Genomic DNA, 57,383 nt, shown 5'->3' with positions numbered 1-57,383 from the left:
AAGTCATAGTAAACAGCAGCAGTGACCAAAAAGCTCTTTACAGAAGGGCTTTTTGCTACAATCCCATGATTACCAGTTAGGGAAATATTTCAAAAAAAGGCAGACAAAGAGATTTCCACAGGGCACAGTGAGCCATCCAATTTGTGCTGTGCTTGGACTTCGTAAATCAAAATCCAAGCGACATTTACAGCACTCTAGCTGTTCCTTAAACTTTATTTTTCTTTACTGCGTGCATTTTGTGCCCTCAGTGAGCTGCAGCTAAAGCTCTGTGTGACTGATGGGAAGCAGAAAGTTGGCTCAGGCTGACTGGGCAAAGCAGCCTCATCTCCCCTCCCCGTTATCTGCATTAAGAGCTTCAACAAATTTGTGTAATACCCAGCATTATAGAAATGGATTTCCAACCAGAAGAGCAGTTGGCAGGATTAAACAAGTAGAAAAGCACATGCACATAAAAAATCAGGAGGTCTGAACACGAGCTAATGGAGCAGGCAGAGAATCACTGGGCATGCTCCCTGGGCTGTAGGACCGCTTCCTTTACGACAGACAGTAATGTCTCATTACAGGAGAAACAAATACAATAAAGACAAATATTCCATCTTCCCCTGGCTACATTTTAAGTGTTAAGCCAATACAAATTCTCGGGTTATATTTCACAAAAATAGCTACTCAAAAAAAAAAAAATCCACAAAAACACCACAACAAAAACCCTGCTGGCAGCACAGCGGAGCAAATTTCATTTGAAAGATAAATCCTACATTCTTCATAGGCAGATGTGAAAATATATCAGACTTTATCATAACAGCTCCTCCCAGGAGCCAGAGAAGCCACAGAGTAAATTTGCAACTAAAAAGTTCCTTCTTTTCCCTTCTTCCTCTATACTGCTTAACTCAACACAGACAAAATTACGAGCAAACCAACAGTTGCTGCGTCTGGTGAAGAGATGCCACACACCTTCCCAGTGCTGCCACCGGTGCAAAAGGCACTGTGGAATCAACCCGGCACTTGGGATCATCAGTAAAACACTTGGAGGGTGAAACTGCAATTACTGTCACCACAAAATGACCATTCAGCTGCACTCCTGCACCGAGGCAAGACCGTACCAACCCTCTGCTAACAAACACAGCCTTGTCAGGGTGTCTGGGCACGAAGGCGCCTGACACCAGCCAGCGGCTGCCAGGAGAAGGCTGCTGGCAATTTAGGGAACGCTGCCAAATGCTGAGCTGGACCAGGACATTCCAGCATCGCTATTTCTGGCTGATAAAAGGGCAAACTCAACCTACCTCCTCCACAGTTTAGTGAAAACTCCTGCGAACCGACACCTGCCATGATCTTAAAAGCTGCTCTTCGGTGCAAGGATGATAAATCTGGATCACCACCACCTTCCCTCCTGCAGCAAGAACATTGCACTGAGGGGTGATTATCCATTTCTTACCAGGATGGGGCAAGGAGCAAAGGAAGAAGCATCTTTAATCAGTTAAATCCCAGCTTGGTCTAAGCTGGTCAATCCCTGCAAAGAACATCCCAGTGGTGCTCCCCCAAACCAAACGAAATTCCCTACGTGTGCAGAAGGTGTTGGAATTGCAGTGCAGAGAGACATGCACCCTACCCAGGAGTGCACTGGATCTTTAAACATCAAAACCTGTGGTCCCTTACAGGTCTGTACTGCCAGGAGTTCTCACCTACTCCAGTGGCTGGGAAGGGGATGGATTCAGGGGTGGGAGCTGAAATTGCCCCAAGCAGTGGCAGCACCAGAGGTCTGAGGATGGCTTCCAGTCTCGTGCCTCTTGCAATCTCAAGAAGACCTTTCTGGATTAAAAATATTTTTAAATAGTGTATTATAACTAGTAATTTTAGCTTTAATGAAATTATGAAGCAGTTCAGGACTTTCTCCCCACTAACCAGGAAAAAATTAAACAAAATATATATATCTAAAGGAAACCTGAAGCTTGGCAAAGTTTTCGTGCTGCCTAAACCAAGGATCAGTGATGACCTGAAGTGCAACAGAGCTGTGCAAGGGTGGCAGCTCCTGAGATCTGTAGTTTTGGCAAACTCTGACTATGAACTGGAAGCCCTGCTGGCCCAAAGTCCCCTGGATTCAACACTGGAGACAAACCTGCAGCAAGAAGCAGCTATTTCTATGGACTGTGGCTTGGAAGAGGAACTCAGGCTTTCAAGATTGCTTTTTTTTTAATTTTTTTTTAAAAGTTGGTTTACATATATTTATTCCTTCTATAATCTCCCCTTGCCTTGCATCTCCACTTTGAATTATTTATCATCAGGTATCACATTCATTTGCATACTTTATGAGGTGCAAAACAAATGATTAGTCATTATACATTAGACTTTCCCAAACCATCTGTGCCGGGCTCCACAGCAGTTTGGTTTTGGTTGTCTTTAATACTTGGGAGAGGAAAAAAAACAATCCAAGGGGAGAATACTGGATTAGCTGGAAACACAGAGTGAAATAGTCCACGTGGCTGTGGATAGCAAAGCTTTATTCCTGTGCTAGAGCCGTGCCCCTCAAGCAGGGTGCAGGTGATCATCTTCGGCGTAATTTAACCTGTGATAAAAACTGCAAGCAGCATTATTTCAAAGACTTTTATTTATTGATTAGAAACAAAGTCCTTCTCCTCTTCCTGCTCCCTCCTTGAGTGGTGCTGATTGCACACAATAGAGAGCTATCACTTAAGGAGCCAATTAAGTCAGCTTCTGAAAGGTAATTGAATAGCTGGAATTCTTAGTGCACTATTGTACTGCATTATCTTGATTGCAATGAAGGAAAAACAAAGCAGTCAGAGCAACAAAAATTAGAGAATGAGGCTCTGGCCACAGGTAGGATCCAGCAATGGATGGTCCCATTAACACCTCACCAAAAAAAAAAATCATTTTCTTTCTGTGGTTACTTTTAACCCCTGCTAGAGGTGTGAGAAGGAACAAAAAAACCTTGGTCTTGTTTATATTCTGTACTCGGCAGGATTTATGAGGGATGGGCTGAGCTGCTGACCGGTGCAGAGAAGCCACAGCCACCCCAGCAACCCCACCCCGGGGGGGGACCCAACACCTGGGCATCCTGTACTCGACCAAAAGCTTTGATCAAAGCAGTTCTTGTGGCTGGGGCTGTGGAAATAATGCCTTCTGTACAGCTCCACCCACGCCCGACAGAGGACTTCATACTATCCTCTGTCAGAGCCACCAACAAATCTCTTTTCGGCACTCCTGGCTACCTTCAAAATACCTGGAGGATTTTAGATCATCTCTGTGGTCTCCATACCATGGCCTAACTGGGCTAAAGCAAGACCAGGAGTTTGAAAGCTGTTGGGAAGAAGGATGTGGCTTCAATTCCTTAGAAAAAACAAGCTTAAAAGAAAAGAAAAAAAAAAGGAAAAACAGGCAGGGAGGGGGAGGGAGGAAGAGAAGGAAAGCGATTGTAAGCCTGCCAATACTCAGAATTTATAAATACTAAGAATTTATATAAAATAACTCATTTAAATGCAGTAAAAAAACCACATCACAAACTGAGAGAAGAATCCTTGGAACCTGAAGACACTGTCTGCAGACAGTAAAAATTCACCATCAATTTTTGAGCAACTACTCCAAGTAGTCACAGCACCCAGGCTATAAAGCATTTACACAGGCACAGAAAACAGAAGCTTCTTCCATAGTAGGAAAAGAGGCGCCACAAAGCATAATAATCCCCCTCCTTCCTCTGTGCCCACAGCAGCCCGTGGTGTGACCTCCCAACCCTGCCCCTTCACCCTCCCGGGACTCCACAGCAGCACAATCAATCCACCCAACCCCTGAGCACGCTGATGGCCAACTGCTGCTCTCCTCCAGAAGCTCTGGCACTGTCTGCCCCCCAACACGTGTATTTTGTCTAGAACTGGAGCCCTGCTGGAGAACACACAGCTGAGCAGGGAGAGATGCTGCGGCTTGGATGCTCTCTCCGTCTGTGCTCCTGGCAGCTCCCACAGCTCCAGGTTCCTTCCCCGAGCCCTGCAGAACTTCCCAGCCCTGAAAAAGGCTTGCAGAACTTCCCAGCCCTGAATAAGTGTAGGCCTCTCAGAGAAACACAATAAATGCCCCTCCTTCAGTAACAAATACGCCAGAAGAGAAATGCAAACCCATCCTTCCGTAGGCACGGCTTTTGTGTTTGAGGGGCTGCAGGAGGGATGGTCAGAGGGAGGTTCCAAAGGGATTCATGCACCTGGCAGGTTGGGAAGCTCTCTTTGTGCCTTGATTTCCCTCCTGTGTGAATGATACTCAGCCAGCTTTATAGAGGGCTTTGCTTTTCATCAATTCACTTCCACGTCTAGGAGTCAGGTGCCACCACCCTCACCCTACTGCTCTGGGGCCTCAGGAGCCCCCAGCCTGAACAAAAATGCCCATTAATCCATTAGAAATGTGGCAGTGCAATGTAACTACTCCCCTGAAATACATGTGGTACCAATGTTTGCTACTGTGCAGCAAAAACATGGTATTAGCAAACAGCAAGTCTGGCCCAAACTTCTGCCTTATTCATTTTTGTCCATCACTCCTCAGTTTATTTTGCAATTATATATGCAATTTACGCTGAAAGACAGGATGCAATTTACAGAACTTGAGCAATTTTTTCAAACCTGAGTGGTCTTTACCCAAAATAAGACAGAAGGAAGCCCAGGTACTCAAATACACCCCAAGAGTCCTGGCCCTCAGATGATACTCTGTAAAATGGGAGCTTTAGTTTTTCTTCATCAGCAGACTGAAAGCTCATCAAATAGAGCAAAGCACCAGCCTCTCCTTGGCCAGTCTGTACTTGAGACTTGCTCTATCTTTTCAAAAGCTCTTTGCAGTTACACAATCAAAAAATTCTGCAAGGACTATATCTAGAGCAGCTCTAAAAATTGTTAGTACTTTCCCTGAGAGCTCACGTCAACTTATTGGATGGAGGAGCCAAGAGGAGAACAAATATTTCACGAGCAGCCACTGCACATAAATATTGCCCCTGACAGAGATGTGCCATGAATAGAATTGCATCCTCACAGCAATTACTGGTACACTCCAGAAGCGACATTTGTAGAAGTCAAATAAATAAACAAACGTAGGCTTGAAATAAGAAATTATTTAACTTTCTGGCAAACTACTTCACCTTATAAACATGATTTCTTGCAAACACATTGTGCTGACTCCTACTCCAGCAACACATTCGTGTACCTGCACAGGTACAAGGGACTCATACAAATCACATCGTGCAAAACAACTGCTGGCAAAGAGCAGGATTTGAGTATCCATTGTTCACTGCTCAGCAGTTACATACATTTTAATTCTGACCTCAAAACACAATTTGGACCACGGCAGATGTTTCCTACAGCACAGGCTCGCTTTGGATGAGAGTTAATTCAGTTTGAACATGGCAGCAATGACGAAAGGGATTTAAACATTTTCTGCTCATTTTCCAAGCTTAACGCTGCAGAGGTAAAATTGAGGAAGAAAAAAATTGAAGGGCTGAATTTGTCTCTCCCAGCCGTGGATCTGCATCCAAGCTGGCGTGTGAGGCTGTGCCTCCCTGTCACCCAGGGCTTCCTGTGTGACACCAGCCTCTGTTACAAAGAAATTAATTATTTTAACGAGGTTCTTCCAAATGCACACTGATGTAACTGAGAGGAGAATATGTCTCTAGTTTCAGGCTGCTTAATTTTCACCAAAGAGAGGGGATGTACTCCTTTGCAAAACTCCTCCTCCCCTCCCCTTGTTACCCCCAGCAGCTCCCCCCTGCTACCCTACTTTAATAAATAGATCATTACTTCACCAGCCGCTCTCAAAACCTTCCATAAGATAAGATCCAATGGCAATTTTACATTCACAGAGTTGCCCACACTGAAGAGCCCTGAAATGCTCTTAACGAGTTGTGTGCGCAGGGATGGGCTCTTCACACATCAGCGGAATGGGCTGGGGAAGCGACAGCTGCTCCGATGCTGCACAGGCAGTGGAGCAGTTTAAGGGCAAAAGAAATGGTGTAAATAATTGAAATCACAGCAAGAAATGTAGGCAGAGCAGAGGGAAAGAGGGCAACTCCGAGGAAGCTGGCAGCAGGAAGGGATAAGGACTTCTCCTGGAAGCCAAACTAGAGAACTCATATAAAACCCACACCTTCTCACCCCTGTGCTGTGCCACACACCAGCAGTTCTTGAGCTTCTCTGCACGGGTTGGCAACCTGAATTCTACCCACCTAAGAGCCCTCTCTTGCCAACACCTTTCCCTTTCATCCTCTCCACCAAATCTGATGCAAATGACCCCCCCACACACACATGCCAGCACCTCAGCGATCTTGGTCATCAAATGATGCTGATGAGCAGATGTGGATTTTAAATCCTGCCACTGACAGCTGCCTCACCTACATGGGCCCACTTTTTCCAGCCCAGCCTTTCATGGGAGGCTTCCCAGTGCACCCAGGGCATTCAGGGCGCACTAGAGAGGATCCTGGTCTCAGGTGGGGCCCCTGAGCACCATCAGGGGTAGCTGCAGAAATGGCCACCTTTGGTTTGAAGGCCTGAAGAATGATTAACCAGTGCTCTGGAACAAGGGGTGAGTGCTTGAAGTTTCAATCCCACCAGTAAAACACCTCCTTTGATGACCACAGCTGCTACGAAGGGCTAAAGGCAAAGAGTAATTTTGCCTGACCTTTAACTACTCCAGCAACACTCCTTGACCTGCATTTTAGAAGTTACGAACAGCCAACACGACTCAGGCTAAGCGACCTGCCACTGTCTTGACAGATTTCCAAAGCGACACGAAGTATCTGCCTTCCTCTGTGTGTGCATCGTGCAAGTCACTCGGGAGCTGTGCAGGCATTCGGAAAAAACACCATTTCTCTCTGGGTTGTGCTCACCCGAGCAGGAGATGGCAGGAGATCATTTATAACGCTCCATGGAGGTAACAGCTTGGGACAACAGCTCCAGGAACCACTCCATCACATCACCAGGTGGAAGAAAGGAGACTTCAACAAGCAACTCAACTAACCAGATGCCAAGAGCCAGGTAAAAATCCCCACCAAGATCTCTCTGCAAGTCAAGAGCGTGTAGGATGAGAATCCTGCCTTACAAATGAATCAGTTGATTTTTAGGGGAGAACTGTCAGACCTCACCAGACTCCTCTTGCAGAATGGGGGTTGTTTTAGGGCAAAAGCCTGCACCAGCCACTACTGTTAAAGTTAAGCCCTGCTCCTGGAGCCCCAGGGGACACAGCTGTGATTAGGAGGTGAAGAAACCTTGATAATGACTCCTCTGTGTGAGCAATTCAGTTTAAGAGCTGCTGTTCAAGAAGCACATCACCAAAACAAGGTGACCACATTTCTGACAGGACTTGTTTCTTGAAGAGCCTTCCAGAAGCAGCAAGGACACCATGTATCCTCTTGTTTATACACAGCCCTGCTCAGCAAGTGCCTTATTGGGGTGTGCCCAAATGCACATCAGATCCTCGCAGAGCCCACCTGTCCCAAATTTAAGCCTGGCATGGAAGGGCTGAGCTTCATGTGCCTCTAAAGACATCCACTAGTTGGGACAGCCAAGTGACAGCTCACAGGCATGCGAACAGCAAATCTGGTGCCAAGGGCAATTTCCAGTCCACAGCCAAAACGGGCATACCAACTCCTGGGATTTTAGCACAAAACTGACCCTTGTAACCTCTCTGTGAGATATGAAGGAGATTGGAAACACAAATGGCATTTCTTCTTTGACTTCTCACTAAAAGCAAGGAAGCCCTTCTGCACTTATAAAAGACAACTGAGCCTTAACAGTGCTGCCATGGCAGTGAAGATGGGAACCTTGTGGTTTCAGAGGCTCTGCCACTGAGGAGCTACATTTGAGCACTCCCATATGAGTGATGGGAGTCCTTCCCTGACAAGACAGCCACGAACAGCATCTGTCCTCCAGAGTGCAAAGGAATGATGCTGACTGCCAATCCTCCTCTTCCAGCTGGAGGATGGCTCGTGGGCAGCCGTCTCAGCTGAAAGTCCCCAGCCCAGCTCCCATTGTGGGACACACAGCCTGGATGCTGCAGCTGGCTCAGGGATGCCTCAGTTCACTTGGTGAACACTTGGTGTGAGGCTGGAGAAGAGAAACGACTCTCTGACAGATGGAAAATGCAGCCGCCCGAGCTGACGGGGGATAACGAAGAACCAGCTGCTTCCTAGAGGAGCATTTCTGACACCCACCTTCTTAGAAGCGTGTTTTTGTGGCCCACACCTCCGAACAGCATGGGGTCACAGAGAACAGAGTTCCTGCAACGCAAAGCTTTGAACACTTTTAACTAATCCAACCCCACCCAAATGTCACGGTCTCAGTCAACACAAAACTGTTCCTTTCTCTTCCTGCCATCCTCCACTCCATCCATGGGGTGTCCATTAGGTTCAAACACAAAGGCAGCAAAGAGCCTACAACAAAGAGCCTCATTAACTGACTGTACAACTGGATTTGTTTTGGAGCATGGTGTCATCCCCCGCACTTCAAGGCAGAGCTCTTGACGGGGGAAAAAAAAATGGACCAAATTAAAAAATATCTTGCACACCTTAATATTGCATGCAGCTCTTCTGCCAGATTTAAAACAACAGCACTACCAGCTGTAAAAGGGAAAAAAACCCCAGGAAGTCTCCCAAAACAGCGGACCAAATGAAAGAAGAAAAAGATGAAGGAGGTTTCAAATCTGCCCTGGAGAGAATGTGTGTCACAGCTTTAACCTGCTGTGGGGAGGGGGAAAAAAGGAACCAGGACAGCAGAGACCAGAAATCAGATTTATCAGGACCAACCAGGTAGATAAAAGATATGTGATCACCAAGCAAGGATGGCTGCATTGGAATCAGCCGGCTTTGAAAATGTCTAGTCAGCTTTAGCATTTGATACACATGAAATTGGTGTCCACACAAGGGTATTCTCCTGAAAGGATGGGATTTAATACAGTCGAGATAATTATCTAGATCCTTCTTTATCCCATTAGTGGTTTTCATTCGCATCCTGGAACACCATAAGCGGATTGTTCAAGAATTATTTGCCATCCGCTGTTTCAATCCCGATTGGAATTATCTTTATACCTCCGTATGAAGAAAAGAGATTACATCCCTGCCAGGGCTTGCTGCAATGCCCTCTTTTCTGAGGTTCCTTTTACCATTTTTTTAGGTTCTTTAAGTTGATGAAACGAATCAGAAAACAATTGTCACAAACGTGAGTTTGCCCTCTCCACCTCTTCCTTCCCCACACGTGTGTTTGGGAGGAGGAGGAAGGGACGCTCTTCCCACCACATCCCCTGCAGGAGATACATCACTGCACCTGCACAGAGATGAAGCTCAACGAGACTTAGTCATCGAATTACCCAGGACAGGATCCAAAAACGCTTCCAGCTTCCTTTTGCACCACAACCCACTAATAAAAGAACAAGGACAAAACTGTTAAAACCAATTAAACGTATCACTTGATGCATGAGAAAGAAATGGGATTCGCTGCACCAGAGATGCCAGGGGCGTATGCTGAACGTCGCCTCTCGTGCTCTCTAGTAATATATGTCACCGTGCAAGCTCCGATGGAGATCAAGCCAACATCACTCAAACAGCCAACACAACCCCTTGCTTCCAGGCCTAAAACAAAAAGAAGACAAAATTCCCCTCCCAGCCTCTCCAAGTGCCTGCCAGGTTCTGTATTAATGGAAGAATTACATCTCTGTCCAGGTATGGTGAGGGCACAGCTCGTCTCCTCATGGGCACCCGCGGCTCTGCCCGGCAGTGAGGAAAGATGCCTGGATGCCACCAAAACCATCCCTCCTCCTTATGGAAACTGAATGAGGTAGGCATTCAGACCCTCCATGAATAGGAATGCATGTATTTTTTAAAGAATCGTGCTTTATGGCTGTGTAATGAGATCCGTAGGAGAGGTATCTCTATAAACAAGATATTAAAAGGGGGAGGAGGGACACAATAATAGCAGGTGCCAATTACTCAGCTCCCAGCAGAGACTTTCCAATTTCTCACCTTCCCCCAAAGCAAGATGTGCCACTGCATGGCAGCACGTTCACGTGCAAGTGTAAGACCCTTTTGCAGTGTTGCTTCTCTCCCTCCAAGCAAAGCTCCACTGTGCCCTCGCTGCAGAGGGGCAGCCCATCGCCCACCAACCCTGCGCCAGGGCTGAGACTAACACACCATGAAATTAATTTGGAAAGTGAACACAACCCTATTTTTATTTGACTTCGGAATCTGGCTGCTCCTCCCATCAGGAGGAACGGCAAATTTGTGAGCTGAGTGCAACTGCCAGGTTTGCATCCCTGCAAATATCTGCTTAGCTTCAGGAACAAAGCACCAGTAATGATTTTGTTATTTTAAGATGGCGGCACAGTTTCAGACAGTTAATGTCCACCCTGCATCTGGAGCTGTCAGAGAGTTCCCATCCTTTCAGGCAAGCACACCATGGTAATGATTAATATTACAAAAGTAATCCGAGCTTCTAAAATCATTACTTCCAAAATCAGCAAATAATTACCAAGGCCTCAGCAATCAATACCCAAGATAAATAGAAGATTAAATTGCAAAAGAAACAGAAGAAAGTAGTTAATATTTGCCAAACACACGCCAAATACACTTTTTCATGGTAACCAAATACTTCCAGTAAATAGATATTTTAGCTCACTGGAGAGGCACTTTCAGAAAGTAATAAATTAATCCAATAAAACAGACAGACAGGGTGGAACCAGACATTAACGAAACACAAACTGATCTATATGGAGCCAACCCACAATCCATGTCCTAATTATGCTCATCCACCACTCTGGGTACTTACCTCCCCCACCCAGGTCAGCTCTTTAGCTCGGGGAAAATACATGTTTCATGCAGATTCACTGGCACGACAGAGTGGAGAATTTCAGCCATCTAATGATGAAGCCTGTGCTCAGCCAGAATCTGCACTTCCAGTTTCTTTCCTAAATACTTCTTGCTCCTCAAAGCCAGCAAATTAATCTCCTTTTAAACACAATTTCTGTTTTTTCTTCAGTGTTCAGTGTTCGAAGCTGCGGTGCAGGATGAGCCCCACCGGCACCAGCCACCCACACGAGATGCCTGCGGAAACAACCCCCAGGGCCTACCACCGCTCTGGAACCAGGAGGGTTTGTCCTGAGGGGGCTCTATCCTGCCTCACCACCACTCCTGAGACTCAGGTGGACCCAGAACAACCCCTGACACCCAGTGCAAGGAGCGGCACCATCTCCTCCCCAGGCAGCCCAACCAGCTTCTACCCAAAATCACTGCTTGGAGTTAACAAAGCCACACTATTAGATGACTCTCTGGTAAAGTTCTTCAAATAGTGGATAACTTGAACTGGACAAGATTAAGACAAGGAAGACGTGTGGGAAGATGTCCATCCTGGTCATTTTCTGCAACATCAAAGGAAGAAGAAAGGGAGGAAACCGAGCGAAATGGAAGACAAAGAGCAAAAATATCAAAGCCAGCTCCAGAGAGCGCAATGAGAGATGACACGAAAAAGGAATAGTTAAAACATGAAAAGCAAGATCAAATAAAAGATCACAGTCAGGGCACAGAGCAGAGGGAGGGGAGACCACCACACTGTTTTCACCAGCATTAACTGAATAATTCATTTGACAGGTACTTGTCTGTGGCAGTGGTTGAGTCTGGGAGAGTTCAACCACCACCCAGGTCCATCCATTCACCCAGCAAAGCACTGGTCAAACACTGCTCTTGCTCTTCACATGGGGACGTGCCTCAGGGACACTGCACAGCAGTTCTGCTCCCCTCACGTCTGTCTTTTGGGGAGGAATAAAGAAATTTAGTTCTCCCTCAGAAAACTTCACCAGTTTCTTCTGTGTGAAGTTCTTGCTGCTGGCAGGGTTGGTCTCATTAGTACACTTTCAATAAACTAGGGTGCAGAGGAATTTAGTGTTATCACACAGATCTTAAGAAGCTCATTTCTCAGCATTAGAAGTGTTTCTTTGATTATTTACAAGAGGTTACACAACCTTTTGGTACCACGGGCCTCCTCCCTAAGCCATGACATTCCTCAGAACAGTGACAATGCACAGAGGATTTATTGCTGCCCAAGTACAAGTAACAACTGACAAAAAAGGGTCTCCAGCTTAAACCAGGTTAAACCTTCCAGAAAGCTCTTGCCATCAAAGGGAGAGAAAGAAAAACCGAAGCGCTCTAAGGCAGACTTGAAAACGTGATTAGGATGGTCTAAAAACTCACAGAGGAACAGGCATGGACCAGGCAGCAGCACTGACACAAGCCAACACCGTGTTCTTCCCCCAGTTCAGCATCCATCCCACTACCAACAACTCCTAAACCACCACAGCAACAATTATAGTCACAAGTAAAGGACACTGCAACGCAACAAAACTCATCATGAACATAAAAGACAGGTGGAGATTAATTTTTGCCCAGAAGCTTCTTTAAAGCCTAACAATTTACATTTTAATGCTACTGCTGTCCACTTTAATATAAGCAGAAATGAAAATACCTTGCACAAGACATTTTCGTGTGCATGTCGAGTCACTTCAAAATACAGATTAACCTTTAGGTAAGTATTTATCCTGTACACAGCACAGAAGGGATAGAATATTTAAGAACTGGGAGAGGCACTCCAAGGCAGGGACAGGCAGGAGGGAAGATGGAGTTACAGAGCTGTCTCTGTGCATCAGAGATGCATCCACGCTAATGCACTGATCCAGGAGACTTAAATGTGTCTTGACACACGGACAAAAACAGCAGGAGAAGTGGCCAGTGACACAAGTAATGCAGAAGGAGATTATTTAAAACAGGAATCTGCCACTCCCAGATTTTCTTGCTCTGCAAGAGAAGCCTGATGTGAGCTCAAAAATAAACCCAAGAAGGCCATTGCTGAATAAAAAGCCCCCTGCACTGTAATTCAAATGGAGAAGGCAGAAACAATGTATTTTCCTCCATCAGAGACAACAATCCTCTGCCTGCATCAGGAAGCTGTAAAGCAGATGCTTGATCAGCCCTCCCTGAACAGCACTAACCTGCCCACCCCCGCTGGAGCCCTTTGATTATTCTAATAATTTCCACAGTCCTTTAATTTGCCCAGTGAGTTCTGCCACCGCAGCAGCCCCCTTCACCCACCCAGCCCCCCAGCCTCCTGGGCTTTGTCTCATGAGAAAGAAAACTTCAACATTAAAATGAGCACGAAAATGATGTGGGAAAATCTTCACCTGAAATATAAAAGCATCGCCTCCAAATATTTCTAGGCAGGTGGCTCAGCCTCACCTCTGCAAGGGTTTCCTGCAGAGCCCTGGTGGCTGTGGATGTCTGTGCCGAGCCAGGCACCCCAGGATGGGTATTTGTGTTTCTTTATACCATGAACAGAAAAACTGGTCCTTCGGTGACTGGTTTGGGTTTTGTGAACAGGGAGAACTGTGGATATCACAAGCCTATCTGCAGCAGCCTTATCCATCTATTACTAATGCAATTTCCCCACTACTTAGTGGCTTCAAGGCTTTCTAGAGATGACTGGCAGCTTCACTTAAACTAGCCAGCTATAGATGTGTTTTACATTAAACACTAAGTGAATAATCAATGAACATTCAGGATGTAAGTACAAATCAATTATTTGTTTTAGATGATTCAAAGGGAATTGCAAATGAGATAGAGTTTTGTTCTGCAAGAGAAGTAAACCAAGAGAAGTACTTGATCTAATTGAGGGGGGGTGTGTTAACTTCCTCTGACTGCTCCTCTCTGACATAGACCCTGCTGTCACAGAAGCCTGGCTGTGTCCTCCAAACCCCTGTGACAAGAGATGTCACTGTCCCCAGAGAGCAGATGGGAACTGAGGCATGAAACCAGCCAGCTGACTTTTCCAAGACTGGGAGAGATACAGCATAGCAAGGACACGAATCCAAGCCTCCAACTCTGAGGAACACAGGTTAGGAGAAAGCCCCCTTCCACTTCCAGTAACTTCAACTCCATCACACAACTGCAGCTCTTACTGTGGGAGCAGCAACAGGACACGGACAAGTGCACGTTCAAGGCAGTTCAAGAGCCCCATTTAAATACCTACTAAAAACTGCAATGAAATAAAAAGAGAAATAAAGGTGTCTCCAGACAATGAAAAATTTATTTTGCTAAATGCATATCAACAGATTGCGCAGTGCCCCTTGCTCTCGAGATGGATTTGGTCAAATCATAGGCAGGATAATTTTGCAGATGCTGCTGCATTCCCGGTGCCAGTTCCACACAATGTCTGCTGACCACCACACAGGCCAAGTAAAAGCTCTCAGAAATGCTCCTGCACATCTTTTTCTTCACCATGCTTTTTAATGACAGATTTCTAGGCTTCACAGTTCCTCAGCCAGGTCCCTGCTCGCACCTCCTCAGCCATCAGAAGCACTCCCTGGGTCTGCTGTCAGCCTCTCTCCTCCTGGGAAACACTTCCAAGGACTGCACTGAAGTGACCCCAGCTCAAACCAGGGCTTGCACTCACATCCGTTTGGCTGCAACCAGTGCTTAAGACCTCAAAGAAACTACAAAAACCTGAAGTCGAGCTGGTGCAGGCCACATAAATGAAAAAGCAGCGGGAACCCCCAAATGCCACAAGATACGGCTCATATTTAGCGGTACCACGAGCTTCGACTCTGCTGCTTCCAGAGTGGATTAGCGTTCACGGCTTTTATGCACTGTATAAGAGGACTTTGTAAACACACCCAGAGGAACATTCCTCTGGGATAAAGTTGGCTTCCCACAAAGGACACCCCCAGCGAGCAGAGCATCCCGCCACGAGCAGAGCATCCCGCTGTGCGTGGAGCATCCCGCTGTGTGCGGCACCGAACAAGAGATACTTCTTTACAGAGATGCTGCCTGAGCCTTCCCTGCTGCACCAGAGCAACGTCCATGCTGCAGCCAGTGCCCCAAAAACACCAAACACGTCACATCCCATTCCCCACCATGCCCACAAGTCAAGGGAGAGACCCCGTGCTCAGATCTGCCCTGAGATACCCGACCGGGATGCAAGTGGTGAGTCCTTCAAGGAGCTCTGCACATCTGCTCTGAAGAGCTTTCACAACATCCACAGGAGAAAGGTTGCCCTGGGATGAGCATCCAAAACACCACACAGTCGATCACAACTGATCTTAGGGGTGTGAAGCCCCCATGCAAAGAGCAACCCCACTTTGCAGGCAAATCTGCAGGCAGGGAGGTACCTGCAGTTGGGGTTTTACAGTGGAAGCCTGGAGCTGGTTGGCACTGGGTAACTATAAATCATTAAAATTTGAGAGGGAAAAAGCTTATCAGGGAAAGCCTGCACAGACAACATGAGTACAGAGCCTGCCCTGAGCTACACAGCTGTACTCAGGAGGTGCAATCCCAACTTCAGCCTGCAGCATTTCCAAGGGGCAGCATGCTGGGAATCTCCTTAAAATGTTCAACACAAGGTTTAGAATTTCCTATTCAATGTAAAACCAAACACAAACACTTAAACCCGAAATATCCTGAGTATTTGTGGCTCTGGGCTGCAAGGGGCAAAGAGAAGGGCTGCATAAACACTGCATGGCTGGTCAGTTCATCAAGATGAGAGCAAACATTATAGATGAGGACTGAACAGTTTTTGTCATTGGAAAGAAAAATTCACGTTTTAATTGCAGGTAGGTTACATTGTTTGCCTTCATCCCATCTGCACTTGTGACTTATCTAAAGTAAAGAAGTGACAGCTCCCTCAGTAAAAGGAGCCCTGGAATCCCCACGATGGGCATGTTAATGCCCAAGCCTGCCCGAAGGCTGGATCCTCCACAGTTAAACCCTACAGGTCCAGTGCACGACACCAGGTTACAGAAGAGCTTCTTCCATGGCAGTTGCTGGTTTTTGAGAGTTAAATCACATTTAAACCTAGGACCAGGAATGAGAGAATATCAGACTTTGCCCAAGATCACCCACCACCACGACGCACAGCACGTGGTCCACCTCCGGACACCCCGTGATGCTGGACACCGGCCGCCTGGGTGACTGGCTGAGCTATTTGAGGCTGCCCTTCTCTTCCCACTCCAGTAGACTATTCCAAACCTCGTTTATAATTGGAAAGAGGCAGCATCTGCTTTTGCAGACCATGAGGTCAAAACTTTACTAATAACCACAGCACGGCACAACGCCATTAGCAGGTAAACAAGCCCTGAGCTGGTCACGGAAAAGCAGCTCTAGAGATGGTTTGTCCTGGTTTATTTTCTTTTGATTAATTGTTTTGTCCTCCCAACACAGAGCAGGAAGACAAGCAGGCTCTGCGATACTCTACACGTGTTTTAATATCATTTTATTCCCCACTAGAGGCAATGAGGACACCTTGCCCCAGAATTCAACAACATGAGCAGCTCGGGATCACTGGGAATTGTCTCCAGTCACTCACAGGGGATGGCTGATGTTACAGAGAACTGGCAAACACAAAGCCTATCTTTGAAAAATACTGGGATGGGAATAAGGAGGAGGCAGGAAACTACAGAATAATCAGCTTAACTTCAGTTGAAGTCCTTAGAAGACAAGGAGAACTTGAGCAAGAGATAACCTCTGTTTATCAAGAACAAATTACATAAAATCTCTCATATTTCTTTCTGAGATGGGGTGCCAGGACTTGCAGGGAAAGGCAAAGCAGCAAAGATTTCAGAGAGACCTCTGACAGTGTCTAATGGGACGTACCCATAACACAGTGAGGGATGCGGGGGGGGCCATTGCTGGGAAGACCATCAGTGAACTGGTCGCTGCTCTCTGAGCACAGACTGGGAGCAGGTTCCAGTAGAACCCATCCCAGCTCTGATACCACACGGTGTTTTCATCCACAGCTTGGGTGACAGCAGAGAAAACATGCTGATTGCCTTGGAAGGCTACACGAAGCTGAGAGGGACTGCAAGCATGCAGGGGGACAAGATCAGACTTCAAAACAATCCTGACACATTAGAAGGAGCAGTCTGAAAAAAAAAAAAAAAAAAAAAAAAAAAAAAAAAAAAAAAAAAAACAAAAAAAGGATGCAGTTCAACAAGGACAAGTGTGAGGTAATGCAATTTGGTAAGAATAATTAACCAGGCAAATACAAGATAAGGAATGAAAAGCGGGAAAACTTCTGGGATAGAATGGCTGAAAGGTCGATGGGATAAAAAAAATTAAACATGAGTCACCTGTGGCAAAAGTTAAAAGCAAACAGAGGGATGTATTAACAGGATTACTGCATGTAAAAGATACGAAGTAATCTGTTAGTCTTCTGATCAAAAACATGGCAGCGACTTCAGTCCTTTATCACAGGCTAAGCATCATTCCTCACCACAGATGAGAGTCCAGAAAAGAGTCAAAGAACAACTGCAGAACAAGAATACATGACCTAAAATGAGTGATCAAAGGAACCAGCGTGGTTTAATCTATATTAGTACAGGGAAACACAGTAGCAACTTCCAAATATCTACTGGGCTCCTGCAAAGGACAGAAGGAACTTTTTTGCCTGTGCCCAATAAATGGAAAAAAGAAGAGCAATCATAAACTAAACTGAAGAAGAAGACATTTCTGCTCAGATCATAGGAAAAATCCAATATCAGGGCTGCTAAATGTCAAACAGATTGTCCGGGGAGCTTAGAGCATCTCTGTCACAGGAGTTTTTTAAGAATGAATATGACAAACATCTGTCAGGAAAGGGTTGGTTATCAGCCATCGTGGGTAGGGCAGGAGATGGAGTGAATGACCTCCCAAGGTCTCCTCCAGCTCTGTATTGAATAACGTAAATGACCATAACAGCCGGAAACCTGCTGTGCTGACACAGCCCCACCGTGTTATCTGTGACCTGTTGTACGATCCCCGTGTGCAGCTCACTGTGCTGCTGTCAGAGGGGAACACACACCCCAGGGAGGGTCCTCCCGAGAAGGATGGGGACAGTGGTACCCAAGGTTGCTATTTTAGCACTTGCAAGGAAAAGCTACTTGTTAAAAAGTCCAGTGGGGGACGGCCACCCTGCTCCTGAAACCTGGAGGGACTGCTCAGAGCCCATGCAGCACTGCACACTGCTTGCACTTCGTTTATGGGAGGAAGCTCTGAGCAGAGCTGCTGCTCAGGGGTAACCACAGAGCAGCTCTCAGAGTGCTCCCCTGCCTCTGCACAACCACCACGGTCCAGCATTTCCTGCCGAAAGGGCACACACCAACACCAGGCTGTGCAAACATTTTGGCCAGTTAAACATCCCCCCCAGCAGAAGCAAACCAATCCACCAGTACCCTGACATTGCATGTCACCGAAACCTCTGCGGGAGGCAGCTCTGGTGGGATTTAAACCACGTTAGAAGCACGACAGGAAAGCCCTTCAGTGATGAATGAGTCAGTCCAAGCAGCCACCCGTCAGACTCCTGAAGCTGCTGGGAGAAATGGCACATCCCAAGCTCTCCTGCCCTGCTGCCAGGGAAGTGGCTGGGCTGGATGTGCTGCCCATCAGAGCCAAAAAGCCTCCCCCCACCAGAGCTGCCCCAGCCCTGGCACCAGCTTTGCACTGTGCACAAGCTGCACGGTGTGCCACAGGATTGCAAAGCCACCGAGTCACAGCTTACACTCAGCAAAAGCTGCTTCTCACCTGTAGCAGAGAGAGATGTTTATATGGCAAGTGGGAAGGGAGAGTCCAGGGATGGTTGGTTAGACCACACATTGTAATGACCTTTCAAAGCTGAACAATTACCACGGCTGTGAGAGGTTGCACAACTGTACACAGCACAGATACACAATTCAGAAGCAACTATCAGAATTGTCCTCCAGGCCAGGATAAGTCTGGTACCCTGCTTGAGTGAGGAGCTGGGTGGGGAAAAGCAACTATTTTGTTGTCAGGAAAAACCAGCAGTGAGCATCTGGTGATACCTGCTTGGGATTCTTCCCAGCCTCGGTGGGAGAGAGCCCTGCACCCCTGCTCTACAGCCACCTACTCAGTGCAAAGCCAGCATTGATATTTGAGTGCTGAAGCCACAGCCCTCACACCTGTCCCACATCCACTGAAGTTACTGGACTCAAGAGCCCCGTGCAGGGAAGGCAGGGCTGCTCAGATCTCCCCTCACTTCCAGTTTGCCCAGAGAACCCCCAGCATCCCAGAGTTCGCCCCAATTGCTGGCATCACCACCTCTCCAGACAGATTTAACCCTCCTGGGTTCCATCACCCATGGAGGTTTCAGCCATAAACATGGGAGTGTAGAGAAGAGCATCGCCAAAGCCAAGCCTAGTACAACCCGACCTGGACAGCCCTTGTCACCCCGCAGCTTCCCGAACATCCATGGGCGCCTCGGGCCAGAGCGCACCCGGGGGGATGAGCGGGGACACCCGTCCGGGGCACCTCCCGCCCAGCTGGACACGGGCAGGGGCGCAGGCACTCCGCCCCGGGAGCCCCACGGGCCACGGTCCCGAGGCGACCAGGGAGGGTACCGGGGGGGCCAGGGGCGCACAGAGTCCCGCGGTGTCCGCATCCCTGAGGCTCCGGCAGGATCCTGCCCGCTGGAGTCCCGCAGGATGCTCAGCGAACCCCCGGGCGCGGCTGGCGGAGCCCCCGCACCCCCTCCCCGGCGGCGGGGCGACGGCCGGGCCCCCGCGGAGGCGGCCGAGCCCCCCTTACCTTTGTGCCCGCCGAAGGCGCCGTACCAGGAGAGCGAGAGCAGCGCGCACAGGCAGCCGAGCAGCAGCGTGAGCGCCGTGCCGCTGCGGAGCCTCATCGCCTCCTCGCCGGCGGGGGCGGCCGCATGTCCCGGGCGCGGCGCGGGCTCGGCGGCCCCGGGGGCCCCGGCGGAGCGGCGCGGGAGCGGAGCGGGAGCGGAGCGGGAGCGGAGCGGGGCTCACCGCCCGCACCGCCCGCACCGCCCGCTCGCAGCGCCCGCGCCGGGCCCGCCGGGCGGGCGGGCGGGGCGGGGCGGGGGTTGAGGGCGGGGGCTGAGGGCGGGGCCGGAGGGCGGGGCCGAGGGGCGGGGCGGCAGCGGGCGGAGGGCGCCCCCGTGCGGGAGAGTGCGGATGTGCGGCGGGGCGGGGGGAGAGGGAGAGAATGCGAGTGAGAGTGTGAAAGTGTGAGTGTGAGTGTGTGTGTGAGAGAGAGAGAGTGTGTATGTGTGTGTGTGTGTCTGTGTGTCTGTGTGTGTGCGATAGTGTGTGAGTGTGAGATTGTGTGTGTGTGTGAGTGTGTGAGAGAGTGTGTATGTGTGTGTATGTTGTGTGTCTGTGTGTGTAAGACTGTATGAGTGTGTGTGTCTGTGAGTGTGTGTGGGGGGGTGTGTATGAGTGTGTGAGCGCGTGTGAGATTGTGAGTGTGAAAGTGTCTCTCTGTGTGTGAGATTGTGTATGTGTGTGTATGTGTGAGTGTGTGTGTCAGAATGCATGTGTGAATGTGAGATTGTGTGTATGAGGGTGAGTCTGGGTGTGTGAATGTGAGATTGTGTGTATGAGGGTGAGTCTGGGTGTGTGAATGTGAGTGTGAGAGTGTCAGTGAGATTGAGTGTGTGTGTATGAGATTTTAAGTGTGTGTGCGTGTGAGATGGTGTGTGTGTTGTGTGTGTGTCAGTGTGAGATTGTGTGACTGTGTGTGTGACTGTGTGTGACTGTGTGTGTTTGTGTGTATGTGTGTGTGTGTGTGAGAAGGTGTCAGTGTGTGAATGCGTGTGTGTCTGTGTGTGTGTGTGTGTCTGTATGTGACTGTATGTGTGTGGACAGACATATGTGTGTGTGCACAAGTGCACGTTTGTGTGTTACACATTTAACTGTACATACCTGTATCCTTGGCTCATCTCTATTGATGCCTGCATACTCATGCCCATTCATGTCCCTACAAAGCTACAGATACATCTGTGGGTGCCTGCGTGGGTCTGTGCACGTGTGTGTGCATGTGTGTGTGTGCATTCCTGCTCCATCTGTCTCTCCCTCTCTCCCTGTCCATATGTCTCTGTGTGTCTGTGTGTGCACACATGGCCGTGTCCATCTGTGCCCAGTCAGTGTGGGTGTGCACGTACCCGTGTGTGTGCCTGAGTGACGCACATCCCTGTGCTCAGGATGTGCTCATGGACCCCCCTGTTTGCCTCTCCGTGCACCTGGATGCGTGGGAATGACCTGTGGGAATGACCCAGTCCCAGGGGGTGTGTAGGTGGGTGCCACGGATGGAGGTGAGCGCTCAGCCCCTGTGCACAGGGGTGTCCCCACGGGGTTTGCAGAGCTGGAGGGGTGGGGGGTGTGTGCAGGACAAGGTCAGGGGGCAGCAGCAGTGTATCCTCGCTGCCATTCCAGCAGAAGAATTTCATCTTGGTTAAGGAAACAGCACCTCATGTTTATTGAGAGAAAATCAATGCCAGATTAATACCACAAATGAAAGCTGCTGCCTGGAAGGACATCATCCCTCTTCCAAAGGACCTGGCATTCAGGGGTCACGACCTCAAGCTGCTTGCCTGGGTGAAGGACAGAAGAAATCAGATTAAAAAATTATTTTGCTTCTGTTTTCCCCTGTTAATGGGTCTGGCTTATTTCATTACAGACCAGGAGGAGCTGTACACTGAGGTCAGGCTCCACAAGCATTTACGTGCCTCCATCATCTGAACTTATATCTTTGGCCGTGCGTGAGGTCAGGCAGCTCGTGTGCCCCCTACATGGGCACATAATTCCTCCAGTGAAAGTTGTCATCTTTGGTTCCCCAGAGCTCTGTTAGCGAGTAAATATTTCTCAGACTTGTAAATATTGTAGGACTGGCCTTCCCGTGATCAAAGTTTGTTGTTTGGGATGCTTGGATCAATCAGGGTGCAATGTGCAGCAAAGCTCTGCCCGTGCCAGAGGCAGGAGCAGCGATGCAGGCGCTTGGCAACGCTCGAATGCAGCTCAGGAGTTGTCCCAGGTGGCAGGCAGGGATGAGCTGGGAGCCAGCTGTGCTCTGTGAGCACATCTCCTCCCAGAAATTCTCCAGCAGACACGGGAATTCTCCTGAAACAGGGAAATCCTGCAAAATGGGTGCTCAGGTCTCTACTCTGCTTCTTTCTGGAAAGGCAAGGGGTGAAAGGAGCTCAGCACCAGGAGGGGTGGGTACAGGGGCTGCCTTGAGATGCTCTGGGTGATACTCGTGCTTTTGAGAACCGCGCAAGTGCATCAGAAAAAGCACAGGTTGCCCATTTCTGCAGGAGATGGTCTTGTCCAAATGCATCCTTAGAATCTTCTCCAGTTCATAAAATAAACCATGTTTTTCAAATCTTGAAATGGTCTCTCCTGGTGGTTAGAAAATCCTGGAAGGAAATCGGCAGAGGGAGCCCTTTGGACGGCACCACAAGTTTCTACCTTTCTCCACTGCCAGAAGCCAGTGAGGAGCTGCAGGGCCCCAGCACAGACTGCTGCTCACACCGGGAACATCCCTGAGGAGGGAAATGCACTGAGAATCACTTGGGAATACTGAAAAAAAAAAAAAACAAAAAAACAACGAGGGGAGCTGGACCTGTGCTTGCTAACCTGGATTTTGCAAGGCGTTGCCCAAGTGACTGTCCCCATGAGAGCACGAGCCAGCAGTGGGACAGCCGAGCCCTGGAGCACTTATCCTGCTCTGGGGTGAGTGCCCACAGCCCAGGCTCAGCCCCAGCCCAGCACAGCCACCACCACTTGCTCCTCGGCTGCAGGTGGAGCCTCCACCACACCAGCAACATAACTGGCACATTACAGCAAAAAGCAGCAGCTCTGTCTCACTCAACCCGCTGCGTTCTCGCCTTGAACCCACACGTTAAACCCAGGAGCCACCAGTGGGTTCACAGGAATTAATGACAAACCCCCCACCCCGAGGTGGCAGACAAGGAAGAGCCGCTGGTGGGAAAGGCATGTGAAATCCTGCTGCAGCCACAGGGTTTGTAGAAAGAGCACATAAAATTATAGTGCATTAGATGTTGGCTGGTTGTTTTTCAGAGGTGCAAAATACCCTTGCCACTCGGGATGTGTGGTGTGACTGCAGTGCAAGAGAACAGGGGAGCATTAATAATTTCTTCAAGACAATTAATTACACTCTTTCCCAAGGATAAAGTTTAATCTAATTTCTGCTGTTATACTTTGTCTTCATAAAAGTCTGTAGAAATTAATGAGCTTTATAACACCATCTCATGAAAAAAAACACCTTGGGTTCTCTTGGAGAAAATGAGGGACTAAGCAAAGTTGCAGCACTTGCCATTTTTTTTCTCAGATCTGCAAAGGTCCCTTTTATTGTTGAAGTCCCTCCCTGTTATCCCAGTTTGGGCTTTTATTCTGCTTTTAACAAGCAAGTTTTGAGCTTTGGCCCTTTTGCAGAGCAAAGATTAAAATGTGAACTGCAGAGACCCAAAACCCCAGCAGCAAATAAAGAGAGCGAAGCTGAGTTTTTTAGGTGATCTCATGATCTTTGAACTGTTGATGTTGGCAACACTGAACATGCTGCAGAAATGAGGGCCTTCCACGGGATGCACTCCCATAGTAATCCACAAGTCCTGGGGCCATCACAAAGATGAGAAAGAGAAAACATTCATTAGGTCTAGGTAGAAAATGTAATCCAGATTTATATTTGATTTTATCTAGTTCTCCAAAGAGCTCTAGATCTAGAGTTTGGCCCATCTGTGTGTGGGTCAGCCTTGGTCCTTCCCAGGCTGCTTTACACAAGAAGCACTTTCTGTTTTTCTCATAAACCAAAATAATTTTATTTTGTATGTTTTGTATTTTATAGGTGGCTGTGTTTAAACATCAACAGGGCTTGTTTCAACACACTATAAATGTTTTCAAATTCCCCTTAGCCACAGGAGATGAAGATGACAACAGGGTGCTTTATTTTCAACGTGTTGACATGTTGATGCTTTAATTCAGGGCAAAAGCTACAAGTCAGGTTCTCAAAGCAACACTCACCCCAAGCAATTTGTGTAGGCTGCAAAAAGTTCTTTCTCACCTTCAGGATCATGAAATCCTTCTGGCATTGCATAACACCCATAGTGTGCTTGTACCTTGTGCTTGCTCTCCACCCCTTCCCTCAGTCTGCTCCTCCCGTTCTGTGAAAAATCTGTCCCAGAGTTTTCTGCCCTTAAAAGTTTCATACCACAGAAATGAGAAATGCTGCCGAGCCTGTGTAAACACGTGACGTGGCGGAGCTAACCTTCAGGAAAGATCAACCTCAAAAATGAGACAGCAAAAAAACACCCTGCTCTGCCTTTGCCGGTGAGGAAGGAAGGCTTCTGCTTCCGAGGCAGAGAACAGCGTTTTCTCTGGGCTAGAGGAGAAGGGATGATGTCACGGGACGGGGTTGAGTCACCCACGTCTGACCCGACACATCCAGAGGATCCCGCAACTCTCCAGAAGCCTCTGGAAAGAGCAGGTGGGATCGCGGGACTGTGTGGGCTGCGGCACCAAGACCTGGTCACTGTGGTTCTGCATCGTCCCTCCACCACCACACACCGTCCTGCCAAAGCCAGGGGGTACCCCAGGGCCAAACCCGCCCCTCCTCACCGGGAGTGCCGGGACAGGGATGGGAGCCTCAGGCTGGAGCAATGACCTGAGGAAACATCTCCTCTGGAATACCATCCTCAGCCTCTGTTGTGGTTTGCAAGCAAGGAAAAGATTGGACACCCTCCACCCCCTTCCCCCTCCCCATTCATCCCTTCAAGTCTTTACTGTGAAGATGCAAAGTCTGTACATAAGGAGTATTTCTGGTGGTGGTGCCCTGGGAGCAAAAATCTCACCAAATATTTTTAAACATTTCCCAGCAGAAAGTGGGTGTAGAGAGAAAGCTGAGCACTTCAGTGATGCTAATTGCTCCTTTTTGAGTCTTTCCTTCCTAAGTCGAATTTTTGAACTCAAACAGCTATTTTTGTTTGTTTGTTTTTGGTTCTTTTTTTTTTCCTCATCCCATTTGCTGTTCCTTTGCTCCCTCCATCTGTGATGCTGGTTGCTCAGCAGCTTTTTGGGACAAGCCTCTTTTTGGGCAGGGGTTGCTTGCTGTGCTGCTGTGGGATTCCTAAGGAACCTTAAGAAAGCATCCACACACCCTGTATTTCATACTGAGAATCCAAAAAATCCACATCCACCAGGGAGAAACTTCTCAAGTGAACCTATGTGGGAATACAGCTCAGCTCCTCATATGGCTTCTCCTGGGGGCTGAGAAACCTCCCGGAGGCACATCTCAGGGCTGGGAACAATGGGACAGAGCGAGGTCTGAGGTCCGTGCTGGAGAAGGGCTGGCTGGGAGGAAATCCCCTGCCTCGAGGAGGAGGAGCAGGCACTCAGTGAGTCACCCCTGTCCCATGATCGCTGAGGTAAGCTACCACAGGCTGGTGAAAGCCTGTTTTCCTTATGTTTTGTAAAAGTGCATGATGTCACACCCAGAAAGCTGAGCGTGACTCAGCAAGTACCACCAGGAGAAGGCAAATTCCTCTTGTCATTCGGGCCCTTCCATATTTGCTAACTGGATGAAAGCTGACACAGAGGAAAACTTACATTTCTGGGTTTACTCTGGTGAACTGCTTCGTAATTATACATGCATTAATCAATTTACCTGGTAAGAGAACTGAGTGGAAAAGACCCAGCAACTTGAGAACAACCCTCTGTGCCTCAAACACCCAGGCAGGGATGGAGAAGGGAATAGAAATTGGTGCTGCAGCAACTCAGAGCCTAAGGAATGAATGTGCTGGGGCTGGTTCCAAAAATGCAAGTCTCTGGCTTTATAAATGAGACCAAAAGTGGCCCTTGGGGTCCTCAGAAATAGAACATGAGACAAACATGCTGGAGGTGCTGCTTGATGAGGCAGATGCAACACTGTCAGCAGAGTGTCCTGTACTGCACGTCCTTCTACTGCTGGTCCTGCTTCTGATTTTATGGAGAAAAAAATATAATCCAACAAGGTCAAGGCATCAACTTTCAGCAGCATTTTCAGACATAAGAATACACACAACAAATAGGCAAAAGGGTAGGGGAGTGTAACACGGCTTTGATGCCTGCCCAAACTTTTCAATATCCCGTGCTGTAAAAGCTGCTGAATCATTTCCTAGGCAGCATCATCCATGCTTACACCTGGGCCTGCTGATGTTTAAACTTTAACTCACTACTTCATGGTGGAATATTAGCCGTGTCATACCTAGAAATTGAAATTTCTAGAAAACCCTTTAAGTTAAAAAAGGGCAACCTTTTCTACTGTAAATATTATTTTCCAGAGAGGTGTTGCAATTTCAGTATTGCCACACATCTGCCGCAAAAGCCCACAAGAAAGGCCAAGTGTTATAACATATATGAGTAAGTTCAAGAAATAAACTACCCCCCCATTGTGGAAATTAAAATGTGTGCTTCTCTTGATTACAGAAGTTGATAAATCATGACACAGTTTCTCCCAAATTCTTGTTATCTTAAACTAAGAAATACGACACCAAGAGTCAGAATGGTCAGGCCCGTGGGTGAGAGGAAATTAACACCAACAAGGAACCTAATAATCATTGATCCATCTTTATTTAATTATGCTTGGACAGCACAGGCGGTGTGTTCTGCCAGCTGAACTCTCCTGCGACCGGATTAAGAGGGCTGTCAGCTCTATCTGATCTGCAAAAAAATGCTGCTGCCAACCAGCTTGGAAAGGCCCCAGCACACCCTCCTTAATGTCAGTTGTGTTTACACCACTGTCTTTATTTTTAGCACTCCCTTCTGAAACACGGGGGTTCAGGGAAGAGTTATTTATTCCCGCCATGCTCGGCATGCAAACCCCTCCAGCGGGTGCTGCTGTCCCGGCACGAGCGGGGCGGGCGCGTGGCTCCCCAGCGCTGTCCCCTGGCTGGGCTGGCTCTGTCTGCTGAGATGGAAGGGACAAGTGAGACAGGGATGGCCAAGAGCTGTGATAGCACGTGCCCCAGTACATCCTGGTGGGTGATGCTTAAGAGGTAATGGGGCCAGTCCAGCCCAGGTCTGCCCCGTGATGTGCTGCAGACGGGTGGTTGTGTTTCCCCACCAGTGGGTCTGAGGCCATAGGCCGCCCAGAAGGTCCCCCTCACTCCCCACTGGTGCTTTGGTGACCAAAATAACCCCGTACCCCACAACCTGCCTGGCACTGTCTCTCTGCGCCCAAACCTGGGCACAGGCGCTACCCCTGGGGAGCTGAGCAGGGCATGGAGCAGACACGGGCATTTGTGCGTGTCCACAGGATTTCCCGGCTGCAGGAAACGCGCCTCGAGCTCCTTGCCCTTCCTCTTGGAGGGAACGAAGCCGAGATGGGGAGGGAGAGGAGCCGGGACCGGACCGGGACCGCGGAGAGTGGACATGGGGGGCGGAGCCTGTGACAGAAGGGGCGGGGCCTGAGCACAAAAGAGGCGGAGCATTATTAGGCCACTGCCCCCATGAAGGCGTGGCCTTCAGGGGCGTGGCCGCCCTGACGGGCACTATAAAACAGTGTCGCCGGCAGCCGCTCCCTCAGTCCGCCCTCTCCGCTCCGCCCTGAGCGTCTGTGCCGGCTCCCGACGGCAATTCCTGCTGCGCCATAGCCATGGCGGCGCTGACGGTGAAAGCCTACCTGCTGGGCAAGGAGGAGGCGACCCGCGAGATCCGCCGCTTCTCGCTGCCGCCGCCCGCCCGCTACCGCGCCATCTACGACCGCGTCGCCGAGCTCTTCCAGGGGCTGCTGCGGGCCGGGCCGCCGCCCGCCTTCCGCATGCACTACAAGGGTGAGCGGGGCCGGGGGGCTGCGCTGCGGGACGGGCCCGGGGAGGGGGTCCCGGCTGTGGGGATGTCGGGGCGCGGGAGCCCCGCTGCCCCCGCGCCGTCACCCCCGACCCCGCACCTCACCCTGCGCTTCGCCCTTCCCAGATGAAGAAGGGGACCTGATCGCTTTCTCCTCCGACGAGGAGCTGGAGCTGGCGATGCCCTACGTGCGGGATGGCGTGTTCCGTGTGTACATCAAAGGTAGGGCCCGCACAGCCCCGCAGGGCACCGCGGGGCTCCGGCTGTGCGCTTGCCTGGCAGGGCTCCCGGAGTGGGAGCAGCCGGCCCTGGCCCTTCCCCTTGTCCTCAAGGGCCTGGTGGAAGCTGCGGCCTTGCCGAGGGAGGGTAAATAAAGGGCAGAGCAGTATGACAGAATATGAATCCTCCCTGCTGGGGGTGGGGGTAAGCAGATCACAAGTTTCCTCCCAGCCCTGTCAGCAGGTCCAATGCGAGCTGCTGTTGTCATCCTGGCTCCCTGGGCACGCTGAGCTGATATTGGTATCTTAAATAGTCTCAACAGTGTGTTAGGAAGCCTTAATTCCAGCTTTTTCATCCCGTAATAGTTCCCTAGTCCGTTGTGTTCAGGTGGATACGTGCAGAGCTTTATCTGCAGCCTGTCTAATGAGTCACACCAGCCCGGGGCTGTTGTCCCCATTCTCACGTTGTGCCTCCTGGCATACGCCTTCCTAACTCCTTCTCCAGACACATTCTGTTCCTGCAGCGCTTAGGAAGGTAGGATGAGAAGCCAGATAAGGTTATGCAGTACTAATCTAAAATAAACATGCCAGGAGATATTTAGGATAAGCAATGATTGGTTTCAGGACCAGGTATCTTTGCGAAACCCCACTGAGCTTGGTTTTAGGTCTCTCTTGTGCCCTCAGCTTGTGTTTGGCAGCCAGTGCAAAAATAAACTGACCTAGTAAGTTAATACTGCACTGACAGGGGCTGTTTGTGCTTCCTCCTCTGCCTGATTTCCAACCTGTAAATAGCAACCTGTTCCTGATGGAAAGTTTCCTTTCCTTAACAGAGAAGAAGGAGTGCAAGCGGGAGCACCGCGCGCAGTGCAGCCAGGAGCCCCCCCGCAACATGGTGCACCCCAACGTCATCTGTGACGGCTGCGAGGGGCCCGTGGTGGGCACCAGGTTCAAGTGCAGCGTCTGTCCAGACTACGACCTGTGCAGCACCTGCGAGGGGAAAGGCATCCACAAGGATCACAACATGGTGATGTTCCAGAGTCCCCTGCTAAATCCATTTGAGGTGAGCAAAAATCTGCGGAGGGGAACTAATGAACTGAGGAACTAATGCGTTCCTCAAATGTAAGCCAGGAGTTTGAGTTGCTCAGGATCTGGCTGTGTGGACAGTGTGACACAAACATTGCCCTTCGCAGTGGCTTCCCCGGGGACGCTGGCTCCGGAAAATGCGGCACGGTGTTCCACCCTTCCCATGGATGCACTGCTGGGGGTATCCTGGGCCTGCACCTCCATGCCAGAACTCCGGGCAGGCCGAAGCCACCACTGCAGCCCCCACTCCACCTGCTGCAGAAGGTAAGAGGAGATGTCCTGGTAAGCAGGGTGGTGGTGGAGCCAGGGGTTCTGCAGCACAGGGTGGGAAATCAGACATGGGAACTAACCTAATCTGCTTGAAATAACGTAACACCTTTCAGCACAGGGTGGGATTACTTTAAGGCATGCTTGGGCCCATGCAATCGATGAGGATGCAGATAAGAGTATCTGGAATTGAACCAAACCAAGCTAAGCTGTTAGGTCAAGCATGTCACTGCCTTCCAGCATGGCTAATGAGCCTTAACAATGCTAATGTTGGCTTTCTGTTCCAGAGGTAGCTCAGAGTTAGTTTTTGTCTCCGTACTGCCTTTGTTGTGCAGTATATGTGAGTGACAGGAAGGAGCACAAAGCTGTCATGGGGTCACACACTCTGTAGGTGCTCTTTCCCTCTGAGCTTCTGTGTGTGCTAACAGAAATTGTTTTTCTAGAAGCTTCTACTAACAACCAGCCTCAGGACCCCAATGTCACCTTCCTAAAGAATGTTGGGGAGACTGTTGCAGCTTTTCTGAGCCCCTTGGGTAAGTGACTTACAGTTTCTTACCAGGTTAATCCCTGGGACTGGCTTAAAGGTCTGTTTAACAAGAGCAGCAGTCAGCTGTTGTGACTAGTATTAGAACTACCTCATGCCTACTAAGCCTCAAGGGCTTAGTTTACACCTGGTACTAATAATGCCTAAGCTTAGAACAGCCACTACCTTTTCGGAGCCCTCCCTCTGTAGAAAACGAAAGACTTCATGAACATGTGAGCGCTGGAACACTTAGTTTAAGCCAGTTGTCATTCTGGATTTTGCCTGGTTTATGTGGACACAGATAAAATTCTGCCTTGGCCCTTTTAAATATATTGCTTGTCTGTGTAGAGCAGCGTGACGATTTGGTGCTTAACTGCTCTTTATTTAAAGAAGGCTTTGCATTTTAATTACTACCTGTTACATGGCAAACTGTGGGATTGCAGAAGCCTTAGAGAGTAGAGCGGGATTGACCCATGCTCATTTAGGACTGTGCTTTGGAAGAATCTCTAAGGCTTTGCCTCTCAAATGCATTTCTAGGTATTGAAGTTGATATCGATGTGGAACACGGAGGACAGAGAAGCAAAGTGACTCCCACTGCTCCCAGTCAGGAGAACAGTGGTGAGGCAAACAGCAGTGCTCCAGCCCAGGACGGTCAGACCAAGCCAGACTGGAACAACACAGACTCAGCTACAGAAGTAAATGTCGTTGCAGAACAGATACAGGACATGGTGATAGACCCTGTGCCCACACAAATGGAAGATGGCCCCTTCCACTCCCAGGTACAAGAACTATGACGCTAATTTAATAGTGCTGGCTGAGGCTTTGCTAAAAAGGAAGATAGTCACGTGGCATGCACTGGGGAATTGAATATTAAGATAACAGATTAGGTGATATACAACACCTTTACAGCAAAGGTAATGGGACATTGCGTGCATGTTCTTTATATTAAAAGGCAGATAGTAGGAGCATGTATCCTACCTGGAAAGCACTGCAGCACTGGGACCTCTTTTCTTTTCATTTCAGGAACACAGTGAGTCCAGCAGTTCATCAGGGGGTGAGGAGGACTGGACCCACTTATCATCCAAAGAAGTGGATCCTTCCACGGGTGAGCTGCAGTCTCTGCAAATGCCAGACACAGATGGTCCCAGCTCCCTGGATGTATCCAGGGAGCCTCCCCAGCCAGGGCCTACAGGACTGCGAGAAGCTGCTCTCTACCCACACCTCCCACCAGGTAGGAGAAAGGTGCAGGTTTCGTAGCTGAGAGTAACTTTCACTTGAAAACTGCCAACTTGCCTGACAAGCAGACTTGTTTTAGAGGTGGTAGGAACCAAGGCTGTGTTAGTTACAGCTAAACCTGTCTCTGACTCTTGGCAGGTTTGGCAGTTCTTGCACCCTGTTGAGACATTCAGATGGTTCTTCTCTTGAATGTGGTCAGCTAAGTCTTAACAAGACTTCTGACCTTAGGCTAAGGTGCCATTTGAGCAACACAAAAAAGGTGCTGTCCTAAATCATGTCTTTGGCTATGTACTGAGAGCCTTTTAATGCAGCATGTGGACTACTCAGTACTCCCTCTGGCTTTAGGGCAGCATTTTTCTGGTGGGAGCCAGTAATAGTATCCTAGGCCCCTTAACTGAGATCAAGAGCACAGAGTCCTACAGCAAGGCCGGCTGAGCCTGATCCAGTTGTTTTCTTAGCCCTGGTTATGTATCATTTATCTCAAACGTTGGTGCTCCTGAGGGACAAAAGAGAGCATTTCACTGGGGATCTGTGCCACCCACTTGCTGTGTGGTACTGGAGCCTTGTCTGCTTTACCAGTTACAGGGGATAGTTGAACTCTAAACCCTTTTTCTCCTAACAGAAGCAGACCCTCGCCTCATTGAGTCCCTGTCCCAGATGCTCTCCATGGGCTTCTCTGATGAGGGTGGATGGCTCACTCGACTCCTGCAGACAAAGAACTGCGACATTGGGGCAGCACTAGATGCCATCCAGTACTCCAAGCAGCCACCTCACTTGTAGTAGTAACAAAAAAGCACTTTTCTAACTGAAACCAGACGACATAGCAAAAGTCATTGTGGTACATCTTTTCTTCCTGCTAAGGGTTTCTGTCTCATGTTCTTACGTGCTTGTAGAATGAAGGAAAAATAAATACTGCTGCATGTGATGTGTCTGTCTGAGAGTTTGTGTCACAGCTGTATTACTTTATGTGCTGTAACTTAGTTAACAGAGTGAAGGGACTAGGCTGAAATCAGCCTAGAGCTGCCTTTTTGCACATACTTTGGTGCGTGCTCAGGACTACACTTAGAAAGGAAATCCAGTGCTTTGCTGGCTCTGCAGCTCTGGAAGAAAGGGGTTGCTATGGGAGATCTAAACAAAGATGTAGTACAGGGAAAAAAAGCCGTGGTTTTGTAAGGAGGAGTTAATCACAGTATTTAATTGTACTGCCAAGGAGTCCTTAAAGCCTGGGAGCTTTCTCCCCACAAACTGACCTACTTCCATTCCTATTTCTAGCTGCTGAGGTTGCTAGACAACACTGTAACCTGAGAGCAATAGTCTCTCCTCCCCAAATACAACCATAAAGCAAGTAAACAACTTTATTAGTGCAGTTCTAATAGTAGCTTAAAGTGAAGCCACCTTCAGTTACCAATTGTGCCACATGCTTGACATACATTATAGAGACAAGAAAGCACTGCCAGAGATGTCTGGACGTCTCAGAGATCATCATCAAACTCCTCCTCTGTACAAAAGAGTTTTTCACAAGAAATGTTGCTGAGCTTTGGCCCAGGGTTAGAGTTGACAAGGGTGTTTGCCCTCCTGGTGTTATCCAAACAGCACCTTCCTGCAGTGGTTTCTGACTGGCTCTGAGGTTCTTTGGACACATCCTCAGCTGAGCAACTGGTGCTGGGCAATTTCAAGGCCAGACCCTCAGTGCCAGCAACACACTTTTTAAATTCAAAACCTGTACCTTGAGGCAGAGTTTCTCCATCCTGTTCTGAGCATCTCCTGGCCCCACCAGCACCTGCTGCAGTGGTGCTGTCCAGCCCCAAATCTCCAGTGCCCTCCCACAGTGACAAGGTCACCCCAGCAGGGTTTGCACTGGAGTTGTCAGAAGATGGGAGAAATTTCCCCCACTTTGATGGTTTGGCACGGGGGGTTGGGGGTTGTGTGTTGAACTTGGGCACTGCAGCCTCACAGACAGCAGGAACCATGCTGTCTCCAGGAACAGCATCTCTGTCAGCCCCATCAGGCTCTGCTGCAAAGCATTTCTTGCGCTGTAAGAAGGAAGAGGGCTTTGTTATAAATCCAGATCACAAGGCCAGGCTGCACAGGAGCATTAAAGGTGACATTGGCTTTGCCTGACTGAAACCTTTCAGAGAGAAACCCCCAACACAGTTTTCTTCTCCCCAGTCACTCAAATAAAAGAACAGAGAAAGACTCATAAAAACTCAAAATTATGACACAAAAGAGGTCAAAAGAACACTGCTCAGAAGCATCTTCTACAGCTAAAATACCTCAGTGGTTTTAACCTTTTTGGCTTGGGAGACAGGCTGGAAAACTCCATTTTCTTCTGCATGCTCTGGAACATCACTGGAGAAGAAGCTCTTCCGATGTTTCCTGGCCAAGAAAACCATTCACAAAGAGGACAGATCAGCTCCTCTTTCACAGATCACCAGAGAGGTTCATGAAGTGCAGGGCTCTAGCAATAAGACAAGTTTTATCCCCGAATACCAAACCTCTGCTTAGCTCAGGTCATACACTGCAACCTGTGTTTTGTTCAGCTCTCAGAGATGAACTGCCTCCCACACCTCCAAAACAAGTGTCAACACCTGGGGGCAGGAATTGCAAAACGAAGTTCTCTCTGTACCTTTGTTCTCCCACAGTGTTCTTCCTCTGGGAGCAGAACTGTTGCCTTGCTAGAGCTGCCGCCTCCTCCCCATCTTCCTGATCCTCACTCTCCTGGTCCAGATATTTACTCCAGCGACTCCCTTCTGACGTCTGACTTGCCTCCTACAACATTGGAGAGTTACTGAAAACAGTAAAACACGGGGTTCTCATTTTTGGCATCGTTACACATGCACTGAGTGCCTCAAGTGAGTCAGTTCAGGACACGTCCCTGTATCATATTCCCAGGTTCAGTTCCCAGTGGAGCAGAGTTTCCATGTACATCTCATTCTCTCTCTGCAGGAGCCTCTCTGATTCTATCACCATTTCCCATACAGAGGGATCACTGGATTCACCTGGGACAGAACGGGTTGGTATTTACCTCAGCTTTGTAGGGGTTTTACCTGCTGGGCCAAACTGTCCTCACGTTGTGCTGCTCTGTTTTTGCTGTCATTTACAGAGTCCTCAACGCACCTAAAACAGAGGTTTAAGCTACAGTTTCTGGAACACACTCTTGTCTGTTGATTCACAGGTTTAAAATCATCCGTTTATATCACAAGGGACTGGAGAGAAAGCATGGATAGGGACACCAGATGGGAGGTACATCTGAAAAACCAGGATCTGCATAAAAGGTGATGCCAAACGAAGAGTTTGCAATATATACTGACAAATACTTTAAAAACATCTGGTTAGCAGGTAACTCTTTCTACACAAATACTTCGATCTAAAGCCACTAATCATGAAACGACAAATTCTAATTGAGCATAACTAGGGATATAACAGCATTTCTTTGGGACAGCAGCTTAAACTCACTAATTACATCCCAAGAAACCCAAGCAAAAAGGGAAGTTATTTTGCAATGTTTTGAATTTCACAATTTTTTGAGAATAAAAATAGCAACCCTCTTTGATAAAGTGGACAAACAATGAGTTTTCTTCCCCAAGCTTAACCCTGAAGCACTGTGTACACACAAGTAAGTTATGTAACTACCTTTGATTGATTTCTGAAAATAACCTCAAGTAAAAAGGAAGCTGGACCAGTTCAAGATTAAACGATTTATAAAGAGATTAGAGAATGAAATAAACAGGAAGGTGCTACTCAGATTTTCCAGCCCAGCAATAATTACAGAGAAATCTTTGCACTAAACAAGTCTTTTAACAATAGCAGCAGTGACTACTCAACAGATTCAGTGTGTGACCCCCCTAAATGCCAAGTTAGGTCGAGTGGATGATGTTTTCTGAGGATGTAATCTGGTGACGACTGTAATCTGTAAAATGGACATCTCCACAGTCAGGTCATCATCATAAGAAAAAGCAAACAAAACAAACAAACCAACCCAAAACTAAAAACCAACACAACAAATCCAAACCCTATTGTACATATTGATGGGTAAAGGCCTGACCAACTCAAGCTATTGATCAACCAAACTTACCTGAAAAAAAGTTCTTGGCAAAAGAAACATGCTGGGACACTTAACCTAACACAGAGCATGTTACTTTGGGGTGAGGACAAAACTGGGTTAGGGCTGGGGTTCACAACAGGCCAGAAAACCTTCCCGTGAGCTCAGACTGGGTAACAAACAGGCACCCAATGTGTGAGTATGAGCATCAGCTGCAGCACATTAAAAGAAACACACAGGGAAAGATTAAACACCGTACCAAGACGTCCAGCCAAGCGCTTCCTCTGCCTCTCCCTGCAGCAAGTTTAACTTCTGGACGTGGTGCCTGCAGTCCGGGCCCGAGCCCTGCCCGTAAACCTGCAGGGAAGGAGGGAGCGGCTGAGGGGGGGGGAACCCCCGGGGCACCCGTGAGGTGCCAGCCGGGGCTGAGGCGAGGGAACCCCCGGGGCACCCGTGAGGTGCCAGCCGGGGCTGAGGCGAGGGAACCCCCGGGGCACCCGTGAGGCGCCAGCCGGGGCTGAGGCGGGCGGGGCCGCCCTCACCTTCTGCACGGCCTGGCGCTGCCCGCACACGCTGCAGCTCCACTGCCCGCTGCGCTTGGCCTGCGAGGGCGCAAGGGGGTCAGCGAGGGGTCAGGGCCCGCAGCCCCCGTCCCGTCCCACCCCATCCCATCCCACCCCATCCCACCGGGTGCACTTGGAAGCGGCGGCAGCGGCAGCACCGCAGCACCCGGAACGGCCGCGCCATGGCGGGCACGTGACCGCGCGGGCCCACAGCGCCCCCCGGCGGCAACACCGCGGCGGGACACGGAGGGGACACGGAGGGGACACGGAGGGGACAATCCCGGATCAGCACATCCACTCACCGCCCGGAGCCGCCGCCGCGCAGGAAGACTCCTCGCAGAGAACTTAATATAAGTCTGAGGGCAGGCTGGCTGTGAGTTAGTACAAGTAGAGTTCTCCCACGAGGGATCACGCGTGGTGTTCGAAGCTACAGGGTCACCAGGTTTGCACCTTCCTGAAACGGTGTCAGCCTGTGTTGTATAAAAAGTGTACGGAATAATGATAAAAAGGAGGGAAAAAAATAGGGGGGAAAGAAAGGGGAGGAAAGAAAAGGAGAAAAGAAAGAGGGGGTAAAAGAAAGGGAGGGAAGGAAGGCGGAAGTGAGGAAAGAAAAGGGGAAAAAAAAAGAGTAAGAAAAAGGAGAGAGGAAAAAAAAAGATGTAAACCCAAAAATGAATAAGAAGAAAGAAATAAAGTAAGAAAAAAGGAAAGAAGGAAAGAAAGAAGGAAAAGAAAGGAAGAGGGAAGAAGAAAGAAAAGAAAAAAAAAAGAAGGAAGAAGGAAAAGAAAAAAGGAAAGAAAGAGGGGGAGAAAAAGAAGAAAGGAGGAAAGAAAGAGATAAAGAAAAGAAAGGAAGGTAGGTCACACTGCAGTCCCACCAAGCCTGCTCTTTTCAATAACCACCCTGGATAAAGAACCAGCAATATTCTATGAGCTGAGAGAAATAAAAGGCAGCCAAATAGCCTGTAGGATTCTGGTTCATTTATTGAATACATGACAGATAAGACAGACAGTGTAAAATCACATGTATTATTTGTACTTTAAAAAAATTACAATAAATTACTGAATAATTAGTAAAAGCAGTTTTACTAATGGCTGCTCCCCGGTGATACAGGACAGAGGGGGCAGAGAAATAAGAAATATGTACCAGCTGTGAATACACACCGAGAATGTCACGAGGATGAATTAACACTGAGTAGCACACCGAGTAGTGTTAAATGGGAACATCCACGTATGTGTCCCTCCTACCCTTTTATTCCACGTGCCAGCCAAAAGCTGGATCAAACCTTGCCTTCAGTGCGGGGTCTTTTCTGCCTGAGCAGCAGTGCCTCTCCCCCTGGCCCTGCAGGGTCACTGCCTGCGTGCTGAGATGAGTTTATCTGTAGTAACAGCATTAATTCTGCTTCCTTGGAGCACACGCCCTGCTACCAGAAGGGCAACTTTTTGTTTCCTCTGCTTTTAATTGATTTAAAAGAGCACTCCTTCAGTCTCCCGATTATTTTGACTCCAACTGGAACGAGATCTAGTGTCGAGGCTTCCCATAGGGGGCTGATGGCAGAGGGCCACGCTGCTCTGAATTCTTTCTCTTCAGGTATAAATGCCCTTGGATGTGCAGGAGTTACTAAGAGCACATCCGTGGCTGGACTTCAGAGAGGACACACTGAGCAGCAGTGGGTGGCACAACACTCCTGCACACCTTCCTGCCCTGAGCATTTGTGAGGGCTGACTGATCAGAGTATTCTTAGGGGTCCACCTAAAAACTGGACCCATCACTAGCCAGTAAAAATGGAGAATCAGCAATAAACAGTGAATGCACTGATAGGGAAAGCCCAGCAGACCAGTGTGCCACTGCCCTGGAACACTGAGGCTGATTCACTGACTTCTAATTTAGGAACTTATTCCCTCATCGTAACCATCATGAGCCCACTGATTGACTCAGTATTACTTCTGCACTGAGGCCAAGGAGCTTGTGGCTTCCCAGACAAACTAAAACCAATGGCTTTCAGGTGATTAGAAAAACAAATGCTAGAAAACCAGGTTTGTCTGAAGACTCCTGAATGCTGAAGGAGAAAGTAAGTGATCGTACACCATGAAAATGCCAAACCACATCTGAAAGAAACCTGAAGGTCTGAGCAATGTCTGTGTTTAGATCTGAGGGCGCTGGGAGCAGTTGGGTACCTTTGCTTTATAGCTGCTGAGTCACAGAACAGCTTACAAGAAGGACTTACAAGATTATTTATAGGTCAGGGTCCTACAGCACTCGACTACACTGCATTAGCTCTCAGACTGGCAGCCAGAGGTGAGCATGGTTTCAAGCCAGGCTGCATCTGCTGTGCAAGTTACCCAGGAACCTACAGCAAACAAGGGCAGGCAAGGAGCAGTTACTGTCTGAAATAAAACTTCATTAAAATAAAAGACAGCAAAAGGCAGACATGCATAATTTATGGTGGTAATTCTATATGTCAGGGGCTATTAGGTTCTAATGGCTCTCGAGAATGTAAATCTAATTCTGTCAGCCAGAGTAGCCAAAGAAGCACCTACACAAAACAGTCACTGTCAGAAGCCCCTTATAAATTGGAATCTATTGTAATTGTGTAGTTACTGGTCTCTGATTAAACAAAAAAAACCCCAAACAGAAAATACCAAGCCATCCTGCCATCTGCCATGTTACCTCCCTGTTTTATCTCCAAAACACAACTCCTGCTTTCTTGAGTTCACCCTGACACGTTGGAAAGTTCATAGTCACTGGATGAACTGAACTGCCTCTCTACTTTCTTCTGATCCTTGATCTTCTGGAGAATGTTGACCTTTTTCTCAAAGTAGTTTACAAGGGCTGTTTCTGTCAGCATGGAGGCCAAGATCTGCTCGAAGGAGATGGACCAGTCAGTGTCAATGGTGCTGCCATACCTGGCAGCTGCACTGCTGCCCTCACAGCCCACCAGGACCGTGTCGTCCGCAATGTCTTCACACTGCAGGGAGCCTGTGCTGACCATGGAGTAGGAGGACATGGACATATCATCTTTGGTTTCATCATCTGATAGCAGCTGTAAAGGAGAGCCTTGTCCTTCCCCCGACACATCTCCTAGAGTTTGGTTTTCCTGCTGTGTTTTTTCAGGCTGAGCATCAGCACTGGCTTTGTCCTCATGGTCAGCTTGGGGTTGCTGCTCCACTGCCGAATTCTGACTATGTTCAGATGTTGGCGACTCCTCTTCACTCACAGGATCTTGGGTACTGTTTGCCTTGCAATCCTCAGACTTCCTCGTGGGCCTGTTGGAGAACTTTTTGCCAACCTCCCCAATTCGCAGGAGGAGACTGGCCACAGTGGCGATGGCGTGGTACAGCTCCTGCTCCACGGGGTCCTCGCTGAACATGTTGTAAAGGGTCTTGCATAACTCTATGAACTGTTCCTTTAAAAGACAAAGACCAAAAAAATCATACTTCAGGCTGAAAAATGTTTTCAGTGGCTGGTGAAGCAACAGGCACCATCTGAAATGACTCATTGTTTATTTGCCTCCTCATCAAGTAAGTGGCAACTGACTGTACTGACTCAGAACAGTCTGACACAGGCAAACTCTCCTCTCCATGCTGTAGTGGCTACATTGAGACACAGCTGGCATTTTAACAGGGGTGTTTTTTTTGCTGGCAAATGACCAGAGTAGTCACATATTCACAGCTGAAAAAAACTGAAGTTTTACTTCTATTCTGCTACTCTTCTGTGCTCAGCTGCTTAAGCATTTACAAACTGGTTTATGTAGCACCCATCAAGGAAGTTAGGGACAGAAAAGATCACACCAGTCATCTGACTCTCTTTTCTGTAACCACATTCTTCCCTCTCCACCAAGCAGCTGTAACTCGAGGCAACGCAAAACCAAAAAAGCCAAACAAGTTTCTGTGACCGACGGCGTATTTGAGACACCCTGCACTGGAGGGAAAACACAGGCTGCAGTTCTGACAGGAAAAATTGGTCTGGGAGGAATCCAATACATCTGATTGGCTGAAACAAAGCAGTTTGCCCATGTCCATTGTGGAATTCAACAGCAACGTGTGGAATTAGAGGTTCTGAAGTTCACCAGACCAGAACAGCAGGACAAGCTGCAGGCAAGGACTGAGCATGCTGGCACAATGGCTGCACATCCTGCTGAATTCCCCACTAAACTGGAAACCTTCACATGGCACTTCTTACCTGGCTCATTTTGGGAAGGTCTTTAATGGTTTCTTTCTTGGACTCTTTTTCCTTGGCCCACATTCTTAGGTAGTATCTATAGTCCTGTGGACTAGTACCCTTCTCCTCTGCAAGGCAAGGAACAAGCCACTGGTGAGGTGGTTAATGGTTTTAGAGTTAAAAAGTGAATGCTGTGCCAGCAAAAATCAGGCTGGAAGCAGGTTTTATTGACAGTCCAGGAAAGCATATACCAGGAATGCTGTGTTGTTTTCTGCTGATTTATCCGATCCAGCTCAGTAGAGCAAAATTTTAACAGTGCTGCATCAGCTTGACTTCTCATAAACGAACTCTGTGAGTTGACAACTTACCCAGCATGATTTACAAACACTGGGATCTTGGTATGTACAAGAGTTGGAGCAGGAAGGCATAGGACATTTATTTCCCAGCTCACCTCCCACTTCACCTCTGTCCACAGAGGACACTGAAAGGTCTCCTTGATCACCATGGGACAGTGAACAGTTCATAATATGAGAGAGACAAGACTAGAATGGGGTGTAATGGATGATTATGGAAATAATGGAAATTACCTTTTTCTGGACCATTCTCATTTCTCCCTCCTTTATCTTCTTGGGTTTCTAAAAAATTACGGAATTATAAAATAACAATTAATAACTGATTTTCAGCAATATAATACACAAAGAACTTGACAACTCAATATGAAATTATACAAGAATATATTTAATAGAAATTAGATCTCCCACTCCCACATCATGTTTAGAGGACTGAACAGAACAGGATGGAAGCAAGAGGCTGATGGGATGAGCTGGATAAAGAACCACACTCAAAAAGTGGGTTGAAGAGCTGAGGTAGAGGGCAGAGCTCTTAAAGGGTGAAACACAGATATGAAAGGCAGCTAAGCAATGTGATGGCCTAAAGACAAGGAAGTTCAGTCATCCAAAGCAAGATAATGAATGGAAAAACCCCAAACCACTGCTGAGCACGTATGTGACTAATACCTCCACTCACCACTATTCACTGACTGAACTGACACTCGAGGAGCAATCTGCAGTCTAACTTCACAGACTTCTCTTCTGGTTCCCTACACTGTCACTGGAGTAAATGGGAAATCTTGGTTCCAACTCTGTTAATTTAGCCACCTAGCAGCAACTGCACAGATACCTCTTGTACTTACGTAATTTTTAAGTAGTATTGTATTTTGGTAAACATTTAACATGGCTGACATACTTTGACCTCCTACTTGACAATCCCTAAAATTGTATTTTAAGAAATGCGGTCAACTAGTCTACTAACAGTTTTTCAACACAGGCCAGCAAGCCTAGCACCTCACCCCAGTTTATTCTGAGCATATTTTCAACCACCAGTTTCTAGGGTGAGATAAATTCCATTGCAAGAAGCCAGACAAAACCTATTTTGACCAGAGCTGAAACTCAATAGGTGGAATATACTGAAAGATATTTAATTACTTATAGCACAAGAGAAGAGCAGCAGCAACAATTTCAGAGTGTCTACATCAGCACACTGGTGCTGGCAGGTGGTATCAGCACCACAGTCATGCTCAATGCATGCACATAACCCATGGACTGACCTTGAGACTCACAGTGCAGGCAGATATCCAGCTCTGAGACAAAAGGAGATACTTGAGCAGCAGAAAAAGGGGTTGAGGGGACAATATCCCAGATAAAACAGAAGAAAAGGCCAGACATAGACACAGAGAAGGAAACAAAAACAAGAGAGACAATGAGACTCGCATGAAAAACCTAAATCATGGTGGGAGACAGGGGCTGGTGAAAGCACACTGCTCCTCCTCAGCAGGCTATGACTGTGCTTCAGAGCATGCTGTATCCTGCATGGAATGGGCACTGAGGAGTTTTAGCTCCAAACTTCTTCCCCATCATGCAACAAACACAGCGAGCTCAAACACACTGGCAATCTCAAAACACTGCCAGCATGAGATCACGCCTTGCACAAAATCGCTGTCCACAGCACGTGGATCTCTGCTGCAACTCCTGCCTAAACTGAGAGCTAAAGGCAGCAGTGTTCCATTACCTTCTGTTGTTACATCCTCCGTGAAATAACTTGTGGCCTCCAAAGCAGATTCTGTCTCCTCTGGATTCAGAGCTGTATTCACAAAGAAGCAAATGTTAAGGTCTCTAAGCCAACTGAACAGCAGTATCCCCCACTTCATTAGTGAAACTCATGAGGCATCCCATTTCAGCTGCATGTCAGAACAGACCACATTCAGCAGCAGCAATCTACAGAACCAATCACTCACCAGGAGGCAGGTGCAGTTTGTACAGTACTTTGAGTTTTTCAGTGAGGTCACCATGGTACATCCCACCTGCAAAGGAAAAAAAAAAAAAAAGGTCAAGAAAAATAGCACTTAGGATAAAGAATCACCCTCGACTCACAGGCTCAAACCAGAACGATTTCCCATACAAGGAGGAAACGCTGACTGCTCAAAGTCCTGTGCAGAAGCAAATCCACACCAAAAAGGTGTATTTTGTTCAGCTTGAGGCTTCCTGTCACCCTCCCCTCATGACAGCATACACACAATTATCTCCTTTTAGTTCTCTTCTTGGAGAAGGACAGAAACATTTTTTACAATCTTCTCTGAAAACACCACTTACTCATTCCTGTCACGAACTCCTTGAAGTTGATGAGAGAATCCCTGTTCTCGTCCAGAAGCCGGAACATCCGCCCTGCTAGGACAGGTGTGTGTGCCCCACAGGCCCAGGGGGTGAGGCTGATGAACAGGTCTCTGAACTGCTCCATGTCAATGCGATACTGCTCCAGGTACGGCAGGCTCTGGTCCCGGCGGGCGGCGGTGGCAGCGCGGTTGTTCCCCCAGTAACAGCTCATCAGGTACTTGGCCTGTGGGGGGAAAGGATCAACAGGTGGGATTACACAGCGACCCACAGGAGTGGAGACTTTGTTACAGCTCAAGAATAGCTCTGAGTCAGCAGAGACACTGCAGGGCACGCTTTATGTCCCTCATTATTCCCAGTGTTGCTTCACTACCAAGTAGTTTGAAATGAAGGAAGAGACGGTGATTTCGGGAAAAATACAAAGAACGATTTAAAGGGAAAAAATACAAACATAATTTCAGGTTTTAACAAAATGATGCTTAGGCTTTATTGCAAAGGGAACATGCAGGTTTTAGAACTAAGTCTGAGTACAGTGCAACTGAGTTTGCAGTGACTTTGAGAAATGCTGTTGGGTAATATCACTCTTTTAAAAATATATACCCTGACAAATAGAGGTAAAGCCCTGAAGTAATCTTGTCACAGTTACAGAACAAGTAAATGGAAAACCTGAGAATAAAAACTGAGGTACAGTCAATCCTAGCTCCCTGCTCCAAGTGTTATGTGACACTCCTCTCTATTGACTCCACAGTCTCTTTCAGAATAAGTATCATTCAAATACTGAGAAAGCGTTTTGGCCATCTTTGGGGGGAAAAAATGAAAAATGATCACTCAGATAGTAACAGGGCCAGTCCTACTGGCACCACGTGTAACAGCAAGTCCCATTTGTTCTGAGAGGTAACGTTAAGGATTAAAGCAAAGTCACTGGATTCATTTCAACCTACTTTGCCATCTGTATTCTCTGTGTCAGAACATTCCTCCTCACTCCTGCTTCTTACCTTGAACACCACATACAGCTCTTCCAGTTCTTCCATAGAGAAACCGATGTCACCAGACACAGCTCGGACCTGCAAGTCAGGGATAAAACAGAGTGAACAATTCATTTTGAAGGCAGAAAAATTGAATGCAACTCACTGAAAAATCTGTATAACATAGAAGAAACCAAGTGCAAGGAAATATGACACAGGATGGGAAGGGAAACATGACCATTCTAATATTCCTGGACACAGGTCAGGAAGATGGTTTGCAGTCAAGAAGAAACTGTTAATGTTTCAAGTAGTTAGAAAAAATATCATTGTGCTTATGTCCTCTTTGTGCAGACCTGACTGAGCAGGCTGTGTTGCCCCTTCCTCTTGTTTTTATCTTCAGACGTTTGACTTGGATGAATTGAAAAACAACAGTGAAATGAACACCTGGGAAATGTTCTCCACTGGGACATGGGAGATAATGGCAACAGATATGGACACTCCCCTTTAGCCATGAAGCCTTCTGTAAAGTTCTGTAATGCACTTGCATGCTCTCTAAATGGCAGTAAAATCATTATCTGCTAGCAAGCTTTTCCTCAAAGATTCCAGGCAAGCAGTAAAAACAGACAGCACTAGGCAATGATGGAGACTCCAACGAGGCCTACAAGTGTTTGTTATCTCCCTCCATGCCACAGCTACAGTGCAAAGTTTCTGGATGCTCACAGCAAAACACATTCCATGACTGTGCCATTTGGTAGCTCATTCAATCTGGGAGTCACATACCACACTCTTCTTGGCTGTATCCTCCAGAGACTGGATCACCTTCAGTCTTTGTTTAAAACGCATTTGTTCAATGTCATCTGACTTCAGGTTGCTAAATTTCTACAAGAAAAGGAAGCACAACAGGTCAACGTCGTCTTCTAAAAAAAGAACAACCCAACATGTTCTTTAACCAGTGTACTATGCCCTCAGACATGATCTCAACCCACTAGAAGCCTTTCACCAGCAGCAAGAGGGGAAAAAACTTGACCTCTATTCCCTAGAGAAAAATCTCTTGGGCAAAAAAACTAAGCCAGAGCCTCACCTCATAGGATGTTTTGATGAGTTCAAAGATGTCGATTTCCTGTGGTGGGTCATCTCCACTCGTCAATAAGGCGTGCAAGTGGGGAATAGGGGGAGAGACGCTCTGTCTGTTAACTACATTGTCCAAGTATCTGTGGGGGTGAGAAGAGAACAGATGCAAGACCCTTGAGATCGGTGTCTGAAGTAAAGCTGATTTTCACCTTATTCTTGGGGTATCTATTCTTTTCGAAGTGGGCTTCTAGTCATAAGCTGAATATCTTGCTGCACATAGAAAAGATTCCCATTTCAAACAGGAAAATCTTACATTTACAAGATTTTGGAGATATCTCTTGACAAAGTTTTATTTTTCTAGAAGGCAATTCCTGCCAGGATCTGTTCCTAATAGCAGAGTAGAATTATGTGAATTTCAAATAAACAACCTTTGAGAGTTCAAATTCAAACTGAGATACAGGAAAGTATTATGCTGCAAAACAAACAATTCCAAAAATATGGGATTGCTCCATAGCTGAGCTAACAATTAATTTCAGCTGTTGTGGAAAGCAACAGCAAACCTCTCTGGAGCTCAAGTTTCATCTTAGGGTGTTATCTGTGACCTGCTATGTAACGGAATTAGGCAGAAAGAGAGGATGACTAAAAGGGCACTGTCACTATTCAGTTATAAATACGAACAGTGAATGGTACCTGCCCAAAATAGTCATGGCTTCACCTTCATCACAGCACTTTAACAACTTCTCCATGTTGGCATCAAGTATGGCCAGTGACACCTGCAGGATAAACTTGATTCCCTCATAGAAGAAACAGTCGACAATGACCACGGCACTCTCAAAGGGCATCACACTGAGGAAGAGAGTGAGGAACCAAGAAAGGGAGATGGTGGAAATCACTCCCAGGTCCTGCATCTTTTCTGACAGCTGTGGAAGATACTCTCGTGTAAGTTCTTCAAAGATCCCCTGGTCCACCAATGCACCTGAAATGGACAAAAGAAACAACAGTAGAACTCAAACAGGTGGTATCATGGTTCTATGGCCAAGCTAACCAATTTGTAAACAAAGCAGTGTGAGTTTACCTAATTTCATGTAAGTCTCTGAGAATCAGAATTAAAATTAAGACTCTCATTTAATTTTCTTTTGGTTACTACATCTTCCTTGTTACTACAAGGTAGTTACTACCTTGGTAGCCTGTGGGGTCTCTTCCTATGTCTCCATCACACACCTGTGACTTTAAATGGAACAGGGTTGTGCTTCCTCATCTTTAAAATGCTTCATATTTAATTAAGTCTGAACAACAAAATGCTCCTGGGGAATGCTGGTGCAACTGCAGCTGAAAATCCAGGCTCCAGCAGGAATGTGACAGAGACTCACCCACTACTCTCGTGTTGTAGTAATCTGGCAGCATCCGCTCACACAAAGCCACCAGGAGCCAGAAAGCCTCTTCCTCGTTGCAGTAGAGCAGCAGCACCGACGTGACAATGTTCATGGCCTGTGAGCCAGCACAGCCAAATGCACAGGGACAGGAGAAAAACAAGAAGGTCTCCATGAAACCTCTGCCATTACAGACCAGCTAAACTTTAAAACCGTGAATACAGCAAACTGTCACTAAGAGTCACATGTATTTCCAGCTCTTATCGGTATCTGAGTCAATGGATGGCCTTAAACTAATGTACCTTCCTGTTTCCAGTTCCTCTTTCTGTGAGGAGCAAACAATATGGTGACCTTTTGTCAAGCACTTTCAGAAAACAATGTGACTAAGAATAATTTTCAGAGTTTTCATAAAAAGCTTGGTAACAATTTGGTCAAAACAGAACATAATGAGAACCTCCAATACCACAGCAATACACAAAATGAACCTGAATTTCCACCAAGTTGTTTCACAAACCAGCAACTGGCCTAATTTTCAATATACTGCCCATGTGAGATATCATTTATTTGATTTAATTGCTCTTTTTAATGAACCAGAAGATGTTTTCGCTGAACTGTGGAAAGCTCTGGCAGGAAAACTAGTAAAGACTCTGACATTACATCTAACAACCATATGAAAAGTCTATTTAAATGTTGTATTCAAAAGGTATTTAAGAGATGTTGCAACATAACGACTTCTTTCCTACTGTCCCACCACCACATGAACAGCACGAAGGAAAAGCTCAAAACTGAACAAAAAAACTGCAGAAAATGATCAAGTCAATCATGGTCACTGTGTAGGACTAACAAGTTTAGGACTTCCTTCTTACCTGACAGTACCCAATTGTTGGATTTCTGAATGCATAAGCTGTTAAGACTCTCCGGAGGGCAGCGATTCCCAACTCGTTTTGGAAGGCAGGATGTTCCGGCATAGAGCGGTGCAGATCTCGCTCAATTTCCTCTGTAGCGAGGTTGTACTTTCCCATTGACTTTTCCACAAGATCTGCATAGTAACCAGGATGAGTCACCATCTCGTTCCAAGCCCCTGAAATGGCAAATATTACTTTACCTCTGGAGCTTTGGAATACTGATTTTATGCCCACAGTTTCAGAGATGAGGGAGCCAAGAAGCACCGCATGAACTCATCAACTACAAACAGATGTGAAAGTATGGGGAAAAACTCATTATTAAATCACCCTGTTAAGAGTGCAGGTTCCAACACTGAAACACAGACAAAGGAGACCAAGCAGCTACTAGGCTCATAAAGAAAGTTATCTCATGACTGTGATGACTGTATTTTTGGCAAAAAACCCACCATGAAGTATCATTCAGGTGGAGTCAAGCTCTCATTAACTTCTTCTGAAATGAGCTAAGATTCACACCTTTTCCCTTGAGATGAGCAGAAAGTTTACTCTTGCTAGCTGTCAAAATATCCAGCAGAACATCCTACCTGAGAAGAGGAGCCACAGCTCTCCACGAAGATTCTCCGGGATTCCTTTTTGCACCAGCTCCCTCGTCTTGGCAGTGCGGTACATACACATCCCTCGCCCATATTCAAAGAAATGAATGTTCCAAGACTCTTCCTTCATCTTCTCCTTTGCCTTCATAGGAACAAATATGGCTATTTTAGCAGATTAACGCATTTTTATGTTTGTAGGACGGGTGATTTCTGCATATACTCACGCCCGCACTTCTCATGAGAAATGCTGTGACATTTAAATCTTTTTTTTTTTTCGCTGAAGGGTGTATATGCAAATCTCCCCTGTTCTGAATCATTTCTGACCCTGCCTAAAGTCAAGTCTTTCCAACACTAACATGGGCTGTGCAATGGCACTACACCTTGTAAATCTCCACATAAATGCAAGCAGAACCATGGACTATGATGATTCATTAACAAGCAGAGATGCCAGTTCTCTGCTCTCCTGATCCAAAGAAAAGTAGTTCTTCACAGCCATGAATTCACATACCTAATACTGGTAATACTAATTTCTCAGCCTCTAGTCAACTATCTCAGGTGTGTCAGTACTGACAAAGTAATCTGAGGGTTAGGTTCCATCTATGCAGCACTATCCCTGTGACAGACACAGCAGTGACACCGCAGGACTGACCAGGGACAAAATGCATTTTCATTCTTTGAGAAGACCAAGGAAATCTGCAACCTACTGCAAACTTTTTAAAGTTAATTGCTTTACATTAAAATATTACTTACCCCTTTAGGTCCAGAGAGCTCCTCAGAGTTCCTTCTGAAGAGTTTGAGCAGTCCCTGTGAGGCTGTTGGCACTTCCCCAGCACAGAAGTTGACGGGTCGATGGCCGAGAGCAGACATGGGGCTGATGGCCAGGGGGCTGCTGGAAGGCAGCTCTGGAACCTCCTGAACAACAGAGCAGAAAGTGTCTGAGCTCAGGCTGCCTCCTCCTCTGCTAATGGCCAGCAGAGACAGCACTGGCTGGTAACAAGCTCTGCTAACACACTGTAAGGAGCACTGCTCTGAAAAGTTCCTCCCAGCTATTTCCTTAGTACCTCGCAACTGGCATCAGCCAAATTCCACTTCCACTCCCTGTCGATGCCACATGGTTTCTTGGATGGTGTTCTCTGCAGGAAGTCAGAGATTCTCTGCACCAAGAAATCTCGGTCTTTCAGGTTGGCAAAGAAGAAAGTCATTTTACTTTTAGTGCTGATGGACAGAGGGCTGGGCAAGACGCTGGAACTATCTGCTTTCTCAACTATTGTCACCTAGAACACAAAGACAAGGGCCATTTGGATCTAGCACGTTTCTCCATCATCTACAAAGCACAGCACAAAAGACAGAAGCACACAAAAGACAGAAAAAGGCCTGTAGTCTCAATATATGGCTAAGAAATCCCCACCTCCCTGAGAGGAATGATGAGATGACAGGCCTCCTCTGCCCTGCTGGCAAAACAGATGTAATTGTTGGAAACAAACATCTGGCCAGGAATATGGGTCTTGTTGAATGGTGTCCACAAAGTACAGTCTGTATGTCCATCCAGGCATTCATCCTTGGGCAACCGGAAAGTGGCACGGTAGCACTCGTTTTTGGCTCGAGCATCCAGGTCTCTGGGGAAAAAGGAAAGGGTAGTACCCACAGGTTTTTTTTCCTCACTTGAAAAACCCACTCAAACACTGATGCTAAGTTCCAATCACAACCTTCAGACTGTACTGGGTATTCTCAGTATTCCTTTCTCTAACTGAAATGCCATCCTGACTCCTTTTTTCACACATGCCTCACCGACAAGGTATGTCCTGCAACGCAAGATAAAATACGCAAGTGCGTCTGCAAAACTTAAATGCTGCATCTACACTACAGAGAACAGCCCCCAGTGGGAGGAGTTTTTTACAATCCGAATCTATGTTACTATTTATAAACCTACAACTTCAGACAAAGGGATTGGTGTTATTTTCTTCTTCCACTTTTTTTGACAGGATTTTCAGCAGGTTCTAGTTGAAAAATCCTTCTAACAGTGCCTAGTCATGTATGAAAAGGTCATGAGGGTGTGTGTAAATTCAGCTCCAGTTGGGGATGGGAACAAAAGACAGCAGGCAGAGGGCTAATGGCTGAAATAAGTGATGCAGCCCCTAGAGCGAGAAAACCCCCAGTGGCACCTGGGAGCTACAAAGTAATGCAGATTTACTATTACAATCCTCCACTGTCTATCTTCTTTTCTCACTGCTGCAAACATATACCTTTTTAATGCAGAGATGTTCTTAAGAGGCTTCCTGGGCTTTGGGAGAGACTTGTCCTGCAGGAAGCTCTCGTTATCCAGCAGCTGCCGCATGGCAATGTTGGCCAACTGCTCCATCAGCTTGAATGTCTCGTTGATGTTGAGGAACATGGAAAAATAGAGTTCACTGTCCCTCGTGTTTACCTTAATGCACTCAGGGAACAGCAGTGTAGCATTTTTTTCTAGCTGGGTTACATCCACCCACTGGATCACCAGTGTAACTGAGGAAAAAAATTACACAATACTGTTACTACAGTTTGAGGCAAAACAGCAATCAATCAGAAATGAAGGTCAGGCAGCTACCAAGCTCTCAGTGTAGCAACATTTTTCCCCCTCTTACACAAGGGCAATTCTTTTCTTCATACTTTTGCTGGGTTCTCCAAAAATACTCGGAAATAATCTTTGGGATTAACTAGACTAGAAATAATGCAGTTCCAAAAGGACTACCTCCCATCCAGTAAATGCTTTCAACTACAATTATTCAAGTTTTCATTAATTCTTTCCAGCAAATTAGCTCTGCACTCAGGAGCTCAAGCTTTGTAAATATGGGGTCCTGGCAGCTGTACCAGATAAAACTCACCAAGGTAAAAATACTCCTTGGTTCTCTAATCCAGTCTGAGTAAAACTTTTAAAAAGTAATCCAATTTGAATAAAACTTGAGTACATCTTGAGAAATGTTTTGAAAAATGACTCAAGCATTCAGTATAAACAGCCTGTGAGAGCAATCTATGGGCTGAGCCAGAGCTCAAGGATTCCTAAAAGGAAAAAAACCGTCAGCCTAAAAAGGAGTTCACACAAAACACCAACTGCTTCAAAAAGATCGTGGGAAATGACAGAAAAACAACTTGCAGGCTCATAACTCACCCTCTTTGCCCAGTAGGAAAGAGTAGAAACAGAGGTGATTGACAGTGAGGTACAGCCAACCCTGCCTGGGTACCCGTCCCTTCCAATAGCTGCAGGAATAGTAATTGACCAACTTCTCCACCTCGGGCATCCCAAACTGCTTCCGCATCTTCAGTTCGGCCTCTTTGAATTTACCTGGATCCTCTTCACTCTGGGGCTGCTCGTTCTTGTTCTCTTCAGCAATAATGCCCTGAAAGGACATGGGAGGAGAGAGGGAAGAACTGGAAGGGAACCCGCCTGCTGACAGGCAGAATGTACAGCAAAGGGTCACAGCCGCAATCCGGAAGACACAGAAAAGAAACACGACCCAGCAGTTTCAGTCCTGTCACGTCAGAGAAACAGGAAGGACACGCAGAAAGGGCAGCCAGATAATGTGGCAGTCTGGGATCTGGATCTACACCTGAGCACATGCCACAAACACTCATATTTAACATTTGACTGAGCTCCTCATGGCTGGCCTGGGAACACCTGGAACACCCTGCAGGAGAACTGGAGTCTCTTTTCCCTTGCATACACACTTCTTCAACGGGAAGATGATCATCTACCAGGAAGGGCAGAACTCTGCAGTCTGTCAGATCCTGACTGGCCAGAAGGAAAAACAAATGACCACAATCTCTCTCACGCACAGAAAATACAAAGAATCTGACAGGAGAGCTGAAAAAGACTCAAATTTCTGCTGTTCAATAAAGAACTGTATTTATAAACCTCTACACTGGAGGATTAGTGGGCTGGGAATCTGAAGTGTGTTAACTGCACAACAAGAGTCACCTGTCTGACTAGAAAGACAGTGGAAGTTGGGGTGCAGTTCCTTTACCCAGATGACTTTCAGACCAGTGTGGCAGGGCAAGTACTTTACTTGCAAACTAGAATTCTCTCTCCTGCATTTATTGCTGGGTGAACCCTTGTCAAACATTCCTACTGCATCAAAGGCATAATCAGCTAGAATTTAAAGAGGTATTATATTGTAATTAGTAGGAGCATCATAAACAGGCTGTTCCTTGGGATCTACTGGTCCCACCTTTCCCCCCCAAACACATTTGTCCAGTTCTGATTGTGACCTGATATTGACAACTCTGTGTGTGTTCCATGGCAACTTCATAGCTATGTATGACTGAAAAGGATAAAAAATGATCAAAAAATCCTCAAAACCATCTTCCCATTCTTTCTCAGGATCTGGAAGTCCTGCAGGGAAACTTGTCACTTACATGAATCTTGCCCTTGACAAAGGTGGTGATATCTTCTTCATTGTCAAAGATGGACAGAGTCTGCAGTAAGTTATTCTCCAGCCACTCCCAGTGCTTTGTGATCTCTTTACGAGACGAGCCTAGTTAAGGGCAGAAAGATGATGAGAAGAGCAAGGAAAATAAATTAGAACAAGGTCTTTTTTCCTCCAAGTTCACAGCAGGAAACTAATGACTACTGAACAGCAATCAGGATAAATCAAACAAACCAACTGTGTACGTGTCAAGGATATTTTATGTACACCAACATTATGTTTCTGATAAAATGTCCCCACTGCCACCAAGGATAACGAGCACACGACCAACAGATCATCCTATTTGCCAGTGCACACCAAACACAGCTTTTCTCCCCAGACAAAAGGCATTCTTATGTTCCAGTTAAGAAGTACTCTCTTATTCCTGGTATTTTGGAAGAAAAATAATGAACTATCAGAAGTACCTTGAAATTTGAGAACAACTGAACTTTTTACATTTACAAAGAGGTTCCATTTCCCAGGGGCAATGGTCAGCAGGGAGCACACAATTCCAAACCAAAGAGCAACCAAAATATGTATGCCAGAAAGTTCTCTGCTTTCTTAAAAAAAACCACAAACAGCTTCTCAGCAAACTTTATATCAAACAGTTAGCTGTTTGTGCACCACACAGTGCACAACATTTCACAAAGCATAAGCCTCAATCTGTAACAAAATTAAAGAACCTTCCTATAGAAAGTTGCCTTAGTTAGTTGCCATTAATCATTTCAAAGATTTGTGTTTGCTGAAAGGTTTCTTCCCCTCTATTGGCAGCTATCACTATATTGTTGGCATAGAATCTCCCTGCAGAGGGCTATGAATTTGGGTTTGTGTGACCAGCCCAATGGATTAGACAACAAATGTTTGTTCTGCTGCCTCTGTGGATAAGTTTACTTGACATCTCTCCCAGCATCTGACAACGTTTCTAGAGCACAAATTATTTTGAGTAATACAAAATGGTTTATTTTAAGGGCACAGAATTGTTGGGGGTTTTTTTGCAGAAAAACCCCACAGGATCAGCAACAACTGGCAGGGAATGAAGTCTGCATCCTGTTTTGTTTCATGAGCTGCATCTCCCACCAAGTGACAGCAGAGAAATTGCTAAAATAAGCCTGGCCTCAATAACTGACATCTCTATAAGAACAACATTAGAATGACATGCATGAAGGAGTAAAAGTCTGCAATTCCTACAAAGAGGGGACCACTAAATATTCTGCTTCTTTCTGTGCAGTTTCTGACCTGCCATTTTGTTTTCTGTCTTTCTTACTCCCTGCCTCCACCCTCCTCAAAAGGGAAGCTGAGCTTCTGTGAAACACAGCAACTTCTAAACATCTCATCTGCAAAATTTAAGTGGCTCTGCAAGGGACAATATTGTGTTGGTTGCCTTTGGGAGAAGGTGGGAACAAGAAAAACAAGACACCAACATCTGTGGGCTTAGCAAATGATTCTTTCATGATATGATTTTATGTCTCAACAACAAAGTGAGATATGAAGATTCTCATTATAAACAAAGTTGGTCTAACAAACATGTCTGAAGATATTTTCTCTTTAGCAAGCATCAGGACCTAAAGCAATCAAAGTTCACCACCAGATATCACACAGCTGCATCATTATACTCCAATACAGCAGTTACATTTCTCAAGTAAAAGAGGTCAAATATCCTTGATGCTGAAAAAAAACTATTCTAATATATTTCACAGGCCAGAAATAGAGAGAAAGAAAATCGGATCAAGACAGTAGAGATTCTCCAAAGAGTCTCTGGCACCTTGAACAACACGGCATGTTCCCAACTGTGCCAATCTCCTGGTAAGCAGGTTTGGCACAACATTCACCACCCCACAGCAATCCTGTCATCATGGCTTTATCCTCTGAACAATCTCACTATGACATTGCAAACAGGTACCTCTTGGAAGAGAGAAAATTCCTAACATCTGCAGCAACAGAAGCTTTTGCAGAGCCTTCAGCTCCTCAGCTGCAGTTTGAACAACACTGAGAAGTTCTGTCATTTACGGCATTTTTCACCACCCCATCAGAAGCTCCAGACAGTTTCCTGAGCAGTCACAGGATGTTCTCATGTGGGATAAATGAACATGTGAACCAAAAAGGCAACGGAATAACCCAAATCCAGTCCCCAATAAGTCACATCAGCACATACCACAGGCCACTGCCCAGTACACTTGAGAGTCCTGAGTCTGGTGCAGGATCCGGTACGGGGCAACTCTGGCACTGGAATCCAAAACCACGTCTAGGGTTCCCACAAGGAGACCTAGGATGCAAAGAGAGGGAAATTAGGCAATCCAATACCAAAATGAAGAGCTGGGTTAGGTAAAAATATAGGGTCATCACTACAGAAAAGCGCTGATGCTCCCAGTCTGCAGGTGTGATGGAAGAGCTCAGGCGAGAAAATGAAGACACACATCCAGTCACTGCAGGTAAAATACCTATAAACCAACTGCAGCCCGTCCCCCTGGTAATGGAAAAAGTTAAGATGGCAATTAAATGCCTACTAAACCTATTTATAATCCTCTGCCTTCCTAGGATAGTTTTCTAATGAAAGTGAAATGTATTTTCCTCTGTGGGGTTTCTGTTAAAAATAGTGATTTTTAAGGCTGACAAACTAAAAGATGTAAGAGTTCTCAACGCTGTATCTTCCAGCATCACCTACGCCAAAGTAGGTAAGATAACTCATCCAAAACAGAGTCAAGTAGATCTAGAAAAACTGGTGCTCACAGATTTCAGGGATGTTTCTAGAAGTACTTTGATTACACAAAGATGACAGTGACTCAAAATTTGGATATACAGAAGTTAAAATATTTTTTTATATAATGTTCAATAAAAAAGGAGGCATTTCCAGAGTAAATGCTGACAAGTCCCCAGAATTTCTAAAGCAAATCCATTTTTTAATTAAGTCTATTTACTAGATAAATAAAATATCTAAGATGATGCTTTGCTTTGTTATTCTATATAACGCACTATGAGCATCTTTAATGCAAATTAATTTTGCAACACCCTCACGATTAAAAGCTTTTTAACATCAGAACCTGGAGAGGGAGGATGGCTGGCCCCACGGCTCAGCATGTGGGAGGTCCAGTCTCAATTCCCAGCTCCCATGGTCTGGGTAAGCCTGAGCAAACTGTACTCAGCCATATCTCATTCCTTATCATGAAACATGCCACTTCTTCCCCTTATCTCCTTTAGCTATCCATGATGCAATTAACAGATTAGGAATATACCACTGATTGCATGTCAAGAGAAACACCATCCACAGGAAGCTCATCTGGCAATCCCTAAAACAAACACTGATGGATCCAGCACAGCAGGATCTCAGCTTGGGCTCCGGGTTTCTTGCGTACAGTTTTAGGCAGGATGTGGATTAAAAGGTCATTCTGAATCCTTCCTGTGACTGTAGTGACCGTGTCAAACATTGACACAAAGACTGGTAACAAAACATTTAAGAACTTGAGTCTGACAGCAACTTAAACACCTTTCCAGCTTGGCTGAATATCCCACTCTAACTCTGAGATGTCACTGTACAGTTCCTCAAGGAGCACACGTGGCTTTTAACCCACTGGAGCTCTGGAGAGACTCTCTCACTGAGCTAAACCAGCTCAAGAAGTAAACTGGCTCAAAGCTTCAACCATTCATTCAAACATCAGTTTAGATGTCTCCAGAATAGCACCAGATGTCATTTCTTCTTGTAAAAACCTGGGAAATTGTAGAACAGAAGTATAGGCCTACATGCAGCACTGCACAGATAAGTTATGTTACGTCAAACAGAGCAGCTAAAAATAATTTTGAACACTGTGAAAAGATAAAATATGCTGAGGATGTTTATCAGCTGCCTCATTTCTTAGTTTGCATGTTTGGTTAACTGGGCCAATACAAGGCACTAGCTGTAATTCACAAGCGCAAAACACGCACTTATGTTAATCACATAACCGTGTAAGCATTTTGCACACAAACTGGACGTTTTAAAGGCGAGGGGATTTTTTGTTGTTGTTGTTGTTGCTGTTAATATTGCGCCTTGGTGGCAGCCGCGTTATTTTAACATCTGTCACGAACACGGGCTGTCCCCCCCCCACACACACACACACACATGGGGTCCTTCCCACGGGGCTGCACCCACCCAGCCTCGACCCCGGCCCTCGCACAGCACACCTTCCACACCGCTACTAATGGCAAACCACGCCTTACCGCCGGCCTGCGAATCTTGAAAAAGCAAACACAACACACACACAAAAAAAAACCAAACCACCTCAATAATCCCAGGCAACGCGAGCCGCGCTGAGGAGCCATTTTCCACACGGGAAGCACCCCGTTAGACATCTGTGCTCCCCGGCAGCAGCCCCTGAGCGCTGACACCCCCGGCCCAGCCCCGCCGGGCCCCCCCAGCGCCCTCCCCGCGCCCCCGGAGCCCGGCCCGGCCCGGCGCGTCCCCGCCGCGCCTCACCCGTGAGGCCGCCCCCTTTGCCGTGTCCCCGCCGGCGCTGCAGCAGGAAGAAAGGGTTGGCGCGCTCGGTGACCCACAGGGCGCCGGCCAGCAGCACCTCCTCGGGCCCCAGCCACATGGCGGGGCAGAGCGGGGCGCCCGGAGCCGAGCGGGGCCGGCCCGGCCGGGGCGGGAGCGGCGGCGGCGCGGGGGGAGCGGCCGGGCCGGGTCACGGGGCCCGCACGGCGCCCGCCCGCACGGCGCCCCCTGGCGGCCCGGCCCCCTCACTGCAGCCGCTTCGGAGGGTCGGGGGTTCGAGCCCCGTGTCCGGAGAGCCCTCAGTGCCACCCCACTGTGCCACCTCCACCTCCCAGTGACACCTCCCTGTACCACCTCCCCTGTGCCACCCCACTGTACCACCCCACTGTGCCACCTCCCTGTGCCACCTCCCTGTGCCACCTCCCAGTGCCACCTCCCTGTGCCACCTCCACCTCCCAGTGCCACCTCCCAGTGCCACTTCCCTGTGGCACCCCACTGTGCCACCTTCCCTGTGCCACCTCCCAGTGCCACCTCCCTGTGCCACCTCCCAGTGCCACCCCACTGTGCCGCCTCCCTGTGCCGCCCTCGGGCTGTCGGTCCCCTCCTCTGCACCGAAAATGCTTGGGCCAGGGAGGCTTGAATTTGCTGGGAATAATGTGCTTATGTAGCAAAACATCGTCTGCAGCCATAGAAGCCTTGAATATTAAGGGTTGGAAGGGACCTTAAAGATTATCTAGTCCCAGTCCTTCCCTTCCAGAGGTAGGGACACCTCCCACTAGGCCAGCTTGCACAAGTCCTGATCCTAACTGGCCCTGGACGCTGCCAGGGTTGGGGCATCCACAACCTCCCTGTGCATCCTGTGCCATCACCTCACCACCCTCACAATAAAGAATTTCTTCCTAATATCTAACCTAAATTTCCCTTATTTCTATTTGCACCATTTACTCATTATCCTATCACACAGTTCCTGATGAGGAGTCCCTCTGTGACTTCCCTGGATACTGGAAGGTTGCTCTGAGGTCTCCACACAACTTTCTCTTCTCCAGGCTGAACAGCCCCAGCTTTCTCAGACTGTCTTTGCAGGGGAGGTGCTCTAGTCACCTTAGTAACTTCATGGCCTCATCTAAGTTCCGTGGCCTTATGTTGAAGGCACCAGACTTCACAATTCTCAATAGGTCCCTG

General features: G+C 47.3%; 3 protein-coding genes across 8 annotated transcripts; 1 reads left to right on the top strand and 2 right to left on the bottom strand.

Moving 5' to 3' along the window:
• Positions 1-27,356: 27,356 nt before the first annotated feature.
• On the top strand, positions 27,357-31,888 carry SQSTM1 (sequestosome 1). 3 transcript variants are annotated; one of them, XM_027895300.1, is made up of 8 exons: positions 27,357-27,620; positions 27,763-27,858; positions 28,685-28,914; positions 29,045-29,201; positions 29,651-29,737; positions 30,265-30,506; positions 30,751-30,958; positions 31,586-31,888. In XM_027895300.1, exons 1-8 carry the CDS (start codon positions 27,443-27,445, stop codon positions 31,741-31,743), a joined length of 1,356 nt encoding a protein of 451 aa, XP_027751101.1. In that variant the 5' UTR covers positions 27,357-27,442; the 3' UTR covers positions 31,744-31,888. The 3 variants fall into 3 exon arrangements, with proteins under 3 accessions (XP_027751101.1, XP_027751099.1, XP_027751102.1); XM_027895298.1 differs by having other exon boundaries at positions 29,648-29,737; XM_027895301.1 differs by lacking the exon at positions 29,651-29,737.
• A 10-nt stretch (positions 31,889-31,898) lies between these two features.
• On the bottom strand, positions 31,899-35,770 carry MRNIP (MRN complex interacting protein). Of its 2 annotated transcripts, none has more exons than XM_027895302.1 (7): positions 35,693-35,770; positions 35,548-35,607; positions 35,265-35,362; positions 34,011-34,080; positions 33,590-33,732; positions 33,237-33,339; positions 31,899-32,996 (listed from the first exon to the last, which is right to left on the bottom strand). In XM_027895302.1, the coding sequence occupies exons 1-7, from the start codon at positions 35,750-35,752 to the stop codon at positions 32,436-32,438; spliced, it is 1,095 nt and encodes a 364-aa protein (XP_027751103.1). In that variant the 5' UTR covers positions 35,753-35,770; the 3' UTR covers positions 31,899-32,435. The 2 variants fall into 2 exon arrangements, with proteins under 2 accessions (XP_027751103.1, XP_027751104.1); XM_027895303.1 differs by having other exon boundaries at positions 33,252-33,339.
• Positions 35,771-36,534: 764 nt separating this feature from the next.
• Positions 36,535-56,329, bottom strand: TBC1D9B (TBC1 domain family member 9B). Of its 3 annotated transcripts, none has more exons than XM_027895295.1 (22): positions 56,184-56,329; positions 53,889-53,999; positions 51,687-51,805; positions 50,443-50,671; positions 49,541-49,799; positions 48,706-48,913; positions 48,359-48,571; positions 48,048-48,209; positions 47,289-47,439; positions 46,669-46,883; positions 45,803-45,920; positions 45,123-45,408; positions 44,443-44,572; positions 44,142-44,240; positions 43,392-43,460; positions 42,379-42,622; positions 42,024-42,089; positions 41,798-41,869; positions 41,337-41,387; positions 40,318-40,365; positions 39,752-39,858; positions 36,535-38,975 (listed from the first exon to the last, which is right to left on the bottom strand). In XM_027895295.1, exons 1-22 carry the CDS (start codon positions 56,299-56,301, stop codon positions 38,283-38,285), a joined length of 3,768 nt encoding a protein of 1,255 aa, XP_027751096.1. In that variant the 5' UTR covers positions 56,302-56,329; the 3' UTR covers positions 36,535-38,282. The 3 variants fall into 3 exon arrangements, with proteins under 3 accessions (XP_027751096.1, XP_027751097.1, XP_027751098.1); XM_027895296.1 differs by having other exon boundaries at positions 41,337-41,369; XM_027895297.1 differs by lacking the exon at positions 41,337-41,387.
• Between the last annotated feature and the right edge of the window lie 1,054 nt (positions 56,330-57,383).

This window comes from Empidonax traillii, unplaced genomic scaffold (genome assembly GCF_003031625.1).
Source record: "Empidonax traillii isolate 1590-97213 ecotype Southwest subspecies unplaced genomic scaffold, ASM303162v1 scaffold455:size476776, whole genome shotgun sequence".
Taxonomy (NCBI): domain Eukaryota; kingdom Metazoa; phylum Chordata; class Aves; order Passeriformes; family Tyrannidae; genus Empidonax; species Empidonax traillii.
This window is presented reverse-complemented; position numbering and strand designations above follow the sequence as displayed.

Coding starts and splice junctions, on each gene's coding strand:
- SQSTM1 (XM_027895298.1), top strand. CDS start 27,443: ATGGCGGCGCTGACGGTGAAAGCCTACCTGCTGGGCAAGGAGGAGGCG. Junction 27,859..28,684: donor GTTCCGTGTGTACATCAAAG/GTAGGGCCCGCA, acceptor TTTCCTTAACAG/AGAAGAAGGAGTGCAAGCGG. Junction 30,959..31,585: donor CTACCCACACCTCCCACCAG/GTAGGAGAAAGG, acceptor TTCTCCTAACAG/AAGCAGACCCTCGCCTCATT.
- MRNIP (XM_027895302.1), bottom strand. CDS start 35,752: ATGGCGCGGCCGTTCCGGGTGCTGCGGTGCTGCCGCTGCCGCCGCTTC. Junction 33,340..33,589: donor AACACTGTGGGAGAACAAAG/GTACAGAGAGAA, acceptor TTTCTTGGCCAG/GAAACATCGGAAGAGCTTCT. Junction 32,997..33,236: donor AAAAGGTTAAAACCACTGAG/GTATTTTAGCTG, acceptor TCCTTCTTACAG/CGCAAGAAATGCTTTGCAGC.
- TBC1D9B (XM_027895295.1), bottom strand. CDS start 56,301: ATGTGGCTGGGGCCCGAGGAGGTGCTGCTGGCCGGCGCCCTGTGGGTC. Junction 54,000..56,183: donor CAAAGGGGGCGGCCTCACGG/GTGAGGCGCGGC, acceptor TTTGCATCCTAG/GTCTCCTTGTGGGAACCCTA. Junction 44,573..45,122: donor GCCATGACTATTTTGGGCAG/GTACCATTCACT, acceptor TCACCCCCACAG/ATACTTGGACAATGTAGTTA.